Genomic DNA, 71,236 nt, shown 5'->3' with positions numbered 1-71,236 from the left:
TACATTATGGTTTGCTACTGCAGAAGAACACAACAACAAAAAAGATTTTTTTTAATATCGAAAACTTATTTTTCATTTGGAACTTTGGATTTTGTTCTGCATGTGTTGTTTTCCCCAGAAATTTTATGGTGGAGCTTAAGAATCTTTTTATTCTGCAATTGACAAAAACTTTGTAATCTCTGATTAATTCAATGTCCTGTATTGTTGTGTTGTGCCAAGTGTAATGTTATAATGCCGTGGTTTGGTACTACTTTCATCATTTAAAACAATGTGATTACTTTAAAAATTTATTTCTACTACTCTTTTATTGTTTTCTTTCTACTTTATTTCTCTTTTAGGTAATATTTTCTTATTCAAATAAAGTGTTAATGAAAAATCAGATAAAAGTGATAATCTAATTTCCTAATTGGTAAATTTTTTTTGGATATATTACACAACAAAGTATGCCATGCTTGGTGTTACAATAAAACATGTACCACAAAAAATCTATTCAAATTTTATTTTAATAATAGCAAGACTAGCATAAAAATGGCATGGTTTCTATAATTTATACTGTTGAAATAGTAAAATACTTCATCTACATATCACGCCAAACCTGCCCTTGTGTTCAAGCTCGAGATTTAAGAGTTCTTACGTTGTTATTGTTGAGCGTTAAATTCTTGCTGTCCAATGTGAAACGTTCCACCTGTATTTAAGGATGATAACACCGCCACATTACGTTGTTTTGTCTACAGCTTTCTTTCTCCACACTTGTGAGCTAAATACAACCGAAATACACTGGTTTGTCAAATATTATTGAGGTTTAAAAGGTTAAAATTGATTAGTGTTGTGTTTTTATGCACTACTCTAAATAGGAATTTGTGGTTTCTTCAAATAAGTTTACGCTGAATAACCACCGAATCATAGTGAAATTTCTTCACAATCTCCACATCATTGCAACAAATATTTCGTTTCATGAATTGCGTTGTTCGAATGAATGAAAGTTAATGATCTCATCATTTTTAAGGCTTGAATGTATTAAGACTGAATTCAAGCAAATCATGAGGAAGAACGTCCTCCAAAGTTTAAAAAGTGGTCCTATTTCCTCGTGAAATATTCAATGGATTTCACATGCTTGATGGGTATATCCAAAAGCATTAGTGCTGAGAAGCACATGCTTTGGTCAGCGTAGCCCATGATTTATTTTTCTCGTTAGTAGAAGCCCATGTTTGTTTTTGGTGACAGAATTGCTCAAGGGAACTACTATTGGCACTTCCCACTTGGGTAGCTTTCTGCACTTTTTTCAAAATTATCCTTCCAACGGAAACATGACTCTGTTGCACATTGTACAATATAATCATATTTCTATTATTGGCTCAACATCCTCAATACCAGCAACAACACATATTTACCTCCACGATCAACATCCCAAACTTATCATCCCAAACCCATTGACAACAACAACAAAATCCAAAAAAAAATTGAGGGTGGTGTACATGTGGATCGATGAGGGGTTGGGTGAGGTGCATGGATCTGGATGTTTGCGTTGGTGGCTGATGTGGCGCAGTGTTTCTCAGATCCTAACGACAAAACATGGTGTGATGCAGATCTTGACGGTGGGGTGTAAGGAGAGAGGATGGTGAGGAATAAGAGAAAGGGATGGTGGTCTAGGAAATGGAGGAGGGTAGCAAGGTCTTTTTAGATGTCTTGGCATTGTCATTAATACTATTGGTAGTGGGAATAGTAGTTTCCATTGCTCAATGTAGAGAACAACACACAAACTTCAACCCTTGGGGTGGTTTTTAGTTTGTAGTTTTGAAATTTTAATAAACTAAACCCAATTTTAGATTTGAATTTTCAGTTTTAAAAAAATTTCAACTTTGACTAAATAGTTATCTTTCTCATCAACTCCTTCGGGCTCCAATCCGTATCACATCTCATGTGAAGCATGATGCCAATCCAACAACTCTCCTTGCATCTACTTGCCTCCCAATTCAACATCATCTTCAACTCCACACAAACAACAACCATCACTTTTAATCCAATTTTATAGATTAAATGGCACAACTAAATACACTCACCTCTTTAGTTTCGAAATTTGTTTCAACAAGATGAGCATTTAACTGTTTTGAAGTTATTAACCATCACCTTCAATCTATAATTTAGGGAAGAGTTGAATCGCTAACTCCAAAACTCAATGTCAGAAATTAGAACTAATCACAAAAAATCCGGATCCAAACCCTCAAAATGCAGAACCCCAAAACACAGAACACAAACATGTGACAGGGACATGCGACGATCTTGGGGGAGGATCAACGTCAAAGTATATCTAGATCTTGGGAGAGAGATGAAGAGGAGATGGTGGTGGCGAACGGCCAATGGCGACATGTGAGAGAGAGAGAGAGAGTGCATTGTACGAGAGGGAGAACATCGAACGACCAATGGCGGCGATCGTCGAGTGACAAGGATCAAACAATAGAGAGAGACCAACAATGGCGTGAAGGAAGCATCGTGAAATGAAGGGAATGCATGAGGGTCAGGTAAAAACGGAAACATAAATTAATAAACCCATTTTTATTGTTTTTGAAATAGAGTAAAAACTATTTTGAAAACAAAAAAAAAACTAACTCAGTCTCATTTTTATCGTTTTCATTTTGAAAACATTTTAAAATAAAAAATAAAAAACTCACCATCATCCGTAACGAGGCCTAAATTGGTTTACTTTGAGTAAAATGGAGTGACATTGCCAAATTTAACTCCTAATATGTACAAGGAAAAGGACAGAAATTTAATAGGAATTTGGATCCTATCACATTATATTTGTGATGCTTGAAAATAAAATGCAAAACGGTTCACGTTCTCTCTCCACTGTTTATTGTTGATCGATGCGGGGGCCGGCATATATTTGAAAATCATCAGTTATGCCTGTATTCTAATCAGGATTACTGTGTTAAAATGATTCTGGGGACAATAAAATCATGGGATTAAGAAAATCAAACATTACAAAATGAAATGCAGTTGATTTTGTCCCTCCATGTTTGTCTGTTTCTTCACAATCTTTTGTATATTTTACTAATAAACAACACAAACTTTTAATTTGATTTGACCTGAGTGTTATCACCGAATCTCATCACCTCCGTATTTTATGTCTTCTTTTGCTCGCTACCATTCTTCTTTCGTTTTTATGAGTAGTTTATAATACTTTGTTAGTTGGGAACATGACCTATATTACACCAAAGTTCCCTCCTATTATCTCATTATGGAATCAAATCATGGTTTCTAAAAGCAAACAATTTCTGTAATTACTAATCAATTCCAAGCAAAATGATTTTTCATGTTGGTCGATGTCCACCGAAGCCAACGGCGCTATGTATTTTTCTCATTATTCATCTAATCATAACGATTCGCATGCACTCCCATTTCCGTGCCCTTGATTAGTAGTAATTAATTTACAACAGTATGTGCAAAATATATGTAATTTGCAAGATAACGAAAGCTACAGTACAAATTTGCAACAGGGGTATGTAGTTGGGATCTAATGCAGTTCAAAGACAAAGATCAGGTTTTGAGTTTCCCATAATCTCGATGTTAGATATGGGGAAACATAATAATTAATTGAGGCAAGCACATGTAACGTGAGCCTGTTTAGTAACATAACCTAAAAACAAAGTTACGCCTTAATTGTTCTAGTTTAATTCATATTCCAACTTGAAAATAAAAAAATTGTTTTGATTCACAACATCTCCGTTTCTACGATTTCTTTCTTTTTATTAAAAAACAACATATGAATTTAGTAAGAGCCACTTCCTTGTCTTTCTAGTTTCTAATGATAACTAAATTATACTAGTTTTCAATTATTTTATTAACATTCGGTGATGTAGAATTGTAGATATCAAGATGTGAGTCAAACTTGTATCGTGGCCTGGTCTCTTAAACATTAATTCAACTCCCACTTCTTACAATTGCTGCACTATAGATGGATCCAAAGTCCCATGAATTATATGTTGGTTGATTGTTGACAACAGGTGCATTGTCTTCTGAATCATCTCATCACGGATAAAATAAAATCTCTCGTTTCCGAATCATCTCATCACATTCATTATAATTCACATTACCACTTTTCGTTCACTTTAACACAGTGATTCGATTCGAACCCTACTAAAACAAGACAATTAAAAACTGTATCAAAATATCACCAACAAACAAAACAGTGTATCAATTGGCAAGAGTTGTTTTAATCAAATTTGGGAGTTTAAATATACATTTGTATTAAATATTCAGAAGAAAAACTTTATTGTCATAAGTTTGAGTGAAATTATTTATTGCAAAAGATAGCTGTGATTTGCATGAAAATGGAAATAAATAAAAAGTTGATGAGAACAGAGAAACCAGCTGTTAAGGATAAAAAGTGGAGATTTTATTTTTAGCTTTCTAAAAGGAGGTCTAGTACAATGCATAGGAAAATTGTAATGCACGATCAGAAAGAAAGAAAGAAGCAGCCTAGTGGGCTATAAGCCTATAAGGCAAAGCCCACATTCCACTCGGTTCCACATGGGCTTGACTACGATTGAGGCAACAGGCACAATCTCGTAATTATCTCAAACTCCAGTGGCATTTCCCATTCCCCCGAACAATATATACCCCCACGCGCCCCTTCTCTTCTTCCACCGTTTCACACTTTGAGAATATAAAAAAAAACCGAACCCACTCTATTGAGTTGAGTCTTTTGATAATGTCGTCGGCGTCGACGGGAAGCAGCAGCAGCAGCAAAATCCGGCGCATTGTGCGCGTGCGGCAAATGCTTCTCCGGTGGCGGAGGAAGGTGGCGGTGGACGTTCCGGCGGGACACGTGGCAGTGTGCGTGGGGCCCAGCAGGAGGAGGTTCATCGTGCGCGCGACGCACCTGAACCACCCGATTTTCAAGATGCTTCTTGTGAAGGCCGAAGAGGAATACGGTTTCTGCAACCACGGTCCTCTCGCTATTCCCTGCGACGAGTCTCTCTTCGAACACCTTCTTCGGGTGGTGGCCCGACCCGTACCCCTACCCGGTTTCTCCTCGCTCGAGGATTTTCAGACACGCTGCCACGTGGACTTTGTAGGAGGAGAATCGTGGCCGTTGCTTCGTGACGAGCCAATTTGCTGAAAATGCAATACAATAATCGTTAATCACTAACTACTTTTTTTGGGCTTGTATTTTTTACCCTAATTATTGATTTTTTTTAGTTATTAGGGGAATGATGAAAAGAAGGCGAAGTCGAGCGGGGTGAATTGGATTAGATCCAATGTTGTCTATTAATTGTATTTGTAATTTGTAAAATATGCAAATTACTTGGCTCCATTTTAGAGCAAGGTTACAACTTACAAGATGTGTGTTCTTCCTTTTTGTCCTCTTTTAAATTTTTTATTTTAATTTTATAATAACGCATGGATAAAGTTTTCTTACACTACAGTTAAACTTTATAAGATAAAAAGTCAATCCCCAATTGGCCTTAAATGTGCGAAATATGAACGAAACAAAAAATATAATTAAGTTTAATCTTTAATGATTATATATTGTCAGGGTAAAAAATTTATATTGTAAACACACTGGAATTACATGATGAAGTCCCTCCACACATGGAAAAGGGTCTTCACTGAGTTTCTTACAATAAAAATCATTTAGCATGCATCATCATGCAGTGACAACACAGTGAATTAACATAGTGGTTGCAACAATGTCATGTGTTACATTGTGATATTCCTCATCCTCATAGATCATGGTGATGTTTCTCCATCTTATATGCGACAAGTGATTTTATCTTGCGTTTCCACTTTTTGCGGTTTTAGTGAGATATGAGGTTAGGGAAAATAATTGATAAGAAGCACAATGAAATTTGGAAAACTTTCAATGTAAGTTTTAAAAATGGCTCACGGTTCCAATTAGGAAAATGGTTTGAGCTCGAAAAAAAATTTTGAGTCCTCGAAGACATGTATATTATATAATTTGTTGTAAGCAACACAAAGTTGGAATGCGCTAGATATGAAGATGCAATATCTTGGTCCTTATCGACCAAGGCATGAAAGTCATTTTTGTGTGTACAAACATAGGCACCGAAGGTGCCAACTAGGACGCTTCACAAAAATTATCAAACACGAGTTAATTGTTAGACTAATATGAATTGTGGAATGCAAATCAGAGACAATTTTTAAATTTTGTCAAACCTATAGACTAGTACGTCAACATAATGCTGAATTCAGTGGTTAATTTGACAACAGGTGTCAAATTCAGAGATCAAATTAAAGTCTTTATAATTTTTCATAATTAATTTTAAACTCTTCAAAAGAATCCTTACACATATAAATTATATCGATGTCTCATGTGTGTATCATATAAGCACTTTAACATGCCACATATCATACTTGGTTAAAGTTAACAACAAATACTTAATGGAAGGACTAACTTAAATAATAAATTATAGATTTGGATAGTGTTATGAAATTCGATGGATCGGTTGGATTGGTCTAATCAAAGTTTGGTGACTTAACTGAATTGATTTTATTATTGGATCGATCACTTAATTGATTCGAAATGATCCGGTCAAATCCGACCGATTAAGTTATCGGATCCCGGTTAGACCAATCTATTCTTAGTTGATTTTACAAAAAAAATCACTTCTATGATGTCGTTTTAATATCTCATTATTATCAATTATTATTCTAATTTTTGGAATATGGATGAACTTTTTCTTAATCAAATATTGTTAGTTATATATTTATAAATAATTGATGCATATATAATTTTAAAATTTTAATATATATACCAGATCAAATCAAGTTAATTATTGGTCCACTGATTAAACTATTGACCCATTATCTCCATCGGGTCAATAACGGAATCGAATTTCATAATACTGGCTTTGGGACTATTTTTGTTTTGCTTTGTTAAGTTGTAGGACTAAAATGATAACACTCTCAATATTCAAAGAAAAAAGTTGAAAGTTTATTTGTTTTACAAGCTAACTTGTGTAAAATATAAGAATATTAAAATATATTTAACAGAATATATCTTATTGATTATAGAAAAGTATAAATTATGACATAAATGTTGACTTCCCATTTTTAAATTATTTTAATTAAAAAAATATTATTTTGATGATAAACTATAATCATCTTATAGTTAACATCTATTGAAAACATTTAAATATTCACTATAATAACTAAAAAAATTAAAAAAAAAAATCATTTTATTTCCAAGAAAATCATTGGGAGTTTAAGAGAATTTTATGTCCAATTTAATAATCAACTATTTGTAGAATAGGGTTTAGGACAATTTTAGGGTTATTTAATGAATAATATTTAATGACAATTTACAAGTTAAGACAGTTATTATGATGATCTTTTTTAAATTAAGGTTATTTAATGAATAATATTTTGAAACAGAAAGGATATGTCACTAATTTTTAAAATAATTTTCATGTATATTTTAAATAAGTTTGTTAATCGTTGTTTGAATGGTGGTTATTAAAAATTAAGATTAAAATGAAAATTCGTATTAAAAATTTAAAATTATGGCATTTAATGTATCAACAATATTAAATATAATATCTTTTGATAAAAGTATATTTAGTAATCCCTAACTGGAAACTTACATCTATCTATTTTTTATGATAAAAAAAACTATATCTATGTTTGATGATAAAAAAAAAAAACCTACATCTATTTTTAATGGTTGTTAATCCAATTTAGGAGCTGCCTCAAAAAAAAAAATCCAATGTTAGGAGCTTTTATTATTATGATGATAATGATGATTAAATGTTAGGACTTAGGAGGTATTTCTTGTCTGCATTGGATGATTGCCTATGACAAATTTGATTAAAAATAAATGTATTATTTGTTGACTTCTTTCATTTTTGTTTGTTTGTTATTATTTGTTGACTTTAAAATAAAAGATAATAAATAAAATAAAATAAAAATTAATATTTTAATTTATAATGAATGTATAAAATAATCAAAGGTTGAATAAAATTATAAAGGTAAAGATATAATTTAAATAATAATTAATATTATTTTAAGGTTTTAAATGAATTGAAAAATAGCAAATAAAATGAAAGGAGGATTAATCACGTCTCTTCAAACGTGGAAATGTTAACCTAATCTCTATGCTTGTGCTTTGCACTTTGGAAGGCTTTTAATTGCCCGTCCTGCTCACTCCAGCAGAAAAATTTGACATTTATTTTTCATTACAGACACATACGTTTTTTTTTTTGCTTAGTATTTTTATTTAAAAATAATTCAAGAATGAGATGTATATTTTTAAGATAGCGTGGATCAAGAAATTACACTATGTTCGAAATATTTGTGTTTTTTTAAGAAAAAATAACCTTTTTAATTAAAATAATAACAAAAGAGAATTATATTCTACTTTTAATGAAAAGCAAAACCTTAAAAAGAATATATAAATTTAGTGCTTATTTTGAAAGTCAGAAAATAATTTTTTTAAAAAGTCCTAAAAAGCCTATATCATAAAAAACTTAAGCTCAACCAAATGCACATGTAATTTTGATTGACATGATATTATAAAATGGCCCCAATTGAAGTCAATGCTTTTAATATTTTTCTTAATTATTAGATAAAGTAAGTATAAATATTGTTTTAAAGATATTGAACATCTACTCATTTTTATTTTTGATTTGCCAAACGTTTTTTCTTAAAAAAATTTGTTTTCTAAATAAATAAGGTATATCTACCCTTGATTTAGTTTAAAATTATAATTTTAAATCATTAAAATTTAAAGCAGCGTTTTCTATAATTGGTGATTATTAAGAAGATTCTTTAAGAGAATATAGCAAAACTCTTTGAAAAGAACACCGTATCAAAAGACAAGTTTTCCTTCATCTTGATTTTAAGAAATATTGAAGGCGATTTTTTTTATAAGATGTGGTCTTAAAGCTTCATACACTGGATAACTATATGATTTGACGTAAGCTTGCTCATCTAAGTAACTTTTATCCAAAATAATTTTCATATTTGCAATAATTGAGCATGCACGATAGTACGCAAACGGAAAGGATTGGGTTATATATCGTATGTATGTGACATAAAGAAGAAAAATGAAAACGATAATAACGATATAGATTTTTTATTCTATTTTTATTTGAATAAAGTAAAAGTAATGCCGACTTTTCAAATATATATTCAGGATCTAAGTAGGCGAAATTAAACACGAAAATTATACATTGAATTGAATAAAAATCTAAAATCATACTCGTTCAATTCACCATGATTTGATGCAAATGTATGTTTTCTTTCTACCTCTCTTTTTGCCTGAATATGAAATCGATCACTCCAAGCTTTTTCTCCCTCACTTTTTATCATTATGAATGGATGCATGAGTTAGTGATTGATGCCTCTTCTAGTGTGTGGGGAGTCCATGTCCTCTCCTCCCTCTTCCTAATTTCTTTTTTTCGTAAATTACTATCATTGTTGTTTTGAATATTGTTTTTCTTGAGCTTGATCCCCTCAATCAACGAAGAATTCAGCTTTAGTTCTCTCCGTACTTGAACAATTTTCAGATCAGTATATTCTTTAGTACTGATATAAAGGTATTCATAGTCAATGTTGCGTTAGGCCAGGGAACCCAAAACTCAAAAGGAGAGAGAGTAACATATATTAATTAATGGGTTAATCGAGAAATCATAATAAGCTTGACAATTGACAGTCACCACATGTTTTAATTTCAAATCTTAAAGTAACGAGTACGTATATATTTTTCCACTCATATCATACTTAATTATTTTTTTAACATATTAGATTTTTTTCACTCTTGAAAGAAAAAAAACACAATGTTAAATTTCCAACATGACATGGATCACGGGTTTGTTTTGCTGACAATGTAAAAGGTAGTGACTAGTGAGTGGATAGACCGTTAATCTAGAAAGAAAAAAGTACTGCATGCATGTGCAAGCACAGATGCATATATTAAGTCGATCATCAATATATTCCATATTTTTATTTGATATTCAATTAACTTATCTCTTATTGGATTGATTTATTTTAAATAAAACAATATTTTTAATTATGGTTATATTTTTAAGTCAGAAATCAAACTTTAAACCTTATTAAAAAGATTCAATATCAAATTATTTGTGCAAATGGTAAAACAATAGGATGATCTACACATAATGCAGAAATGTTAAATTCTATTGGAGGGTGGTTGGAAACAATTGATTGTCAGTGATTAGCATCTTGCTTGGAATTATGCCAAGAGTGATTGAGGCCTAATGATCCTGTTCTAATCAGAATGTTAATGGCTATGCCTAAGAAGATTAGAAAAAAGTAAAAGAAAGGGCCCACTGGGAGTCTTTGAATAATGATGGCCTAAAAGTATAATCCGAGACCAACTGATTGTTTCGACGGAAAGCATTACTTGGGTCAGCCTCAATGGATCTTGTCTTCTCGTTAATTGGATTCTTGACAACATTTTTCCTCCAGTTGGGCCCTCATGCTATCATTTCCCACATGCTAAAGCCTAAAGGATTCAACTTTTCTGAAAAGATATATGTGTTTTTATATATGGAAATTAAATATTGAAAGGGGAATAAAAAGTAAAACAAGTCCATGAACATACACCCCATTTCGGAGTGAATGAGGCAAAGGAAAAGAGATATAAAAAAAATCATATGATGAAAAATAGAGAAAAAGAAATGGAAGGAGAGATATATTAATATGTTGTAATATGATTGTTAGATAATTTTGTCCATTAAAAATTTATTTGATTCATTAAAATTATGATACTAGACATGAAAAAAATAACAGAGAACAACAAAATAAGTTAAAAGATTATTTTTTTATCTTGTACATCATCTTGTGAAAATATAAAATATAAGTAAAATAATATAATAGTTACTATAATACCTAATATTAATTATCTTAATACAATTTATATTAAATTTAATGTGTTTACCTAAATAAAGAAAGATTAGAATAAAAAAACATAGTGTTTTCTTTTTTAAAATGATTATGTTGGTTAGTTACTACTTATTATTTTTTGGTTATTAAAGAGATAAAAATAGAAATATATATGTCTTTTTAATATTTTGTATCTAACATAAAATGTTATACTATGAGTAGCAAAAATTAGAGGATTTGTAGTGTTTCTTATCATTTTTCAAATCAAATGTAAAACAAAAATATTTATTTTATTTCAGTTAAGAGTTTAATTTTCAAGTTTGTATGAAAAAATAACTGTTAAAAAATATTAATTTTTTAAAATAAATTGGTTATCTTAAGAAGAAAAAGGAGATATAAAAGATAAAGTGGGTATATGTCAAACATTTCCGTTATTAAAAAGGCCACGATAATTTATTTTTGAAAGAAGGCGTCATTAATCGATTTGGGTACGAGAACTTGGTCTTGTCATTTCTAAAATAGACTTCTAACTTCTATCCATTCGCTAAGCACACCCTATCCACTGCATTTGCAAATGGCATGTCCCTAGTATTCAAATTTTGGGTCTTTTTATATATTGATTGATGTTGAATTTAGATTTAATTTATTATGAATGTAAATTATATGTTATCAATAATGATAAAGGTCGTTATTCTGATCATTATTGTTTTGATTTTTAAATACTTAAATGCTTAATTTAATAATGATACATAAAAAGTTTTTATATATCCACTATCCAATCTATTTCAAAATATTGGTTCATTAAATTTTTTACATGATAAAAAAAGTATTACATATTCATAACTTACAAAAAAAAAACAATTTCTAACTAATTCATCCTTTTGTTTTGATTCATGACATTTCTCATCTATTTCCTATTTCCTAGCTAGAAATACTAAAAAATAAGAATGAACTTAAAAAATATTAGTATTTATTATTTTATTAAATAATAAATAAAACAAAACAAAAGATCTTTACTAGAAATTAAACAACTTTTGTTTTAATCAGATGAAGTAATATGAGATGTTTGCAAATCTATTTATTTTCACATTTTCTTACAAAAAGTCTTTTTTGGTATAATACAAGATATTATAAATTTTCCTGACTAGAAGGAGTTACTGAGAGATAAACTTCTAATACTAATTAACAAGGATGACAATTTGCAGTAAAAAAAAATGATAATTTTGCTTCTAATTTAGAATATTCCAGTCATAAACAGAGGTGTCAATTCTGTCAATTAAAGCAAGTTTTTGTATAATAAGAATGACAAAATCCCATCATACACACACAAAGTCTAGGATAGTAGGATTGGGGGATATAGAGATGGAAGAATAATGAGAAATGGGAAAAAGAAGTAAAAGATTTTCTCCGCTCTATCCTCGTGCATTTAGATGTTATTTTCTGTTTATGTTTCTTATGTTGAACTAAACCAAATATCAAAATATATATCTTATATATAACGAGTAACATGTATCTAGCATGATCGATCTTTTATTAAACTATGAAATACACAAAAAACCATGAATCCAAATTTTAGTATAACTTCTTTTAAGATATTAATTATACCATACTCAATTTATGTCTTAAAGTATTTGTTTTGACTGAAATGTCTTCAAGTATATTCATTGAATACTTTTTATTAAAAAATTCAAAGATGCTATAAGAGTATACTAATATAATACAACTCTTGAGAAGAATAATAATAATAATTTGATATCTAATCAAAATTCAAAATGCATGCATTCATGCAATCTACGTATATGATCATTAGTGTTTGATTTGTGAATGAAGAGAGGTCATGTGATGATGGCCTAAGAGCAAAGAGTTTTTGTGGTGATGCCTTTGTGTTGTGGGGCGTCTATCACGTGCCGCTCATACCTACCAAATACTTACCATCTTCATCTTCTGTGGTGGGGTCCATCATTCGGTGGCCCCTCCCCTCAGGTCACAATCAGCATTCAGAAATAGCATTTTAGTTTTTTTTCTTCTCCTTTTTCTTGGATAGGTGACTGCGGGTGACATTATACTTCCCCAAACGGTTGGACCCTATATGGAATTCGTACTTTTGATATCACTGGATAATAATCCTATCTTGTCCTCTTTTATTAACATGTCCAGTAAAGTTAAAAAAACAATTTAACTTCAATGTTAAAGTAAAATTTAAACTCTTAAAAATGTCAGATATAACACTGTCTAAGACTCTTGGCAAAAATCTTGATTTCCTTTTTCAAAATAGTTATTTGAATGCGCCCACTTTTTAAGACTAGCATTTATGACTAAAATAAAATTATTGAGCAAGATTAAAATATTAACAACGCAAATTACTATAATAAATGGTTTTTTTACATAAATATCTTTTATTAAAAGAATTAGAATGTACTCGCCAATTATATAATATAAGTATTTATGCGAGATATGATACCAATAAAATATAGATATTATTTTAAAAAATTATCAATATTATCTTGATTCTTTAAAGTGATAAGTATTTTGAAACAAATTAAAACACCCAAAATGTGACAGATAAGATGATGCGAAATGAGTAATATTTATGATATAGCACGCCATGCTGCAAATGAAGGTAATACTATATATCTTAATTGGTGCTATCTCTCTCAAATTTGTCTTGGCTGCCCAACACGCTTTCTCTATATATACTTACACCCCAAATAAATAAAAGAAAAAATAAAGTAAAAATTGAGACCTCGAACTATTTTCCCTTTAATCCAACAAAATTAAATCAACAATAAGAGGAAAAATAAAAGCAAGAGAATAAGAAATAAAGACTTCACCAATCACCACCATAGTGTTTGATCTCAAAGTCCTTTACTATGACTACACTAAATTTGTCTGAATTTAATTTCCAAATGACTCTTTTTTTTCCTTTTTCTTTTTTGTTTAAAGTTGGCTAAAGCCCATCAAATGATGACTACTTATACCATCGACTAATTAAAGAGTAAAAACTTGATTTGGACACATACTTTTACAATAAAATAAAACCATTTTATTTCTTTAATTTGGCTGATAATTTAACCGTTATTTTGATGCAATGACAATTGATCCCTATTCCTCTCTTGATATGTGTTATCACAATGAGACCTAGAGGTTCGATCATTAGGGAAAAGGGTGTAGGTTGGTCAGTAGGAAAGGTTGTGGCGTGACTTGTATTCATGTTTTCATACACAAGCACATGCAGGGTTGATAAACCATTGTGCACTAGTACACAAAATATGTCCTTATGCAGGGTAAGCTCACTTTATTGTACATATTCATTTAGTTACTATATATATTACTATACATAATAATTAAAACATTGACCTTGGTTGAACATGTGTCATTTTTCCATAAAACTTTTCCTCACACAAAGCTCTTCTTCTCTTTCACGTTTTTGTTTAGTCATTCCACTCCTTTTTAGCTTTCCCTCCCACCTTAGATTTCTATAATAGTGTATATACTACTAAATATTACAAAATTAGTTTTTTCCAGTGTTTCACCTTTTTATATTACTATTTATAATATTATATTATTATACTGTCGTTATAATTTATTATTATATAATAGAAAAATATAGAAATTAGTTTTAAAATATTACATTTTTATAAATTATTTTCATGTAAACTGTAATGATAGGTTTGGTATGAAAAAATGATTTCTGTTTTTATATTTTAAATAAATACAAAAATAGTATATTTTTTTTTATTTTTATACTGCTTCTCTTAAAAAATATTAAGAAATGATAAAAAATAATGTATATCATTTTTCTATAAATATTTTTAATTAAGAAATAAACAAACAGTAAATGATGCCTTTTATAATATTATAAAAATAAAAATAAACCCCTTTTCTTTTATACAAACCAAACATGTCCTAAGATTTTTATTTATTTGCACGGTGTTATAGATAATTGCTAATACAAAACAAAAAGGTAACATTGATTCTTAATCTGTTTCTAAGATAATAGTTCAAGATGGGAACCTTCCACGAAATAGCAGAGGACACATGGATGGGACACTTTAGGGACAAATTTTCAGCAGAGAAATTGCATACAATAGATCTCACTCAGCATAGTTAAAGACAATAGATAATAACACCCTGAACTATTCTATATTGGGAATATAATGTATAATCAAATTAACAGTGAAGTACAGGGCAAAGTGCAAATGCATTATTGGAGATAGAAACTAGTAACAGATATTACAAAAAGAAAAACAAAGATATAACTGTATGTTTGAGACTTTGAGTAATGGTTTGTAAAATTGCTTTTTTGAATAAAATTGATTTTAAAATAAAATGATTTATTAATATTTTTCAAGTTTGATGTAAACCATAGTTTTTTTTATCAACTGATGTAAAACATAGTATAATTTATTAATACAAAAGTTATTTTTTAATCACTTGACACTACATGAGATTTGCAAAATCGATCAATTTCCTCTCGCCACATATATAATGAAGTCCCAACTTGCATTTAGTTTGAAGTTGAACTCCTGGCATTCTTTAAATTGATTGAATCTTTTATGGTCCAGACAAAATCAAACCCTCATCATTTGTACTTGTGAACGACCTCGAGAGTGAGAAAACAAAGGCATGGACAAGAGAGAAATGGGGCGAAGATATTTATTCTGAAGAGGGACATAAAAAATTGGATTGTGGGAAGAAGGAGATGACATATCATCTATCTTACAAGAGTTGGCTAGGAAGTTATAACTTACAAGAGTGTCAGAAGTGTTTTGTGGCTCAAACCAAAAGAAAGAAAAAGGTAGGAAGCATTAATAATAATACAGAGAGGACCATCTATCTAAGCACAGGCACCCTTATTTTCTCTAAGTTTTGTTCTCATAATAAATATCAAGGAAAGAGATTAATTTTTGACTTTGCATTTTCATATTTTTTCTAGAATGCAATCTTTTACTTGATGGTCGAGTGAGAGAGGAGTTTAGGGAAAAAAAGTTGATAGAATAATTTTATTGCAACAATTTGTTGAGGGCTGCTTGAGATGTACAATTAAGCTATTAATGTTGACATTAAATAAATGTAAATACAGTTAGGTAGTTTTTTGGTCTCTTTCAACGTAAAAAAGTGTATCTGCTTTTGGCAAAGAGAAAGGATTGTAAGGCTAGTACGCACTTCCTGGGTTATTATCAGAGGCCTGCCTACCTGCGGCCACAAACATCATTTTTGCCCTGTCTTCATCATTAACAACCACTTTGCACATATTGGCTTAAAACCATGGTCCTCCCAATCCAACGGCTTTTCTGGTTTTTCTTATAATATTAATTAAGACAGTTACTTTAATTGTAAAATATTTTTGAATTTGAACCAAAATAAGGAATCATTTATAGGGTATGATCATTGAAAGCTATCTTAATGAATATTCACATTTATAGAGTTTTTTAATCTGTGATAGTGAAAGATAGGTATAAGGAGGTTTATAATAACTCATTTACACTTCCTATTTAACTAAGTAAATCAGACCTCTTATGATTGTATTTTTACATAAAAACATAAAAGAATGTATTTTTACATAGGATTCTACCAAAGACATTTAACATATGAACGTTCCCCTGATAAGTGAATGGAACTTGTAGGCGTTTTTTTAGTTAATCTTCCTTAAAATATGATTTTCTTTTATTTTATATCATGTTCGAAGTTACACGTTGATGGTGGTTTGAAAAACTCTCTGCAAATCACAAAACCATGAGAAAAAATTGACATCGTTTTGCTTCTTGTTCGACCATGTATATCTATTCCTGGTAAAACGATGGGTGAATGCTCTATTTGATACTTTAAAGAGAAAGAGATAAAAAAATAGAAAATAAAATATAATAGATTATATTAAAAAATATAAGGAATATTAATAAATTATTCATAATATATAATGAATTTTAAAAAATATAGTGAGATAAAGAAGATAATTTTTAAAAAAAATATGAATATTAATAAAATATTTTTAATAAATAAGTATCCATATATAATTACTATACGTAATGTTAGTATTAGGGAATCTTACAAAGTGAGAGCCTTTTTTCATTTTTCTAGTTGAGATAATTGAAAAATAAAGCCCAGCCGTACCGAGATAATCCGTACAACACAGGTACTGGCCCATTATCTTTATTTTCTTTTATGAAAAACCTAATTTCTTAAGAATTTATGAGTCTAATACTTTAACTGTAATGACTGTAACAATTGTTAGTCTTATTTTTTTTTTCTTTTTTTCTTTTATTGTAATCCTTCACCACAACTTGGTCTTCCTTTTGAGACTTTGATTAAAAAACAACCTAATTAAGTGGACTAGTTTAAGCAAATAAAGTTCTTCAAACATTATTTTTTTCTTAAAAAGAAATTCAAATTTCAAAGAAATAAAATAGACATAATTTAGAAATTATGTACTTTACTGAAATTTTGCACCATCCACTGCAAATAATTTTCAGCCAGGAATAAGAGAGGGTATAGGAGGAGGCAGGGTGAGATGAAAGGAGAAGCATGAGTGTAGAACATAAAGGAACTTGCTTTCATGGACATATATAGAACTTCTCTCCCAGGGTATATTAATTATTTAGAAACCTCTGCGAGGAAAACTTCAAACCTTTGTACAATTTTCTACCATGAAATCAATCTTCATGGAAACAAGGTTAGAGTCACATAATTGACATCACAACAGGTTGTTCCAACAAACCCACAAAAAAAAAAAGAAAAAAAAGAATGAGATGGATCTTAAAAATAGCTAATGAAGATCAAGAATATTAATGAGAGGACGAAGGCCAATGAAAATGGCAATGACGAAGGGAGAAAAAAGAAGCAAAAAGTGGTGTGCTTCATCTTGGCCATCCTCTTCAGTCAGAACCGTCCATCATATATAAATAAATAAACCTCGTCCCTTGTTGTTGTTGATGTTTTTTGTTCATCTTAACGAGGATGTTAGAGACCTGAAGACATCTTCATCACAAGGAATTGTGAGGCCCATTTCGTGATCGTATCCAAATTCTTCTTCGGCTTGTCGAAGGAGTGATTGGAACTGAGGGTGAGCCAAGAAGGAGATTGGCACAATATACCTAGTTCGGTTTTCGCCAACATAAACAGCAAAGTGCCCTTTTGGGACATCAACTGGGTGCCCATCATCATCGTACCCGTTTTTCTTTCCTAGGCTTGAACACCTCTTTAAGATTTGCTTCAAAACTGCGTGTTGGGGAAGCTTGTTTGATTTTCTAATGGCCATTTTAATTTGAGGTTGAGTTGAGTTGAGAGATGGATGAGGAGCTAGGGGGTATTTATGGAGAGAGGGTGGTGTCGGGCACAAGGCAAATTAAAGGACAGACCACGGGTGTTTTGGGGTTTGTGTATTTTGTGCAAGGACATGGTGGGAGCCAAACCCATTGGCTATACTATTCTATGTTGGTCCTCCTCACGGCAACATGGTCCACAGTTTCACTCTAATACACCTTCCTATCTGTCTGCTTTCAACCTAGCTTGTTAATTCACCCAACTCATTTTCTTTGTTTCTTTCATCATTTCCTTCCTTCCAAAATATTATTATTATTATTAGGACTGTTTGTTAGTGTTTTTAGGACATTGATTGTTTTTTTAAATATTTATTATAAAAATCATGGAAAAGTGTAAAAATAATCAAGAAACAATACAATGTATCTCAATAAAAAAAATCTTTCTCCTTCTCATTAGCTTTTGCCTTATACAATGTGTCTTCTCTTTTTTGACTCGATTTTTTGATAACATAGTATATATGATGATATGATCGTTCAATTTTAATTTTGTTTTAACAAATCTTCTATTCTACGTAGACTTCTTTTCATATATAGCATAAGTTAATAATGAATTCCCACATGAATAAACAGTTGTTGTTTTCTCTTTTCTCTGCCTAATTGTAAAGTGATAAAATTAACAATCATGAAAAAGTACTATTACTTTTAAACTGTACGTACGTCACTTTTTAAGAAGATGGAAACAGATAGTAATTTCAATTCCGTAAGGCTTCTGAAATCTATCTGGTTCAAAAAACATGTGGCTTATATAGTCTCTCCCGAATTTGGTAAATAAATATGAAACCTTTTATTTTGATTTGCACATGCATATCCCTCGTAAGTAAGACTTTGGATTTTATATATTTTGGTGCTGCTAATAACACCAAACTTACGTAAACACAATTAATTTGTTATCTTAAGAGTGCAGATGATATATATGCGAGTGTATGAAGAAGTGACTTGAATGAATTTTTCTATGAACCTCTATGGAATCATGGGCACGTACAAGCTGGTCCTGGTGATGGTTTGGCCTTTCTGATTGTTCGGCTTGTGATACTGACGAGTGAGTGAGGACTGATAAGTGATAAGTGACTCATGAAACAGAAACCCATGTGTCTGTTGCAGTGATATTTATTTATACTTCACCGGTTTTAATTTGGCCTCAGTATCATTACTCTACCTTCAGCAAAAAATTAAAAATAGCCTACACACTCACGTCCTTTTCTCGCCCATTTCATCGAAATCGCATGACCACCACTGATTAGGTATTTTTGGATAAATAGCTTAATGTAGTAGTATATACCTAATATAAATTTTTATCACACGAATGTGAATTTGATCGTAAAATTTATTTTATCAAAATAATTATGAATGGTGATATATATGAACACTAGTATTTTGCAAATACTCGATCATATATCATCTATCACTTTTTAAATCTTTTTTTTTTCTTCAATCACATTATATATATATATATATATATATATATATATATATATATATATATATATATATATATATAACTTATACTTCCTATACTTCTCTGTTTTTATCTCCTTGGTCGTAGAAGAACATGGAGTCGTGCAGTCCATATGCAACATTTTCATAATTTATTTTTAATTAATTTCAATTCCGTAAAAATTCTATTCTTTGCAAACATCACAATGCAAAATATTCACAAAAAAAAATCACAATGCAAAATAGTACGTATGTGCGTCACACTTGAGTATCGTGACTCATGAGTGCCGAACTATACATACAAGTTGTCTGCTGATTTCAGAATTCCTAACTACAATAATGTGGATGTATACGAGAATTGGATAGATTAAAACCCCAGAGTGTTATAAAGTGTAATTAATTGAAATAACAGAACTGTCACAGAAAGCTAGTGAAGAAGGATAACACATTCAGTTCAGTTTAATTAAACCAATGAGATCTGGGAGCTGGTTTAAAATTTTCTTAGTCTTGTCAGCGAGAGAGGAAAAATTGTATGCATGCTTCATCACCTTCCAATTTCATGCACAAATATTTGATTAAAATAGTTATTCGACTGTATCCATTAATTAATCCCAATCTGGCTATCTAGCTATTGTGATTTATTAAAATACAAATTAATTTAGAACAAATCATCATGCATAATCAGCAAGCTAAGCTGTCTGATGTGAACCTAAAGTTGTCATGCTCAACAACGTGGTTGGTTAGTTCTTTTCATAGAAGACATTCGTATTTATTAGTCGAAAAACTATACAAGGATAGGCTCAATGTATATATATATATATATATATATATATATATATATATATATATATATATATATATATATATATATATATATATATATATATATATATAATAACAATAAAGTAATTGAAAACTCAAATAGTGTGAATGATTTGGCATCAATTCCAACATTATAGTTCAATGTTCAATCCATTGACAGAGATATGCTTGTATAGTATTTAGATTCCCATGGAACATGTAACATATGATATATAGGAGTTGATGGTTCGGCTTGGCCTTGGCCAAGTACTTGGACACAATGGTTAGTGCACTTAGAAATCAGTGTCTCAACAATGCAGGGCTTCCCATGTGGTCCTGCCTAAACCATGACCTCTAAATAGCATATAAGTATAATAAGACATAAATTATATTCAATGCGCACCACTATTTAGGTTTAACCTGCTTCGTTACATTAGCATGTTTTCTATGCCCACAATAATTAATAAATTGATCCTATTTATATTAATTCAGTGATTCGTATACGGGAGTGTCCGGCATTTTAGTGATCTGTTTTGCACTTTAATTGTGTCCCTCTGAATGCCAAACTCCTTGCTAGCTAATAATTAGTAGGACATATATAACATGGTTTCACAAGCACATGTTCAAGTGCCTAACTCAAAATTGTAAATTAGCCTAGCCTAGCCTAGCCTAGTTTAATTGAATTCTATGGTTTCATTTTTTCACCACTCATATATATAGTGCTTTTATTTATGTCCTTATGAAAATGGACCACAGTTCGAAGAAGAAAGTGAGGAATTTAATGGATTTGCTATACTGTATAGAGAAATTTCACAAAGGCTAATCATGGCAATAGATGTGATGAAAAAAGTAAGGTGGAGAAAAAAGAGAGGAAAAATTGGATAGCTGTGTCGGTTTGTTTATTTGTAAGGATATTAGTACGTACAACCATTTGAAATGTAATAATGCACATATATTACAGTGTAGTGTAAGGTAAGGTGTACATGGGAAACCAGATAAACGGATGTCGACTTCCTGGGACAGACTCTTTCATGTTCTGTGAATGAGATCAATTGGAGAAAGAGATGGAATTAAAATTAAGGAGAGGGAGAGAGTTGAAATATATTAAGGCCCACCATTTTCACCAAAATGCGGTGCTCTGAGGAGCAAATCAAAGAAGGGGATGTTCTTTTAAGTTGATGGGGACTTAACCTTTACTTTGGCACATGAAGGCCATGTTACTCTTGCCCCCAAAATCCACTTGTGAGATCATTCCAACCACTTGAAAACGCCCATCTTTACTCACTCACTCGATCGCCTAATTTAACCTTCTTCCAATGGAACAAAACGTCACAACTCACTAGCCACAACAACACATTTATTTGTTTCTTTTGGAATCACAACTTAGTGCATGTTCTGTAAAATTGTAAATTCTTCTGAGTTGCCTTCGAATGCATCTAAGAAACTTGTGTAATATTCTGATCCTTTATCATTTTTAGGAGTATCATTATTTTTTTTTTTTTTTGGGTACCTTGTTGCCACCGAGACTAATACTTAAAGGTAGATATTGTTAACTTTCAACTACATTTTTTCTACATACAACAAGAGCTAAATTGAACTGTTAACCACTTGCTTAGGAGATTTAAGTCTATCACTACTTGGATCATCCACTTGCTGGTTCTAACAGTATGAATATTATACTATGATTTTTATTTTAAAAGAATTATTCTTGGAAAAAAGATGCCAGTTATGTATATGTCAATTCTATGATAAGACTCTCGTTTGTTCCGACTATTGTAAGAGTCTTATCATATCCAATTAACGAAAGCTTGTGTCTAAATTAAGCAGCAAACATTAAATTTTCGTTGAGTGCGTTCTTGTTCTTGTTCTAATTTATAACAAAAAAATATTTATTACGTATACATATAATGGATTGAATTGTCCTCAATAGCTGGCACAACAAAAGCAAAAACCTATGTCCATGACCAGGGCAGTGCGAATTGGGGCCCAAATGGCAATTTTTCCATAAATTATTATTTTGTACTAAGCGACGTACCAAAGGGCCATTCCTTGGCTAGCATGTCATGCATTACGTTGTTGTACCAATGTACCTGCTAACTACTTGGTAATTTTTGGTCTGCTCGTTGTACCTGCTCAAGAGAACATCACTGTAGGAGCCTCACTTAGATTAGAATTACAAAACCCACCAAAATAAAACAGCTGGAAGTTGGATTTTCCCATTAACGGCAAGCCCTAAGGTCTACTACTAGCTACCATATTACCCACCCAAACCCACTCAGGAATGTATATGTAATGCCAGCCTTTAAATGGACTGTACTCTCCCTCACCATGCTACTTCAATACATTAATTTAATACCAATTCAAAAGAGAAAGTATACTGTTTCTTTTTTTCCTAGAGCTGAAAAGTATGTTGTTTTCATGATGCACATTGCACACTTGTTTACCACCTCAATTACTGATTTTTTTCACTCTTTAGCCTATGCAATTCCGTACACCTTTTGTGCCTTCCAAATGTTAGGGATGATAGCAAGTAGGGTTTGGGTAGGCTATTTTGGAACTTGTTCTCATGTGCATTTTAGAAAATACTTATATCCAACTCAAGTCCACACGTATCATTTATAACATGAAAAAACCTCATGTGCATTTATAACATCTATCTAATAAAATATTTCAATTAATTTTTAATTTTTTTATTAACTATTTTAATTAAATTTTAACTTTTTTATTAGTCGAAAAACTTATTTGACTGTTTGATAAATAATTTTAATAATTTCTAGTATTTTTTTAAAACATTACTTAAAGTAACATTTTTTAAAATACTAAATTCTAGCTTCTATAGCTAGTTTTTTTTTCTTATCTTTTTTTTCTTAATATATTTATCAAATTTTTTAGTTATCTTTTTTAAATAAATAATAATTTATTGCTTTCATCTTATTTTTCACTTTTAAACTAATTTTACCAAACTTTTATAATTTAATAAACACACTTTTCAACCACTTTAACAACCAATAAGATTTAAGCCAAGCCTATGAATAGTATACAAGTTCTTATTTGACAAAGACTATTAATAAATGCTTAATTACATTACTTATTTAAACATGTCTTTAACCGCTGTCAACAATGGTATTTCTAAATTTGATAGCTATATTGAATATATATTATCAGAAATAAAAAAGGACATCTTTCAATATTTTATGATTAAATCATACACATTTGGCTGCTTATGTTTATTGGCAAAAGGTACAGTGCTCTTAGATTACAACACCGCCCAAAAAAAAATGAAATAAGTTACAATACAGCTGAAGAAACAACTAGCTGATCAGAAGCATATAACCATCCCATTCTTCTGCTCTCTCAGTAATTAGAAAATAAACGTCAGATCCTAATTGTACACCTACTGGTCAGAAGAAGATTTAAACTGCTGATGCTGTCCATCTATCAAGCTTATCTGTCGTCTGAGTTTAGCAATATGAGCTTGACCTTAACCCATCGGAAGCATAAAATAACTGTCAATTGGAACACAGTTTTCTTACAAGATTGAGAGATGATAGAACATTCAAAGCCTTCAAGAATAACACACATTCGCAATTTAACTAACAAGAAAATAAGATCAACCACCTCTCTCAGCTCCTCGTAATTTACAAGCATAATGGGGATACACAAGTTAACACGAACCCACACAATCAATAACTTATCAAGGAAATATAATGAAAAGGAATAATACAGACTTCAGTATACTGACAAGGGTCAGTGATTTGGATGAAAAGAACTTCATCTACTGCGTGCTCTCAAATTAAAAAGTAAAGCATAAATGTCAGAATTGTATACTTTAGTCATGTCATTTCTTTTTATTATTAATATATAATTGCATTATGATGTGCCACATAGAACATGATTAGAACATATAGAACCCACGATATATTGATGATAATGGATGCTTTAATTAAATCCTTTAATGATGAACAAGCAGAAGTAATACAACATGACGGCTATTAAATAAAAGAAAAATGTTAATCAACATACACAACATCTTATCTGTCTTCCCTCTCCCCTTCCCCTCCCTTTCCACTGATTCCCCTTTCTTTAGAAGTTGAATAAATCATTTACTTACAAACCAGAATCCTTACATGCACATATCAGTACACCCAACAATGTAAATTAAGAAAATGCCTCTGCATTCTGTTCTAATAATTCAAAGGCATAGTTATTTCGAGTTCGACTAATCAGCAAAAAAAGGCCATAAACATCATAGAAACAAAACTAAACTCCCGAGCATAGAACAGTAGTCTCAGTATATTGACAGATGAGTCCCAAGTATATGTTCTGAAGTGCAGAAAATTTGAAGAAAAAGAAATCTCCAACAATCCTTATATATTTCATTTTCAATAAAACATTAACCCAGCATCAAGATTACAAATCTTGATGGTATTGCTATCACATTTCTCGATAAAGAAACTATCCAGCGCATCTATAATCTATATTGCTAGGGTGGTAACTACAAACAGCCAAATAGGTGATCATATATGATACATTCTTTTCTATTTTCTAAAGATGCAAGCATATGCTTGCTGTCATGGCTCATTCAGATTCATTAAATATACCATCAAGGCATCACCAATTAACAATATCTTTCACATCCACAAATATTATATACTTTTAAATATGATAAAAGTATTGCCATAAATACCTGCACTTATTGATGACACATAGAAATTCAGTTTCCATTTTGCCTACCCAGAGTATTTTTGAGCATATTTTGAACCTCTATACTGAATCAAGAAATCAACAGAGGCTCAATAACCAGCTACTAAATCCAAAGTAAGCAGTACCCAACAACTCACAAGTTCAAAGGCTTGTCACAAACATCACTGGAAATAAAGTGTGATGGCAACTTCAAATTCCCCCCATCCTGACTCTGACAATTCAAAAGGCGGCGACTCCACCACACGTGTGGGATTATTGAAACTAGAATGCAGCTGAAAAACAGCATGCTTTATTATCGTCCCAAGATCCTCATTGGTTGCTCCACGAACATTTACTGTCCATTTATGCGACTGATACCTTGCATAACATAAATGTCCACTTTCTTACTCTCTATTTTTTTATTATTTAAAAAAAAACATTTTAGTGACTTCAAGCTAAACGTTAGGCCAATTGGTGGCAATGTAGGATACTTACTCGCTAGCCTTTTTGCCAAGCCAAATTGCTATGTTCCCATACACTATTGGAATGCTTATTTCCACATCTTTGAGTTTCTTACCTAAGTTCTACACAAAACCCAACCCAGAAATGGTTATTATACTTGTACACCAATCAACACAAAGAACCTACTTTAGTAAAACATATAGAGGAATTTGTTTTCACATTGTACGACATTCTAAAATCATATTTGAAATCCTTGTAGTGCAGGATGGATGAGGGTTCCAAATCAAAGTTTCGAATTTGAATCAATAGCGGAAACAAGCTGCAATCTTTACACACTCCCAAAAGCGCAGGGTTTGGGGGAAATCATTATTTTGGGGTTTTATCAGAATTTTTTGAATCGAAACAAACAAAGTTACCTTCTTATCGTTGTCTTCGGATTTGCCCATTTTGGTTCGCTGTGATTTAGGGGTAGGACCACTAAATTCAGGCTGTTCTTGACGGTGCTTTATCGAACATGAGCTTTTGGTCTTATCATATCAATCAACGACCTCCTCGTCTCAAAGATAGAAGCTGAATCTGAGCATCAAGTTCTAGCTAGGGTTTGTGTGTGTCTGTCAAAATTACGCTGCACAGTTCATGGCTTTTACGACGTCGTTTCTTAACTCTCTCTGATCCATCATCACTTAGCGAGCCCAACCCAAAACCCAAGTGGGCATTTTTGAATGGGCCAGCTGAAGCCTGAAAAGACTTGGTGTTCTTTAGTTTTTTTTTTTTTTTTTCCTGGTAAAATTTTTAAGTTTTAGTTTAAAAATTCAGAAAATTATTTTTAAAATATGAGAATGTATATAAACTACAAAATTTTCAATAAATCCTTGGTGATTTTTCTTTCTTTCAATAAACCAACTCCATGCCCCAACATTAAGAATTGGAAGTCTTTTTTATTTTTTTTAAAGGGTTTACTATAAAGAAGTGATGCATAGGTTAATCACTTGTAATACAATATCATTCCTTCGTCTCTTTTGTTTTTTTATCCCAGTTTTGAATACTCACTACACAAAAGCCATGAATGCATATTCCTTTTGAGAGATTTCAAGGATTTGGTTTACAGGGAATAATCTCCCAAACAAGTATTACAGTTGAATCTAGATTGGAAAAAATGTTAATCATTACAGGTGCCTATAATTTTTTTTATTACAGGACACAAATCCTTGATAACTCATACCAGTAACATGACCTTGTATAATCAATGTGAGTTTTGTAGTAGTAATGTAATACAGTATTTAGCAATAATCTTGGCCGGCTTCAAGACTTTCTTTTCGATTCCAGTTCTTAGTAGGCAATTAATTCAGTGGTGAAGCAGGCTTCAAGTTCATTCAGAAATAATGAAGCAAAGAAGAAGAAAACAACTAGAAGCAATGACAAATTTACAATATCAAGTAAATAATAACAACAAATAAAAATCCAAATTTAGTTTAGTGATGTTCTTTTGTCAAATTAATGTCACATTCAGCAAAAAAACAAAAGTAAAATGTTACATTCAATATCAATAAGGTCAGGGATATCCTATCAGTGATAGGCTATCACTGTACTTTTCTTCAGCTCCAAGTTGAAAGCCAAAAGCAGAATTTTTTTGCCGTTTTTTTTATTATGTTATTATTCTAATGTAAGCCAGATGTGAGAGAGATTTCAATCAAGACTAGATTGTACCTATCCCTATTAATAATCATACCACTGGTCCTAATCCGAACACTTTCCACATCAAACAACATTTCCATGACATCTTTTATTGAAATATAATGTATGTATATCAGCCTGTGTTGAATTTACAGCAGTTATAAAGTGTATACCAACCATATTCTCATGTGGTCAAACATCACGGGCCGTTTGGAAAGGTGTATAAGCCAACAAACAACACATTCATAGAAATGTTGAGAGGATGTTAATTATTACGTGGAACTCAATTATAATTTTCTTCTGCTACTACGTTTGTCAGATTGCAATAATTAACTGAGCTCAAGAAGGATGTCTATTCCAAGTTTCTTATATACCCCACAATTCATAATGGTTATTTCTATTACTAAAAAAGCATTTAGAGAATACAGGCACTTAGCTGTTCAAAATTTCATAGCCTTATCTATTTTCTTAAAGGTAGGCGACTAGAGATCAATTTCCTGATCAGTGTAGTACACATGAGATGTCTCAAGCGTGTCTCGAACACAATAAACAAGCCAGCTATATAATGCTAAGCTTTAGGTATAGAACTGTACACATTCCTCTGGTTTCAAGTTTCAAGTGGGTACCATCTTGCTTGTTCAATACAAAATGTGTATGGGCTATTCAGCCACACATATAATTTCTTCGTCTTTGATGAAAGAAATCAAAGACAGTTCCATGTCTTCACGCCCGTGCGTGTCTCTAGCTAGATCCCATTTGTTGGATATCTCTTCACCAATTATTTCTGTACCTAATGGTTTTCCAAGACCATCATCTCTTATTAATCTATATATAGAGAGATAGTCATGACTGCAGTCACAAACAAGTCAAGTCCTTTGCAATTTTGAAACATAAAATATTTCCTACACAAGTCCATTCAAATTCTCTAGATCTGCAATGGGTTTCCGTTTGCCTAGTCTAATTAAAAGGCGCAGTGATGTTCCAAAAGGCTATCTTGTAGTATATGTGGGAGAAAACGAAAAGAATCGGTTTGTGATTCCTATATCATATTTGAACCAACCTTCAATCCAAGACCTGCTTAGTCAAGCTGAACAAGAATTTGGATTTGATCATCCAATATTGGGCGGCCTTACAATCCGTTGTAGAGAAGATGTCTTCCTATATATCACTTCTCGCTTTCATAGGTCATAGAAAAGAGTGAAATGTAGGTGGTCAATGACCAATCCAATGTTGTAGGAAGATATAGTTGAAAAACATTGTAAATTTTTTATCTTTATTTCTTGTACTTAGAGAATTGGAAAGAGATATATATGTACCCTAACAGTAACTTATAAACAGATTATTGCCAACCATTTATTTTCCAAAATTTTCGATGACCATTCATTTCATGTTGTTAGATGGATGCTTGTCAATTTATTTTTGGTAGACTGTAAGTATAATTGCAGGATCATAATTTTATTTGTGCACAAACCTGACTAGTGACTACATCTGGAGTCCAGTGTTGATGATCTGCATGCTTAAAGATTTTTGTTTATGAATTGCTTTTGTTAAAAGCACAGGAATTGAACTTTTTTCTTTTTTTCTTTCTAGACACACACATATATATAGTTTGATTCATGATCAAAATCCAACTTTTTGAAACAAGTTGGGAAATAATGTTAATAATTTGGATCATGGTCCATAATGAGAGATTCATAAATCTAAATATTTTTTTAAATCTTTGTATTGCAAATGTTAAGAAGTAACAAGTAACAAGTAATTTATTCATTTTATTGTAGTTGTTCCAATAAAGTCAAGAACGAACAGTTGCCTTAATATGACCTTGAACTCTTGAACTATTTAGCTTGGAGTGTCTTCTTTCTGTAATGTTTGATCAATAAATTTATGGGGGGAACACGTGGAGTTATATTTGAACAATAATTTGATTTCTTTTATATTCATAAAAGAAGTAATGCAACAAACGTGCTTCTCTGATTTTTGTCTTTTTGGATAATAACCACTTGTAACCTTACACTGTAAATTGTAAATTGCATAAGTGTGAGAGCATTTCCAAAATATAAGGGAGAAGTTTGATATTGATCAAGTATTAGAAAAGTTGAAGCTTTAAATAGAAAGTCTCACATTCACATTAAGAACTTTGTGATATGCCTTGTAGACTGGATGTCCCTCCAACCATGCAAGTCCACTATTACTCTAGAATAGTCTCTCTTGGGGAGATGCCTTACAATTTAAGCCTTGAAATTTTTGCACTTGTTATTGAAGTTTATGTGATCACTTACCAACATGCTTAAAGTTTTCTCTCCAGACACACAAACAAGAACTTTTAGTTACTCCAAACCTAAACAACAGGGGTATCTGCGAAGCATCCGTCAAATCAAGCAGTCTTTGCTACAAACTATCCTCTCAAAATACTTATCTGGTTGAAGTCTCTACTTACTAAATATCAGAGATCCATGTGATGGTGCTGCTTAATTAGGAAAACAGATGAGTCAATGGCCTAGGGAAATGAAGAATGATTTACAGGGATGATAGCATTGGAAGGTGCACCAAATTAACTTGAGATAATTATTCTGTGATGCTGAAAGCAGGAAGTCAAGAACTTAGTGTGCCAATTTGATAAGGAAACTGTTGTATATATTAGAATTCATTGAGATTTGGCAAAAGCAAAAAGTGTTTAAACAATGTCGTGTGTTGCACTTTAATTCAAGCAACAAGTTTCAACTTCCGATAGAATTATACAAGAGAACCAATTGGAAAATCTTTACAACAAAAAGAAAGTGCCTTCTGTACAAATTTGCCTCATCTAATCTAATCTACGTCTCCATTAGCATGATTTACAACTCATTCAAGCAAGAGGTGACGTTTAGGAACTCATCCTCCTGACATGGAATTGTGAGACCACCAGTTGGATGATCATATCCAAATTCTTCTTCTGCTTGACTTAATAATTCTTGAAATGAAGGTTGGTTCAAGTATGGTACTGGAATCACAAATCGCTTCATCTTATCTCCAACATAGACTGCAAGATAGCCTTTTGGTACTTCAACTCCCTTGGTGGCTGCTTGGGTTGTAGAAAATGAAGCCCGTCTAACAATACCTGCTATGCGGAAACCCATTGTTGTCTATTGCTCCACTCAACAAATATATTATACTGATGCCAAAGGACTTGTATGATAAAGAAATATTGGAATTCTTATACTTTAGGAATACAATGACTTGTGTTGCTTGAGTACCGAAGAAATATTGTATATATAGTTGCCAATTGCCTCTGCAATCCAAATACCACAATGAATGATATTTGGTGGGGCTAAGATGGAGTCCACCGAGAGACAAGGGATCACATGGTATTGTCTCAGAGATCTCTTTCAAGGATTAGGAAGTTAATTTGGGTAAATACCCCACCAACTTCTGAGATAATGGCTAACAACAGATTTACAGGTGAAACCTAATGCTTGTTCATTCATTATTCTATAGCTATTTCAACGGTCGACATGCTATAGACATGTCACATGTTTGTTTAGATGAGTGACAATGCTATTGATATATATCTACCATCCACCAACTAATCAGAGTGAGAGCAAGCAACCTGTAAGCCATGAGCTGTCTCGATTGGAATTGGAGGTAAGAAGAGAATCGATATTGAACACATGATCATGAGGCACTACGAACCACATTTTCTGTGTATGTCAAATTTTAAGCAACGTGAAGTTTGTGGTTCCCTCCACCCCAAATAAGTGTCAACATCATTGTTTTAGATTTTCTTTTACATAGATATGTGTTTTTCATTTCAAGTGGGCTTATCTGATGGCCTAATTTGCTCCAGAAGGTGGGGCCTGTATTATCTACCATAACATGTTACGTTGATTATGGGAGAGTCATCTGAAACATTACCATATGCCCTTGTCTCTCAGTTGGTCCCATGACTCCTATCTCATAGCCCTCCTTTACCAATAATTCAAGTTGCCTTCTTGCATATCCTTTTATCTATCTATCTATCTATCTATCTATCTATATATATATTCATGGTTGCAAGCATTTTAGAACCAACACACAAATCATTCACACCCTGAAGCATTCGAAATTCATAAGCCTGAACTTCCAAGTCTTTTTTAGACAATTTTCTTCTCAAGTCTCATTAAATACAATACAACAATGGGTTTTCGTCTACTCGGTACCAGAAGGGCATCATTTGCTGCAAACCAAGCATCTTCAAAAGCTTTGGAGGTGCCAAAGGGCTATCTTGCAGTCTACGTTGGAGAGAGAATGAAGCGGTTTGTGATCCCCATATCATACTTGACCCAATTTTCATTCCAAGACTTGTTGAGTCAAGCTGAGGAAGAGTTTGGATATGATCACCCCATGGGTGGTCTTACAATTCCTTGCAGTGAAGATGTCTTCCAAAACATAACTTCACGTTTGAATGGACTATAAATCTCGTAGCGTAGAAGACTGACATAGATTTGTAGACATTTGGTACACTAGGAATCTTCTCAATTTGTAAAGATCTCCTTTTTGAGAAGTAGGAGAAAAGAAAAGACCATTAGAATGACAATTTTGTTCCATTTTTTTTTTTGTTTAATGACAAGCAGTTCAACTACGCAAGCATCTCCTATCTTTTATGTTTGTTTTTAAAATTGCCAACGTTCACTTCAGTCTTTATAAGAAAAACCAGACTTGGTTGTCCTGATTTATTTGAAGGTATGACTAGATCACGTGATTACTGGCAAGGGAAGAACACTTTTTTTAATAGGACTAAGGGGAAATATAATTTATTTGGGGCAAAGTTAATTTTTTTATTAACAAATATACACAACATGCCTATGAACTTTAAATTTTAGAACTCGTGGCCGTAATTAAATTTGAATAATGAAATTTTAATCAAACTTTTTGATTTGTTGGAGTATGCATTCCTAGTTCAGTTTGATCTGTAGGCTTGCCAGAATAAAAGTCATTTGAGTTAGTGTTAGCCTGTGCATTGGTCATGGCTTTAGAGTGAGTCGTGACAATATCAAGTTTGGTCAATATCTCCCAAAGAATTATTCCACCTTATAGCTTGATTATATATAAAACCATTTTTTTTTATGATAACCCCTAACAACTAAAGTAACACTGCACCGTGAAATGAAGGAGAAGTAACAACAATCTTCATCCAGTGAACCAACCGAGAGACAAGGGATCATGATTCATGGTATTGACTATTCCAAATTTCTCACTCCTACAATTCATAGAGGTTATTTCTATTTATTAAACAATTTAAAAAAGACTGCAGTGATGGGTCAAAAATTTCATAGCCTTATATATTGGCTTAAGTTAAAGGTAGACTAGTTATGAATTCCCTCCTGGTCGATCACATTAATTGTAGTACACATGAGATGTCTCAAGTGTGTCTGGGACACAATAAACAAGCCAGCTATATGATAATGCCAGATAACCTTTTGGTGTAGAACTGTACACATTTCTCTGGTTTAAATTTTCAAGTGGGTACCATCTTGCTCGTTCATAAAAAAACTGGGGTATTCAGCCACACATATTTTCTTTGTCTTTGATAAAATTAATCAAAGACAGTTCCATGTGGTCCATCACACCTGTGCCTCTAGCTAGACCCCATTTGTTGGATATCTCTTCATCAATTATTATTTCTGTGTCTAATTGTTTTCCAAGGCCATCTCTTAATCTATATATAGAGATAGTCATGGCTTCAGTCACAAACAAGTCAAGTCCTTTGCATTTTTCAAACATAAATTATTTCCTACACAAGTCCATTCAAATCATTCTCTTGATCTGCAATGGGTTTCCGTTTGCCTGGTCTTCAAAGGCGCAGTGATGTCCCAAAGGGCTATCTTGCAGTCTATGTGGGAGAAAACGAAAAGAAGCGGTTTGTGATTTCTATATCATATTTGAACCAACCTTCAATCCAAGACCTGCTTAGTCAAGCTGAACAAGAATTTGGATTTGCTCATCCAATGGGTGGCCTCACAATCCCATGTGGAGAAGATGTCTTCCTAGATATCACTTCTCGCTTGCAAAGGTCGTAGAGGAGACGATTGAAATGTAGATGGTCAATGACCAATTCAATTTTGCAGAGAAGACATAGTTGAGCATTGTAAATATTTTATCTTACTTTTGTACTTAGAGGAGAATTGGAAAGATGTATCCTGAAAGAAACTTATAAACAGAGATTGTGACAACCATTTATTTTCCAAATTTTCCCATGACCCCTTATTTCTGGTTGTTACTTGTTAGATGCATGCTTGTCAATTTATTTTTTTAGACTATAAGTATACTTGCAGGATCATATTTTTATTAGTGCACAAATCTGATTGATGGCTAGACCTGGAGTCCAGTGTTGATGATGCTTCCTTCCATGAATTGTTTTTGTTGAAAGCAAAGGAATTGAACTTTCTTTATCTCATTTTTTTTCTAAACAAATATATATTTGGATTCATATCAAAATCCAACTATTTGACAGAAGTTGGGAATAGTGTTAATAATTTGGGTCATGATCCATAATGAGAAATTCATAAATCTAAATCCTTTTTTAAATCTTTGTATTTCAAATGTTAACACAGTCCCTTTTATTATTTATTTAAAAATGCAAGGAAATAACTCTGCTACCCATGAAATACTAATAAGTAATTTAGTCATTTTATTGTAGTTGTTCCAATACAGTTAAGAACTTACAGTTGCAGTAATATGACCTTGAAGTCATGAACTATTAGCTTGGAGTGTTTTCTTCTGTGATGTTTGGTCAATAAATTTGTGGGGCAACATGAGAAGTTATATTTAAAAAATAATTTATTTTCTTTTAAATTCATAGAAGAAGTAAAGCAACAGATGCGTTTCTCTGATTTTTGTCATTTTAGATAAAATGCACCTGTAACCTTACATTGTACAGTGTATGAGTGTGTGAGCATTTCCAAAAAATATGGGAGAAGTTTGATATTGCTCAAGTATTAGAAAGTTTATGGCTTTAAATAGAAAGTCTCACATTCACATTAAGAACTTTGTGATGTGTCTCATAGACTGGTCGTCCTCCCAACTATATATGGAAGTCCACTATTACTCCGGTCTATAATAGTGTATCTCTTGGGGAGATGCCTTACAATTGAAGCCTTGAAATTTTTGCTCAATTTTTGTTATTCAGGTTTATGTGATCACTTATCCAACAACTTGTTAACAGTTTTCACTCCATACATACAATTACAAACAAAAACTTTTAGTACTTCAAAGCTAAATAACAGGGTAATCTGAGAAACCTCCTTTATATCAAGCACTCCTGCAATTAACACTAATGTTTATGCTACAAACTATCCTCCCAAAATTCTTATCTGGTTGAAGTCTCTACTCCTTAAATATCAGAGATCCATGTGATGGTTCTGTTTAATTAGGAAAAATATAGATGGATCAATGACCCTGGGAAATGAAGAATGATTTTGTTGAAAGTGCTGCAAATTTCTAGACATTTTACGATGACTATAAAGAAAGCTATAGAAGTGTCTTGATAAATCTAGATTTTTCTATAAAGCTATAGTAGTCAGATACATGTAATAGAAATGTCTCGATAGTTCTTAAGTTAGGAAAATGCTAGAATAATGTATAATATTATTTAATAGTCCACCGACACATGTAGTAGACGTGGTGAAGTGTTGCCTATAAATATGTAATCTGCACTCTGTTGTAATGAGTTTTGAGAGATCAATACAAGCTCCTCCACTATTGTTAAGAGCTACACGGCCAATTTCTCACTATTACACTTCTATGCAATTTCCCTTCACTAAGTCAATTATTAATAACCTCTCTAAAGCTCACATCAATAGCCATTAAACAACCAACCCAATTTTTCTATTCCCCTAAAATACTAACTGTTTTTGCAGGGATGATAGCATTGTAAGGTGCACCAAATTAACTTGATATAATTATTCTGTGATTCTGAAAGAAAAAAGTCAAGAACTGAGTGCATCACATATTATTGAAAATCTAGCAACAAGTGGCAAAAGCTGTTCCATGACAAATGTGTTGTGTGTGCATTATTTGGCTCAAAAATGGATATATATTGGAATACAATAGGGTCAAGATTGGAAAATATCTCCAATAGTCTTGGTGCACTACTTAATCACTGGTAAAAGCTAATAGCCTGATGTATATGGACTGAAATTTGATAATGAAACTCTTGTATATAGTAGGATTCATTGAGATTTGCCAAAGGCAAAAAGTGTTTAAACAATGTTTTGTGTTGCACTTTATTTCAGGCAACAAGTTTCAACTTCCAATGGAATTATACAAGAGAACCAATTGGAAAATCTTTACAATAAAAGAAAGTTCCTTATGTACAAATTTGCCTCACCTAATCTAGTTTCTGTCTCCATTAGCATGATTTACAACTCATTCAAGCGAGAGGTGACATTTAGGAACTCATCCTCCTGACATGGAATTGTGAGACCACCAGTTGGATGATCATATCCAAATTCTTCTTCTGCTTGACTTAATAATTCTTGAAATGAAGGTTGGTTCAAGTATGGTACTAGAATCACAAATCGCTTCATCTTATCTCCAACATAGACTGCAAGATAGCCTTTTGGTACTTCAACCCCCTTGGAGGCTGCCTGGGTTGTAGAAAACGACGCGTACCTAATAATACCTGCTATGCAGAAACCAATTGTTTTTTAAATCTCCACACAACAAATAATGTACTGATGTCAAAGGACTTGTATAAGAAAGAAATATTTGAATTCTGATACTTGAGGAATTCAATGACTTGTGTTTATTGAGTACCAAAGAAATATTGTACATATAGTTGACAATGGCCTCTGCAATCTAATACCACAATGAATGATTTTTGGTGGGGCTATGATGGGGTCAGCCGAGGGACAAGGGATCACATGGTATTGTCTTAGAGATCTATTTCAAGGATTAGGAAGTTGATTGGAGTAAATACCCCACCACCTTCTGAGATAATGGCTAACAACAGATTTACAGGGGAAACCTAATGCTTGTTTATTCATTATGCTATAGCTATTTCAACGATAGACATGCTATAGACATCCCACATGTTTCTTTGTATAGATGACAATGCTATTGATATATCTATTGTCCACCAACTAGTATCAGAGTGAGAGTATGCAACCTCTAAAACATGAGCAGACTCAATAGGAATTGGAGATAAGAAGAGAACTGATATTGAACACATGATCATTAGGTGCTATGAACCACAGTTTCTGTGTATGCCAAATTTTAAGCAACACCATGTGAACTTTCTTACATAAAGTTTGTGGTCCCATCCACCCCAAATAAGTGTCCACATCATTGTTTTAAATTTTCTTTTGCATAGATATGTGTTTTTCATTTCAAGTGGGCTAATCTGATGGCCTAATTTGCTCCAGAAGGTGGGACTTGTATTATCTACCATAAAATGTTACGTACGTTGATTTGTGGGAGAGTCCTCGAAGACATTGCCATATGCCCTTGTCTCTCAATTGTTCCCATGACTCCTATCTCAGCCCTCCTTTACCAATGATTCAAGTTGCCTTCTTACACATATCCTTTTATCTCTCTCTCTCTCTCTATATATTCTTGGTTGCGAGCATTTTAGAACCAACACAAATCATTCACACCCTGAAGCATTCAAAATTCATAAGCCAGAACTTCCAAGTCTTTTATAGACCATTTTCTTCTCAAGTCTCATTAAATATAATACAACAATGGGTTTTCGTCTACCCGCAAGTATCAGAAGGGCATCATTTGCTGCCAACCAAGCATCTTCAAAAACTTTGGAGGTGCCAAAGGGCTATCTTGCAGTCTATGTTGGAGAGAGAATGAAGCGGTTTGTGATCCCCATATCATACTTGACCCAACCTTCATTCCAAGAATTGTTGAATCAAGCTGAGGAAGAGTTTGGATATGATCATCCCATGGGTGGTCTTACAATTCCTTGCAGCGAAGATGTCTTCCAAAACATAACTTCACGCTTGGTTGGGCTGTAACTCGATCTCGTACTGTAGAAGACTGACATAGTTTTGTAGAATAGGCATCTTCTCAATTTGTAAAGATCTCCTTTTTGAGAAATAGGAGAAAAGAAAAAAGCTTTAGAATGAATGACAATTTTGTTCCATTTATTTTTGTTCAATGTAAATGAATTCAATTACTCAAGCAGTAGTTCCTCTCTTTTTTCTATTAATTTATTAGTTACATTGCCAATGTTCACTTGATCGAGTAGCGGCAAGGTTCCTCCTTGCTATAATAAGAAAAACCAGAACTGGTTGTCCTGAAAGTTTCAAAGCATGGATACAACATGTGATTCCTAGCTAGCAAGGAAAGAGCAAAAGTATTTTTTTACTAGGACCAAGGAGAATTATTTACTTATTTGGGGAAATGTTAAAATGTTTTTATTAGTAAGTATTCCCCCTTTTCATATGAAAATTACTCATGAGGTGTACCTTCCCTGATATTTATGGTGTGAAATAACAATGGACCTGACATCAAGGTTTGATTTTTGCCTTGAAAAACACCAGCTTACTTCTACAGAAAAAACTTTCTCTCTTACCATTGTCGTAGGGTTTATTGATCTGAACCAATGCTTTTTATATTACTGTTTTTTGTTATATGAATGAAACTATGACCATATAAATTCAATTTTTATATCAATTGCAGTAAAAGAAAAGAAAGATAATATCAACTTATTCAACTGGTTGGATTAATTAATTTCGTAATGATGAGTGGTGTAAGTGTAAAAGTTTGATACATAGTGTCAATGATCCTATCCCATATATATAATGTTAACTTATATCATAATAATAATATTTAATGTATCAAATTGAGATAAAATTTTGATAACTCCATTTTACAACTTTAGGTAGATGAAATTTTAAGGTTACATCGGTTAGTAGTCTAGTACTGATAATGCTCGAGTTCTCCTGTGCCCTACTAACACAGTAACACTAGGATATTTCAGTGCCAACTGCTACATAATTCATCTCGTCAAGTAGATGCTAGCTGGCTATTGGCAGCTGTAACTTAGCATTAAGCCGCGTTAGGAATATAAAAGAAAACATGTGAAATATCTAAAGCGTGTGTCTACAGAAGTATGGGATAACAATCATTCAATCAACGCACAAACAAACATTAGGTTTTACTTGATCACATCTCCTTTGATTGCAAGTATTGGCTATTCATTTGAGGAAGTGGGTTTTGCACTCATGCAGAACTTAATCCTAGGACCATGGAGAAAGGTTTCATATTTGGGACTAGTTAATCCCTATTAAAAGATGAAAACCTGATACGTATAAACTGAAATTAGATAATTGTAATGTTGTAGTGTATTATAATTCATTGAGATTTGGAAAAAAAGCAAAAAGTGTTTTTGGAAATGTCTAGTCTTAAGATTCTCATTCAAGTCAAAATTTCCAACTTCAGTTGGATTATACAAGAAAAAAAACATGGAAAATATTCACGACAAAAAAAGTTCCTTCTTTACAAATTTGCCTCAACTAATCTATCTATCTGAGTCTCCATTATAGCCTGATTTACCGCTCATTCAAGCGAGAAGTGAGGTTTAGAAACTCATCCTCCTTGCATGGAATTGTGAGACCACCCATTGAATGATGAAATCCAAACTCTTGTTCAGCTTGACTTAGTAATTGTTGAAATGAAGGTTGGTTCAAGTATGATACTGGAATCACAAACCGTTTCATCTTATCTCCAACATATACTGCAAGATAGCCTTTTGGGACTTCAACTCCCGTGCGAGTTGCTTTGGCAGCAGAAAATGATGTCTGTCTAATAATACCTGGTATGCGGAAACCCATTGTTTTTTGTTTCTCCACAAACAAATAATATACTGAGTGATGTCAAAGGACTTGTATGAGAAATAAATATTTGAATTCTGATGCTTCAGGACGCAAATGACTTGTGTTGCATGAGGATGCAAGGAAGAGTGTATATATAGTCCAAAATGGGCCGTCTGCAACATCAATCTAATTCCACCATGAATGATTTTTGACAGGGCTATGCTAGGATCTACTGAGGGACAGGGGATCACATGGTATTGTCCGAGTTAACTTTCAAGGATTGGGAAGATAAATGAGAGTTCATACCATACTCCACGTCCCTACCTTCTGAGATAATGGCCAACAGATTCAGCAAAGGTAAAACCTAATTCTTGTTCATTTATTGTGCTATAGATACATCAATGGTAGACATGTAGACAAACTTTAGACATCTCACATTTTTCTTTAAATAAGATGACAATGCTGTTGATATATCTCTTCCATGTACCAACTAATATCACTGTGACATAAGCAACCTGTAAATGTTGAGGCTTGAGCAGAGCTGGTTGATTGGTCTGAAACAGCTGAGATATGAAGAGAACCAACATGGGACACATGATCAGGAGGCACTATGAGCCACATTTTCTATGTATGCCAAATTTTAAGCAACAGGGCAGGAAATTTCATAACTGATGTTTTCGGCCCCCACCACCATCAATAAGTATAACATACTAACATGATCCAATTAGCTAGACTTTCTTTTTCATAGATGCCGAAGGTGGAACTTGTATTATCTACTATAACATGTAAAGTTGATTCTTAAGATAAGTCCTCCAAGGCAACTCCACATGCCTTGTCGCTCATTTGGCCCCCTTACTCCTATCTCATATCCCTCCTTGACCTCTAATTCATGTTCCTAGTGGTTTCTTACATATCCTCTTATCTATATATTCATGGCTGCAAGCATTTTGGACCAATACAAATCATTCACATCCTAAAGCATTCAAAATACTAAAGCTTGTTTTCAAGATATTTATCAAACCATCTCTTCTAAATTCTCTAACACAATCTGTACAAATATGGACTTTCGTTTACCTGGTATCCGAAAGACATTATTTGCAGCCAATCAATCATCTTCAAGAGTGGTGGATGCACCCAAAGGCTACCTTGCAGTCTATGTTGGAGAGAAAATGAAGTTGTTTGTGGTCCCCGTGTCATACTTGAATCAACCTTCACTTCTAGACTTGTTGAGTCAAGCTGAGGAGGAGTTTGGATATGAACATCCAATGGGTGGTCTCACAATTCCTTGCAGTGAAGATGTCTTCCAACGTATAACTTCTTGCTTGAATGGACAATAAATCTCACACTTTAGGAGGCTGACATAAATTACTAGTGACATTTTTGTACAATAGGAATCTTCTCAACTTGTAAAGATCTTGCTTTCTTAAGAAATATGGAAAAGACAGACCATCAGATTGACAAAATTACAGTATATCATTTTTTTTTGTGCAATGAGAATGAATTCAAGTGCTCAAGCATCTCCTCTGTGTCTTCTGTTTAATAGTTACAATGTTCCCTTCTCCCTGTATGAGCAAGGTTGTTTGGTGTAAAAAACCGAGACTTTGTTCTGATAAATTTAAAAGCAAGAACAGGACATGTGATTCCTAGCATGGGTAGAGCAAAATTATTTTTCCTAGGATTAAGGAGAGAGATAAATTTATTTGGGACAAATTTAAAATATATTTTATTAATAAATATACCCATAAAATTAAAATTTTACGGTGTCAAGACCAAAATCACCCATGAGGTACCCCTTCCCTGCCTAGGAATGTGCAAAATAAGGCAAATTTCCCAAAAGGGGTTTGTTTTACAAACTATTTCCGTAAATGAGACTCTTTCTAAACTATTTCCTGTATGATGTCATTTTTTACGTAAAAGCTATACAAATCGCAGAAAGCATTGGCGAGTTCGGGCTGAGGGTGACACGTGGCATTGGTCTCGCCAGTACCACCAGCGATTTGAGCTTCATGGGACTCGCCAGTGGGACTGGCGAGTTGAGCAGGTTGGGAATTGCCAACTCTATTGACGAGTTGTGCTGGCTAAAACCTTTGGATATTTTTTATTAATAATATCCTAATATATGGCGTGTCCTTGCACTACCGTTTTTGTCTCAGGAATCTCTCGTTGGCAGCAGAGATACAATGCGGCGTGGCTCATTATCTTCTCTTTTTTATTGTGAATCTTTTGATCAGAACAAACAAGAAGAACCTGCACCTTTCATATCATTTTGAAATGCAATTTGGTTTTTAATAAATTCCTTTTAAAATAATCATGGAATAATTTAAAGAAATATTTTTTTGTCATTTTTTCCTTTTTGATCATAATTACAATATTAATATTAAAAAAAGTTGGGACGCAAGTGAGAGGTGCCTGCCACTTCACTTCATTTTATTTTTTTTTACAGTGTTTGGTTGACTCTTGTATACTCATTAATAACCATTATTGTATTTTTTAACTATTTTTCAGAGAATTTAAAAATAATTATTAGCTCTATCCTTATTTATGCTTTGAATTTGATTTAATTATGTTTTTAATTCCTAAAATTTAAAATAATTTTAATTCTTGTAATTTAAAAAAAAATGTTTTTAGTCCTTAAAAGTAGACATTGTTGGCAGAGATTATTAAAAGGAATGTCATGACACTGTCAACATATGTTTTTAATATTTTATATATTCAGATTAGTTAGTTAATGATGCTGGATAAATTAATAACAGGTTAAAAACATAATTCATTAAAAAATATTCCGTGTATATATTCCTCAAGCTCCTTAATTAATGGCATTATAAAGCACTCCCAATCTGCTGCACAACTCGCCAGTAGAGTTGGCAATTCCCAGCCTGCTCAACTCGCCAGTTCAACTAGCGAGTCTCATGGAGCTCAAATCGCTGGTGGTACTGGCGAGACCAGTGCCACATGTCACCCCCAGTCCGAACTCGCCAATGCCTTCTGCGATTTGCATGGCTTTTACGTAAAAAATAACACCATATAGGAAATAGTTTGAAAAGAACCCCATTTACGAAAATAGTTTGTAAAATAAACCCCTTTTGGGAAATTTGCCTGCAAAATAACAATGGACTTAACATTTAGGTTTACTTTTTCCCTTGAGTAACAATGGCCTACTCCTATAGCAAAAGATTTCTCTTATACCATTGACTGTATGGTATGGTATGGCCCCTTTAACCCTCTATGTCTATATATATCTGTAGAAGTCAAAGAACCAATGCTTCTCTATAACTTTTGTCTTTTAGATAAAATGAAACAATGACTTACAATGCAAGAGCATAGATTATGAGTGGCTAATAGGTCTAGGTCTAGATCTTCAAACCAAATAAAGAAAAAGTTGCCTTTATAGGTCTAGTTTTGTAACAACTATGCATGACTAAAATTTATATCTTAAATTATCATCCCAAAATATGTATACAGCTGGGCATGGAAGATATATAGATCTCCAAATTCTCAATTTAAATTTAATAAAAAGAAATAAATTTGAATGGGAGAAATAATAGGCCATGGATAACCAAAATTTGCAATAATAATAATAATCTATGCTTTTCTGGCATAGAACCAACTAATAATCCATGTGCTGGTGCTTCTTGTTTAGGAAAAACAGAAAAAATTGTTGACCCTTGGAAAAAGATAATGTTTTTGAAGTGATGATAGAAAAGGAGGGAGTACTAAATTAACTTAAGGCAGTTACGATGTGGTGCTCAAAGCAGGAGCTGAATGATCAAAGAATTATTGAAAATTATAGCAACAACTAGCTAAAGCTGTTTCAGACTGAAATTACAACAGTGCATCAGTAACAACCATTATAAAGGTTTATCAATATCTCGTATAGAATTGCTGCACTTAATCTCTAATATATGCTGATAGCCTGATATATATCAACTGGAATTTGATAATGAAATTAAAATTGGTTTTGATTCCACAAAAGAAAAGTGTTTAAAGTGTTGTATTCTCATTCAGGGAGCACATTTCAACTTCGAATGGAATTATACTAGAAAATGGAAAATCTTTACAATAAAAGAATGTGCCTTCTGTACAAATTTGCCCCTGCTAATCTATCTCAGACTCCATTAGCAAGATTTACAGCTCATTCAAGTTAGCGATGGTGCTTAGGAACTCATCTTCCTTGCATGGAATTGTGAGACCACCTGTTGGATGATCATATCCAAATTCTTCTTCTGCTTGACTAAGTAATTCTTGAAATGAAGGTTTGTTCAAGTATGATACTGGAATCATGAACCGCCTCATCTTATCTCCAACATAGACCGCAAGATATCCTTTTTGTACTTCAACCCTCTTGGAGGCTGCTTGGGTTGTAGAAAACGATGCTTGCGTGACAATAGCAGGTATGCGGAAACCCATTGTTTTCTCTTGCTCCTCACAACAAATAGTACAAAGTACTTGAATATGAAAGAAAGAAATATTTGAATTCCGATACTTGAGGAATGCTTGTGTTCCCTGATAACCCAAGAAATAGTGTATATATAGTTGCTAATTGCCTCTGCAATCCAATTCCACAATGAATTACATTTTGACGTGGCCATGATGGGGTCTACTGAGGGACAAGGATCACATGGTATTGTCTCAGAGATCTGTTTGAAGGATTAGGAAGTTCAATGGGAGTGCATACCCCACCTTCTTAGGTAATGGCAAACAAATTACGCACCTCAGAACCTAATGTTTGTTCGTGCATTGTGATATAGCTAATCCAATGGTGTACATGCTTTAGACATCTCACATGCTTCTTTAAATAAGATGATAGTGCTATATATATATATATAAATTCTACCATGTACTGACTAATATCATAGTGACAGTTACAACCAGGAAATCCTAAGCAGACCAGACTGATAACTCTCTGAAATAGTGTTCAGAAATTAAGAGAACCAACATTGGACACATAATCAGGAGGCACTATCAACCACATTTTTTATGTACGGAAAATTCTAAAAAACTTAGCTTGAAATTTTCGTACTTCCTTAATAATTGTCTACATGGTCCAATTATATTTTCATTTTCGTAGATATATTTTTCTTTTCAAGTGGGGAAATCTGTTGGCCGTCACTCCATAAGGTGGGACATGTTATCTTAATTACTCTTAACTTGTTACGTTGATTCTTGAGAAAGTCCTCTATGACAACTCCATATGGCCTTGTCTCTCAGTTGGTCCCTAGTCCTATCTCATAGCCCTCCTTCACAGATAATTCTTGAAGCCAATGGTTTCTTCGTATCCTGTTATCTATATATATTCATGGCTACAAGCATTTAGGACCAACAGAAATCATTCACATCGTGAAGCATTCAAAATTCGAAAACCTCCACTTCCAAGTTACCTTCTCAAGTACTCCCAACCCAACACATACTATACAACAATGGGTTTTCATGTATTAGGTATTGGGAAGGCATCATCTGCTGCAAACCAAGCATCTCAACTGCTGTCGACTTGCCAAAGGGCTATCTTGCCGTCTATGCTGGGGAGAAAATGAAGCAGTTTCTGATCCCTGTATCATACTTGAACAAACCTTCTTTCCAAGAGTTGTTGAGTCAAGCTGAGGAAGAGTTTGGATACGATCATCCCACAGGTGGTCTTACAATACCTTTCAGTGAAGATGTTTTCTGGCATATAACTTATAGATTGAGTGGGTTGTAAATCTCAAACTCCAGGAGACTGACATAGATTTGTATAGACATTTTGTACCATATACAATGAGTGAATGATAATGAATTCAACAACTCAAGTGGCTCTTCTGTTCTTTTTCTTTATTTGTTACATTGTTCACTACGAGCAAGGTTGCTTGCTGTAAGAAAAACCAGACTTGATTGTTTTCATAAATACTTCACTGATCAATGAATCTTGGTAATTTAAAAGGTATGGATTATTGCTAATTTTTTATATAGATAAATTAAATATGTCAAATGAATATAAAATTTCTTTAGCCATGGATGTTATCCTTTGAAATTAATAGGAACAATAAATCTTCATATTAAGTCCATTATAACTGCCTTGGCAGCTGGCAGGGGAAGCATCTTGTATATGATTGAGGCCATGAATTTTAATTTTACATGTATGTGTGTGTATATATAAACCATAAAATTCTTTCAAACCCGTCCCAAATAAATTGACGCTTGTCTTTGGCCCTAGCAAAATAGTATTATTTAGCTCTGCCCTGCCCTGCCTGTGAAGCACTGGTCTATTATGCTGTGGAATTTATTAGAACAATCAACTTTTTCTTTTTCAATAAGCAACCTTCTAATACTGTCTATGGTTCTAATTGCAAGGAGAAGTGAACATTATAATTGATAAACAGAAGTATGAGCAATTGAATTCGTTGTCATTACTCAAAAATTTGTAACAATTGTTACATGTTTGAGAAGATGCCTATTGTACAAAATGTCTCTACTAAATCTATGTGAGTCTCCTAGCTAAGGTTATAGATTTATTGTACTTTGGAAGACATTTTCACTGCAAGGAATTGTGAGGCCTCCCATGGGATGATCGTATCCAAACTCTTCCTCAGCTTGACTCAACAACTCTTGGAATGAAGGTTGGTTCAAGTATGATATGGGGATCACAAACCGCTTCTGTTTCTCTCCAACATAAACTGCAAGATATCCCTTTGGGACTTGTACAGATTTTGAAGCTGCGAATGATGCCCTTCGAATAGCAGGTAAATGGAAACCCATTTTTTGTGCTTGTTTGATGGAAGAAGGCCAATGCCAAATTTACAGAGAATGAGCCTATATGTTGATGCTTGAGGATGCCAATGGCTTGGGTTGTTAGTGAAGGCAAAAGATAGTGTATATATAGCTTTTAAGATTCTCTAGAACCAAATTCCCAGAGAAAGTGACTGTTAAAGGAAGGAGGGTGTACATATGAGATATCACGTGGTGTTGTCTTCAGTACTTCTATCAAGCAAGCATAAATTAGTACTGTGTAACCCCACCATATCAAACAATGACCAACATACACAGCCTCCCCATGCATGTAACCAAATGAGACGTGCCTAAGTGAGAACCTATGGACATGCATTAATTTGTTTTCCATATTTTTGTAAACATGCTTTGGACATGTTTCCTTCACGTGGCCTATATAAAGTTGAAGTACAGCTAGATTTTAAATTCTGGCTGATGAATTATTCGGCGACGGATAGCGAGAGATCATATAGACCATTATATTCCTGAGATTTGAGATCTTACGTCTACTTTTTTCAAGTGGATTCGCTTTGGTGGAAGGTGGAACTTGTACTATCTATCTACTATAACATGTCACATATATTGATTCCTAAGAAAGTCTTGTAAGGCATCACCATATTGGTCCACCCGGCCCCTCAATCATTCATGTAGTGACCCATTTCTTGCACCTTCTTTCATCTATATATATTAGTGGCTGCTAGCACCAGGGCCGGCCCAAGGTTAAAACAACTAATACCTTTGCTTTAGGCTTCCAAAAAAATTAGGTCTAAAAAAATATTAATAATTATAAGACTCATATTTTTTTATAATACCCATAAAAATAATATAGAAGAAATATAGTTTTAATTTTCAATAAGACCCATAATTTCATTGTTTAATTTTTACTTAAAATTAATTACTCACTGACTTGATTGACTAAATCAAAGGTCTCTCAATATGAATATATCAATTTTCATTAAAATTAATCTGAAATATTTTTTCTTATTTTCTCTAATTATCGAAAGTAATCCAAAAGTCACTTTTTATTCTCTCCCAAATTAGCTCAAATATCACTCTAATTCTCATTTATACTCTCCATGGCCCTTTGTTCGTGCAAATATTCCTTTTATTCTTATTTGATTAAGTATGTTTATTGGTTTTTTTTCTTTTCAATATTCCTTGTTTTGCTTTTGATTTGTGGCTTGACTTTGATGCTCTTGTTCCGATTCACATGTAAGGTATTACACATGTTATTTTAATAATTTTTTTATCCATTTGACTAAATTATTTGAATTCTTTATGATCTTTTTGCTTTTTGAAATACGATTGTAGTTTTTATAATTCAGTTCTGGTATTATTTTTGTATAATTTTTTGAAATTCTAAAATATTTTTGTTTTACATTTATCAGTTTTAGAGTTCAGAGAACATTGCGGTGAATATCTCAACTCAAAGAAGTATATAAAGCAATAGAATAATGTTAATAATTCTAGTAAATGTTGCTTTGACGGAAAGAAATTTTTCAAAATTAAAATTAATTAAATCTTTTTTAAGATTAACAATGTCTCAAGAAAAATATTAAAGAAAATCGATTATAATAAATTAATAAATAACTTTACATCTTTAAAAGCTTGAAAAATAAATTTTCAATAAAAATATTTAATAAAATATAATTTTTTGTTAAAAAAATTGTTAGACCAAAAAAGATTTCATTTTAAAATTCGCTTTAGGTCTCTTAATAAGATGGGCCGGTCATGACTAGCACTCGGGACCAACACAAATCATTCAGCCTTCCAAGTTCAAAAACTTGCATCTTATTTATAAGTCTCTTTTGTTAACTTTCTCTTCCCAAGTATCAACAGTACATATAATTAACAATGGGTTTTCGTTTACCTGGTATCAGAAAGGCATCCCTTGCTGCAATCCAAGCATCTTCAAAAGCCTTGAATGTGCCAAAGGGCTACCTTGCAATCTATGTTGGAGAGAAAATGAAGCAGTTCGTGATCCCCTTATCATACTTGAACCAGCCTTCATTTCAAGATTTGTTGAGTAAAGCTGAGGAAGAATTCGGGTATGATCATCCAATGGGTGGTCTCACAATTCCTTGCAGAGAAGATGTGTTCTTAGATACCTCTTCTCGCTTGAATAGGTGTTAATCACATGAAGATAAAACTGACATATATAGACGTAGACTAAACTTGACACATTTTTGTATCATAGTTTCTTTGCCTTGAAAATATTCCCTCTCCATTTTTGTTATCTTACTTGGGCAACTGTAAAAAAAAAATGTTCATCTGAATGAGAAATTTCGTACATCATGAACATTTTTCTCACATTTTCTCTTCATTTATCAATGTGAAAATATTTAAATATTTATAAAGATAAATGGAAAATTATTTTCTTGATCCTGATAAAGTAAAAAAAGTGAGGATTATTTTCATTTATAAACTTGATTTTCTCCCCTTGTTCTAGAAAAGGAGAAATTAAAGGGTGCTCCCTATATGACAAAAAAATTATGAAAGAACGTAAATATTAAATCAGAAATTAGTTAAAACTTAAAATATGTTATTAATTTAAATAAATTAGTTATATGCATGAAATTGAAAGAAAACTGTTAATTCTATAAATAATTTCAATAAAATATAGTTATTTTTGTTTTGTTTTCAATTTGTATCGTTACGTACCTTCTATGTTTAAGGAGGGCTAGTACTAGTAGAGTAATTGTATTTTTCCATATTTTTATACACCATTTTTTTTTATAAATAAGAGAGAGATAGGAAAAGAAGAGAGGCAACAAAATAAAATGAGTGATATAATAATTAATACTAATATAGAGAAAAAGTCAAATATAAAAGAGAAACATAAAAAATTCAAGTCTTGGTCCATGGTGATCACTACTCAATGGAACTTAGCCTGACACGAGATCGAATTTTATCCATATATTATATTATATAATTAAATAAGAATAACATCTTGTATATGTATCTCTCATTGAGCGTGGATCAAGTGATGATGCAAGTTTTTCCAGTTAAACTGATCATCTATCTAGATGTGTAGTTACGTTAAATATTAAAAAACAAAAAAAATATTTTTGGAACAAATTTTAAATATATTTCATTAATAAATATACATAGGAAATTAAAATTTGGAGGTGTCAAGGCCGAAATCACACAAGGAACCTTGTCTGCGAATGCAAGGTGGTGGAAAATAACCATTGACTTAACATCAAGGTTTACATTTTCCTTTAATTTGAATAATACTGGCCTACTCCTATAGCAAAAGTTTGCTCTCATACTATTGACGTATGGTACGGCTTATTATCTATAACCCTATTTGGAGAAATTAAAGAACCAATGATTTTCTCACTTTTGTTTTGGATAAAATGAAATTAGGACCTTGCAATGGAAGAAGCATAGGTTTAAAATCTTCAAACCAAATAAATAGAAAGTTGCCTTAATGCAAAGTTAATAGGTTTAATTAGATCTGTGACAATTATGACTGACTAATATTTATATCATAGATTATCATCCCAAATTTTTTACAGTAATACAGATGGACTTGGAAGCCCGAGATCCAAATTCCCAATTTAAATTTAATAAATGGAAATGAATTGGAAAGGAGGAAATAATAGCCCACGGGTAAGACAACAACTATTTACTATTCATTGAAACTGTGTGGATAAATCTTTGTTCTATTTCTGTGGTGAATTTTGGGGCAATACAATAGTAGTAATAATCCAAGCTTTTCTGCCCAGGAAACAACTAATAATCCATGTGCTGGTGCTGCTTGTTTAGGAAAACAGAAAAATTGATGACCCTGGAAAATGATAAAGATTTTGCGGAGATAATAGAACAGGAGGGAGCTAGTACTAAATTAACTTAAGATAGTTACTATGTGGTGCTCAAAGCAGGAGCTGAATGATCAACGAATTATCGTAAATTAACTTAAGATAGTTACTATGTGGGTTCCTTGTTTAGCTCAAGGACATATATTGAAAATAAAATAGCGCATCAATAACCACCATTATAAAGGTTTGTCAATATCTCGTATAGAGTTACTGCATTTATCTCTAACTAGACATAGACCCGCACGATCCACGGATTTATAAATAATTTTTAAAAATATTTAAATAAATAATTTGATTGATAAATAAAAATTAAAAATATAATTCTTAATGATATTTTATATCATTGACAGTTAAATGAGTTAAAAAAAATTATGTATAAATTAAGATAATTTATATTTATCCATATATTTATAAGGAAATATTTTAAAATTAGAGTATGATCACTCAACTAAAATTGAGTTACGTGAAAGTAAAAGAAAGTATTATGCATAAATATTATAAGAGTAATTAAGAATAAAGTGAAATTGACATAATAAAACATATAATGTTAAAACACATAATGTGAAATATATATAATGAAAGAAAAATAGTCAACCATAATGTTAAAACACATAAAAATTATGCTAATAAAACTCCATATATTGTTTGCTTAAATAGATTTTTTGTATTTATTTCTTTTTGCTGGCGACCTGTTGTTGAATTTTATTTTGTTTGGTGTGCTCCTTTTTAAACTTTCAAGTAAGATTGACTCTTCATCATTAGAGGATATTAGAACAGTTTATTTATTCGCCTTTCTCCTTAATGAACTTTCTGAGATTGAATAAATTTCATTTGATGATGAAGATGCATCTTTTGACTTCTTGGATGCTTGTAGCTTGGAGCTTTTGCTTATGACAAATTTTTTTTCACATTTTTCTTTAATGGACTTTCTTCTTCTTTTGATGATGAAGATACATTTTTTGACTTGGATAGTTGTAGCCTTGGACTTTGAGTTGTGCCATCTTCTTCATTTACCTTTTTTCTTAAATGAGTTTGTGAGATTTCATAAACTTCTTCATCAGATGATAAAGATGTACCTTTTGACTTGTTGGAAGAGGCAAAGTTGTGTTGCTACATTTGGACCTATTATTAGAATTTATGAAATTAAGGAGGCAAAATGAAATTTCATGAAGCAACATATATAATAAGCATGCATATACATTAACAAATATGGAGATAAATAAATTAACAAAAAATATATAATGACTTTATTCATTAAAATTAACATATGTTAAGTTTCTGGGTGATACCTAACCCAGACTATTGTCCTCCAAGACAAAGACGACATTACAGGTTTGTTATTACATTAGCTAAAATTTCATTTTTGATGATCTATAATATTTATACTCACCTTTATTATGATTCAGGTCAATCTCACCAAGGATAGAAAGTATAGGAATCGATCATACTATAGATCACCTTATGCATCAAGAAGCTGCAACCGAAGTAGGAGTTATAGCAGAAGCAAGAGTTACAGTAGGAGCTTGAGCCAAAGTCCAGGCTACTCTAGGTGATTAACTTGATAACCATGGTGGTGGATGCGCTGGAAAATGCTTTAGTTTTCATATATGTATTTTGTTAGAACAAAAACAAAAAGAAAAGAGAAGGAGCATGGTTACTAAGTTGCATACAACATGATCAAACATGGTCTAATGTTATGATAACATTAATACTAATTATACACAAAGTGATTGCTACATACTTCCGTTACACACTAATCAATTATAGTGCATGCTTGAGTCCAAATTAAATTACAGAAAAAGTTACAAAATAATCATAAATTCACCTTTGACATAGCATATATTCCTAAAGTTACAAAATAATCATAAATTCATGTTTGACATAAGGTAGTGAAAGACCAATAGGCCAAACCAATAGCTGAACATCAGCCACTCATGAAGTATCATATGCCAAAATATTAAAATTAGATCATATTAGCAAGCACACCCATGATATTGTATATTCATTTAAAAGTAACATTTATGCAAGTTTTGTGTCATGCTAATCATGGTTAGGTTGTCATGGTAAAATATAATATAATGCACATTACCTTGCTATGAAAATAGGGGATAAAAAATTGACACTCAGTTGCTCACTATAGTTAAAGAATATTTAAATAATTTATTTGTATTATTATAAAAAAAATAATTTAAACTATATCAAATAGCTACAAGATGAGAGGAGATTAATTACTTGAAATAGGTGTTTCATCATATCAAATTATTCTCATAACTACTCTCCCTCTTGATGCTTCTGCCGTTGGCTAACCAAATGGTCAAACATCTCCACGACCTCTGTCACGTTGGTCAATTATCTTAATATTGAAAAAAGATTGTGATATTCATAACCAACTCCTTAAATTTTTTTTTTTTTTACCTTTAGGCAATGAATAATTAAGAGCATATCTTATTTAAGTTAAAATTTATTCATATTGTGAAAAATATTGTTTAACTATAAAGTTGAGTTAGAAAAAAACTTTCTTGTAGATTGTAGTTGCAAGTTTGTATTAAGAGCTTTCTCTTCTAAAAGAGGAAGGTGAGTTAAGTAACCATGATTGTATAATGTACTTGGAAGAGGCAAAGTTGTGTTGCTACATTTGGACCTATTATTAGAATTTATGAAATTAAGGAGGTGAAATGAAATTTCATGAAGCAACATATACATTAACAAATATGGAGATAAATAAATTAACAAAAATATATAATGACTTTATTTGTTAATATTAGCGTATTTTAAGTTTCTGGGTGATACACCTTCAAATGTTGATCTGATGCCTTTGAGTTATATATACCTCTGACTCTTATGCTTATTTTTCTCCCGGACCATGTTGTCAACCAAGGACTAACAATATATTTTAAAATGTCTACATGTATCCCTAAAGTGAGGCAATGTGATTATTTAAACAAAGGAACATTCTGAAGACACAAATTCATCAACCTTATTAATTAAGCCTAACAAAAGTTCACATTCACTTAAAATTATATAAAACACTAACAGTTCAACTTTTACACAAGTGTGTGTGTGCGTACTTGTTTGTTTATTTGGTTTCCGGCTTATAAAATGACAATAGTAAAGAAGAGGACAAAAATAACACTTATGTCTATTAGATTTGAATTTAAATTCCAATGACTAATTCGAATTTGAATTTCAACTTAATAAAAAAAACATTTTTCATATGAAGAAATATAAATTGTTTACATACCATCATTTGGATGCACCTTTTTGCTAATCTCCTTCTTCTTTCCAAGTTAAGTTATATTGTTCTTTTGCCCTGTCTATCCTCTTTTCATATTTTTGCATCTATCAATGGGAAAATCTACACATTAGAAAAATAAATATATCACAAAAGTGAAACTATAAATCAACAAAACTCAGTATCAAAAGTCTTACCTGTGTGTAGGACCAAAACTTTAAAGTATGCGATTGTGGAGAGGCTCTCACTATACAATGCAGTATGCGATTCAGGGAGTGTCCTGCGATTCAGTCTTTCATGTGAAGATGCTTGCACATCCCCAAATTCGTTTGTCCGAGTTTTCGTCGAGTGTCGCACGATTTGGAGGGTCTGACCGAGGTTTCATGGAGTGTCTGCGATTGGGAGAGTGTCCTGCGATTCGGTCTTTCATGTGAAGATGCTTGCACATCCCCAAATTCATTTGACCGAGTTTTCCTCGAGTGTCATGTGATTCAGAAAGTCTGACCGAGGTTTCGTGGAGTGTCGTACGATTCAGGGTTTGATGCGAAGAGGCTCGCACAACCCCAAATCCGTCTGATTGAGGTTATCGTCGGTTGCCATATGTGATTGGAGGTCATGCGATTCGGTTTTTGATGTGAATATGGTTCACGAAATACTACTGCTATAGTATCATCATCATAATCGCGAACGTAGAATGAATGAAGCGATCGAATTTCAAAAGGTTCTTCTGCGCCGAAGATCTGGGAGAGGACAAAGTTGTATGTGAAAAATCTTGAGATGAAAAACAGGTACGTAGAAGGGAATGCAGAAGACTGGGGCATCTGGAGGTGAGTATCACTCAATTGAAATGTATTGTATAGGGTTTTGGAAGATTGTGAGTATCACTCAATAGAAGAATGTTCTTCTTCTTCCACATCATCATGTTCGCTGACATGACAACGTAATATGAAATAGCTCAGCTTTTATATATTATTATAAATAGATATATGCTGATGATAGCCTGATATATATTAACTAGAATTTGATAAGGAAATTAAAATTGGTAAGGATTCTGCAAAATAAAAATGTCAAAAAACAAATGTCTTGTGTTGTATTCTCATTTGGGAACACATTCCAACTACCAATGGAACTATACAAGAAAATGGAAAATCTTTACGATAAACGAATATGCCTTCTGTACAAATTTGCCTAATCTAGTCGATCTCAGACTGCATTAGCATGATTTACAGCTCATTCAAGTTAGCGATGATGTTTAGGAACTCATCCTCCTTGCATGGAATTGTGAGACCACCCGTTGGCTGATCAAATCCAAATTCTTCTTCTGCTTGACTTAATAATTCTTGAAATGAAGGTTGGTTCAAGTATGATACTGGAATCATGAACCGCCTCATCTTATCTCCAACATAGACTGCAAAATAGCCTTTTTGTACTTCAACCCTCTTGGAGGCTGTTTGGGTTGTAGATAGCGATGCTTGTCTGATAATAGCAGGTATGCGGAAACCCATTGTTTTCTCTGGCTCCTCACAACAAACCGTACAATGGACTTGAATATGAAAGAAAGAAATATTTGAATTCTGATACTGGAGGAATGCAATGAATTGGGTACCCTGAGAACCCAAGAAATAGTGTATATATAGTTTCTATGTGCCTCTGAATCCAATTCAACAATGGATTACTTTTTGTCGTGGCCATGGTGGGGTCTACTTAGGGACAAAGGATCACATGGTATTATCTCAGAGATCTGTTTGAAGGATTAGGAAGTTCAATGGGAGTGTATACCCCACCTTCTTAGGTAATGGCAAACAAATTACGCACCTGACACCTAAAGTTTGTTCAAGCATTGTGATATAGCTAATCCAATGGTGGACATGCTTTAGACACGCCTCCTGCTTCTTTAAATAAGATGACAGTTCTCTCTCTCTCTCTCTCTCTCTATATATATATAAATATTCCACCATGTATCGACTAATATCATAGTGACAGTTAGCAACCAGTAAACCTTAAGCAGACCAGATTAATAGCTCTCTGCAATAGTGTTCAGAGATACGAAGAGAACCAATATTGAACACATAAATGAAGTTTCTGGTCCCCACCACCCTCAATCAGTGTCAACATGATCCAATTAGACTTTCTTTTTCAAAGATACAGAAGGTGGGACTTGCATTATCTACTATAACATGTTAGACTGATTCTTAAGATAAGTCCTCCAAGACAACACCATATACCTTGTCTTTCATTTGGTCCCATTACTCAAATCTCATATCCCTCCTTCACCAATAATTCATGTAGTTAGTGATTTCTTACATATCCTTTTATCCACACACACACACACATTCATGGCCTCAAGCATTTAGGACCAACACAAATCATTCGCGTCCAAAAGCATTCAAAGTTTTTCAAGACTTTTCTCAAACCATTTTCTTCTCAAGTCTATAAAACAATCAATACAACAATGGATTTTCGTTTACCTGGTATCAAAAAGGCATTATTTGCAGCCAATCAAGTATCATCAAAAGCAGGGGATGCACCAAAGGGCTACCTTGCAGTCTATGTTGGAGAGAAAATGAAGCAGTTTGTAATCCTTGTGTCATACTTGAACCAACCTTCATTCCATGACTTGCTGAGTCTAGCCGAGGAAGAGTTTGGGTATGGCATCCCATGGGTGGTCTCACAATTCCTTGAAGCAAAGATGTCTTCCAACGTTTAACTTCTTGCTTAAATGGACAATAAAACTCACACTTTAGTAGGCTGACATAGATTAGTAGTGACATTTTTGTACATTAGGCATCTTCTCAACTTGTAAAGAACTCCTTTTCTGAAGAAATACGGAAAAGAAAGACCATCAAATTGACAAAATCACAGTATATAATTTTATGTGTGCAATGGCAATATATTTAACTGATCATGCATCTCCTCTATGTTTTCTGTTTATTACTAAGAAGGTTCCTTTCCCTGTACAAGCAAGGTTGATTTCTGTTAAAAAAAACTATTTTCTGATAAATTTAAAAGCAAGCACAGAACATGTCATTCCTAACAAGGGTAGAGCAAAAGTATTTTCCTAGGATCTGGGAGAAAGATAGATTTATTTGGGACGAAGTTAAAATATATTTTATTAATTAATATACCTATGAAATTAATATTTTTGAGGTTCCAAGGAATCACCCATGAAGCACCGTCCCTGCTATTGCAGGTGCAAAATAACAATGGACTAAGCATTAAAGGTTTATTTTCCCCTTGAGTAACACGGGCCAACTCCTATGGCAAAAGCTTTCTCTTATACCATTGACATCTGGTATGGTATGACTTATTATCTATAACCCTATATCTGTAGAAGTCAAAGAGCCAATGCTTTTCTATGACTTATGTCTTTTATATAAGATGAAACTATGACCTTGCAGTGCAAGAAGCATAGGTTTAAAGTCTACAAATCAAATAAAGAAAACGTCGTCTTGAAGCAAAACACTAGGTCTTGGTATGCAACAATTATGACTGACTATCAAATTATCATCCCAAAATATTTATACATCTAGACTTTTGAAGCCAGAGATTCAATTTCTCAATGTAATATAATAAAAAAAGACAATTTGGAAAGGGAGAAATAATAAGCCTGGATAATATATCAACTGTTTACTATTCATTGAAACTGTGGATCTGAGTTCTTATTTTCTGTTCACCATTGCTGTTAAATTTTGGGGCAATACAATAGTAATTATCCATGCTTTTCTGTCCAAGAAACAACTAGTAATCCATGTACTGGTGCTGATTGTGTTGTAAAACAGAAAAAATGATGACCTTTGGAAAATTATAATGATTTTATGGTGATAAAGGGTAGTAGAACAATAGGGAGTATAACTGAAGATAGTTACTATGTGTTCCTTAAAGCAGGAACTCAATGAGCCATGAATTATAAAAAAATTGTAGCAACAAGTGTCTAATTCTGTTTCATGACAATTGTGTTATGGATTCCTTGTTTGTGATCAAGGACGTATATTGAAATTAAAATAGGGCAGCAGTACCAACCATTAATCTCTAATATATGCTGATAGCCTGATATATATCCACTGAAATTTGATAATAATTTTAAAATTAGTTGGGATTTGGCAAAAGAAAAAAGTGTTTACACTATGTCTTGTGTTGTATTCTCATTCATCTTCCTTTGGAATCATACAAGGAAAGAAAATGGAAAACCTTTACAATAAAAGAATGTGCCTACTGTAAAAATTTGTCTCATCTAATCTATCTCAGTCTCCATTAACATGATTTACAACTCATTCAAGCGAGAGGTGACATTTAGGAACTCATCCTCCTGACATGGAATTGTGAGACCACCAGTTGGATGATCATATCCAAATTCTTCTTCAGCTTGATTTAATAATTCTTGAAATGAAGGTTGGTTCAAGTATGATACTGGAATCATGAACCGCCTCATCTTATCACCAACATAAACTGCAAGATAGCCTTTGGGAACTTCAACCCTCTTGGAGGCTGCTTGGGTTGTAGAAAATGATGCCCGTCTAATAATACCTGCTATGCGGAAACCCATTGTATTCTGTTGCTCAACACAACAAATAGTGCAAAGGACTAATTGTATATGAAAGAAATATTTGAATTCTGATACTTGAGAAATGCAATGACTTGTGTTGCTTGAGAACCCAAGAAATAGTTTATATATAGTTCCCAATGGCCTCTGCAATCCTATTCCACAATGAATTATTTTTTGATGAGGTCTACTAAGGGACAAAGGATCACATGATATTGTCTCACAGGTCTCTTTCAAGGATTAGGAAGTTCAATGGGTGTGCATATCCCACCTTCTGTGATAATGGCCAACCAATTTTCCACCCGAGAACCCGATGTGTGTTCATTCCTTAATTGTGATATAGCTAATCCAATGGTGGACAGGCTTTAGACATGTCACCTGCTTCTTTAAATAAGATATATTCTATGATGTACTGACTATTATCATAGTGACAATTAGCAAGCAGTAAACCTTATGCAGACCTGATTGACATCTAAAACTCGCATACATTAAGTTTTCTGCTGGGCCTTCCTTTAATAGTTGTCAACATGATCCAATTATATTTTCTTTTTCATAGATATATGTTTCTTTTCAAGTGGGGAAATCTGTTGGCCTTCACTTCAGAAGCTGTGGTCCATAGTTCTTAACATGATACGTTGATTATTGTGAAAGTCTTCTAAGACAACTCCATATGCCCTTGTCTCTTAGTCGGTCCCATTACTCCTATCTCATAGCCCTCCTTCACAGATAATTCATGTAGCCAACGGTTTCTTACATATCCTGTTATCTATCTATCTATCTATCTATATTCATGGCTACAAGCATTTAGGACCAAAAAAATCATTCATATCCTGAAGCATTCAAAATTCGAAAACCCTCCACTTCCAAGTCTATTTAGACCATTACCTTCTCAAGTCCCAACACATACTATACAACAATGGGTTTTCATTTATTAGGTATCCGAAGGGCATCATCTGCTGCAAACCAATTAGTGTCTTTAAAAGCATTAGACACGCCAAAGGGCTATCTTGCTGTCTTTTGGAGAGAAAATGAAGCCCTTTGTGATCCCTGTATCATACTTGAACCAACCTTCTTTCCAAGAGTTGTTGAGTCAAGTTGAGGAAGAGTTTGGATATGATCATCCCATGGGTTGTCTTACAATTCATTGCAGTGAAGATGTCTTCCAACATATAACTTATAGACTGACATAGATTAGTCTAGACATTTTGTACCATAGGCATCTTTTCAACTTGTAAAAGTCTCCCTTTTCTCAAGAAATAGTGGGAAAGACCGTTAATTAGAAGTACAAATTTATACAGAATTTTTTAAAAATTTGTAGTTACTATGAATTTAACTACTCAAGAGCTTTTATTGTTCATTTGTTACAATAATCATTTCTCCCTGTGTGAGCAAGGTTATTTGCTGTAAGAAAAGCAAACATGATTTCTATCAAGGATAAAACAAAAGTATTTTTCCTAGGACCAAAGAGAAAGATAAATTTATTCAAGACAATGTCAAAATATATTTTTGGGTTAATTATATTTTTAATCCCTATACTTTTCCCTTGTTTTTAACGTGTTAAACGTGTTTGAAACACGAGTGTGAGATCATGGGTATTGTATAATTCATGAGCAGTGTTTGTGTGTAAAAAATATTTTAGGAGTTGGACATGAATCAGGAAGGTGATGCCCTAACGGATTCTTCAGAGTCTAAGCCTTGGGGGTAAAGACACTCGGTTTGAGTGTTCCTTTAAACATATGTTGATCCTATATGATTGGAGCATTCTTGCAAAACGGAGTGACCGTGACTGGTCACTTTATAATTTTACTTAGTGAGAGTGACCTGACATACTCATTGTATGGTGTGACTTGTTATGTACTCCTAAGCGTCCTAGGGTGGTTTTTCACTGACATGATATCAGATTGCATATAGGCTTGAGTCTTAGTGTATCTATTGCATAACACTTGTGTATTTATTAATATTGATTGATTTCGTGATATTGTGTTTTGATCTTTGAGTACGTGAATAATGTGAAAATGAATGAGACGTATTGTGTTGTCATGTGATGTTACACGACAAAGTGGTGGAATTACGTGAGCTATGTTTAAGTAAGTTATATCTCATTTACATGATTTGTATATCTAGTTGTCTCGTTTCTCTATATTAGTTAGAAATGTGAGAACTCACTCCTCGTGTGTTATTTGTGTTTGGATCCTGTAATGATCTCGAACTTTGTGTTCGTGAAAGTAGATAGTTAGGTGAATGACTATGGAAAACCTTATGCTAGAGGACGTGGAAACACAATATTCTGATAGGATGTGACATTGGGATATAAGTTTTTATATTAGTTGCGTGAAGTCTTGGACGACCTTGTTTGATCCAAAATGATTTTATTATTTATTTGAACAAGTTTTATTATGATGCGAGAAAAATAAATGTGAACTTTTTATCCTTTTGAAAGGATTTTATTTAAATGTGTTTTAAGAACTTTTAATTAATTATAATTTCTTATTCCTTTTATTGTTAATACATATATGTATGGGGTAGAAGGTGTCACAGTTAGTTATAGATGTTATCCATTGAAATTGATGAGAACAGAACAGTAAATTGAATAAATATTATTGATAAATACTAATCCTGACTATGCCAAGTTCAAATTGCAGAGAAAAGTGAACATTGTAATCAATGAACAGAGTACTTAGCAATTGAATTCGTTGTCATTGCTAAAAAATGGGATAATCTTTACCAACTGAGAAGATGGCTATTGTATAAAATGTCTCCACTAATCTACGTCAGTCTCCTGCAGTGAGATGTACGTATTATCCACTCAAGTGAGAAGTTAAATATAGGAAGACATCTTCACTGCAAGGAATTGTGAGGCCAAACTCTTCCTCAGCTTGACTCAACAACTCTTGGAATGAAGGTTGGTTCAAGTATGATATGGGGATCACAAACCGCTTCTGTTTCTCTCCAACATAAACTGCAAGATATCCCTTTGGGACTTGTATAGATTTTGAAGCTGTGAATGATGCCCGTCGAATAGCAGGTAAACGGAAACCCATTTTTGTCCTTGTTTGAAGGAAGAAGAAAATCTCAAATTTACAAATAATGAATCTAAAAGTTGGTGCTTGAGGATGCCAATGACTTGTGTTGTTTGTGAAGGCAAAGGATAGTGTATATATATAGTTTTAAAGATTCCGTAGAAACTAAATTCACAGAAAATGATTGTTAGAGGATGGAGGGCAAACACATGAGATATCACGTGGACATGGTGTTGCCACTATCAGGGATAAAGTTGTGTAGACGTACGCGCGTGTTTAACCCCACCTTATCAAAACAATGGCACACTAACCATAACGTGCCTAAGTGAAACCAAACCTTTATTCATGCATTAATTGGTATTTCATAATTTTGTAAACATGCTTTGGACATGTTTACGTCATGTTGACAACGCTGCCTAAATTAATGCTTAATGTTGTACTATAGCTGGAAAGAAAGTAATTTCTGGCCGATGAATTTTGTAAGGCTATGGATAGCAAGAGATCATATGTTTGTTCTATTTCAAGTGGATTCGCTCCAGAAGGTGGGGCCCGTACGTATTATCTACTGTAACATGTTGCATTCATCCTTGAGAAAGTTCTCCAAGGCAACACCATATGTGCCATTGTCTCCCTGTGGATCCCATGACTCTAATTATATCATAGCCCTCACCCCTCAATCATCCATGTAGCTACCGATTTCTTACAAGTTCTTTCATCTTTATATATATCTTTGGTTGCAAGCATTTAGGACACCAAAAATATTCACATCCTAAAGCATTTGAATTTCAAAAACTTGCATCTTATTTACAAGTCCTTATTTTCAACTTTCTCTTCCCAAGTATCAACGCATATAACAATGGGTTTTCATTTACGCGGTATCAAAAAGGCATCATTTGCAGCAGACCAAGCATCTTCAAATGGTGTGGATGTGCCAAAGGGCTGCCTTGCAGTCTATGTTGGAGAGAAAATGAAGCGGTTTGTGATCCCTGTATCATATTTGAACCAACCTTCATTTCAAGATTTGTTGAGTCAAACTGAGGAAGAATTCGGTTATGACCATCCAATGGGTGGTCTCACAATTCCTTGCAGAGAAGATGTGTTCTTAAATACATTGAATAGGTGCTAATCCGATGTACACGAGGCTGATATGTAGACGTGTAGACCCAATTTTTTTAACATTGTGGCTAATTACCTTGAAAATATTCTCTCTTTTTTGTTATCTTACTTGGGCAAATGTTCATCTGAATGAGCAGTCTAGGAACATGTTTTTTCTCACATTTTCATTTATTCAATCTGAAAATTGAAGGCACTAACAAGCAGAATGTTCACTTTAGCTTCTTCAAATGATAAAACTGAAAATTAATTCTTTTCTTGATCCTCCGAAAAAGAAAACAAGAATTATTTTCACTTATAAAATCGATTTTCTTCCCCTTGTTTTCTGAAAGTGGGAAAGGTGCATGTAATTATATATGGCCAAAAATATTACGATAACAGAACGTAATTATTAAATAAGAAATTTGTTAAAAATGTGTTAATTAGAATAAAAAAATCCCAATGCATCAAATTTAAATAAAATTATTAACTATGCATTATATAAATAAATGAAAGGCTTAAATATGTTCCTTGATCAAGGATGAATTTTCTTTTGAATTCTTAATATTTTTTGTGCTAGATCCTTGGTATACTAATTTTTTTGTTTTGGATCTCTACTGTTAATTTAATGATCAGGTGTTAAAAAATTAACTTAAATATATTTTTGGTCCTTAAAAATAACTAAATTTTGTTTTAGGTTTCCAATAAATTTTTTTTGCATTGATCCCTGATATAATAAAATTTTTGTTGAATATCTGTTGTCAATTAAGTGATTAATTAATTAATTAAATATTTTTTTGTCCATGCAGTTTAGCATTTTTTTCATTTTTGTTCTTGTATTTTTTTCTTTTAGTTTTTATAAAATGTGTTTGTTTTATTTTTTTTATCCTTAAAACGCTTTAGATAATATATTTTTTTACTATTTAAAACAGTTTTTGCTGTTAATTTGTTTTACAAGGACGAAAATAAAAAACAAAGGCTAAATTGCAAAGACAAAAACCCATTGTTATATGTGTTGATACTTGGGAAGAGACCTGTAATAAGATGCTAGTTTTTGAAATTCAATTCAAATGCTTTAGGATGTGAATATTTTGTGTTGTCCTAATATAAATGCTTGCATCCGTTAATATATAAAGATAAAAAAAAAAAATAGTAAGATATCGTTGGCAACTTGAATGGTTGAAGGAGGAGGGCTATGAGATAAGAGTCATGGGACCAACAGGGAGACAAGGACATATGATGTGGCCTTGGAGGACTTTCTCGGGAATCAATGTGGCATGTCCAACCTTTCAAAGTGAGTCCACTTGAAATAAAGTAGACTAATGATCTCAAACCTTATCTCAGGAACATATATATTGGTCTATGATCTCTCGCTAACGATTCAACAGCCAGAATTACCATCCAGCTGTACTTCGATCAATATTAGGCCACGTGAAGAAAACATGTCCAAAGCATGTTTGCAAAAGTATGGAATACCAATTAATGCATGAACAAACCTTATATAGGTTCTCACTTAGGCACGTCAATCTTATTGGGTTACATGCATGTGGAGGCTTTATATAAGTTGGCCATTGTTTTGATAAGTTGGGGTTACACACTACTTTATGATTGACACTAGTACTGAAGACAACTCCACGTGATACCTCACATGTAGACCCTCCTTCCTTTATTTTAACAGTCACTTTCTCTGGAAATTGGTTTATAGGGAATTTTAAAAGCTATATATACACTATCTTTTGCCTTCAACAGCAACGCAAGCCATTTGCATCCTTAAGCATCAACATTTGGGTTCTTCTTCCTTCAAACAAGCACAAAAATGGGTTTCCGTTTTCCTGCCATTCGACGGGCATCATTCAACGCTAACCAAGCAGCTTCAAAATCAGTACAAGTTCCGAAGGGCTATGTTGCAGTCTATGTTGGAGAAAATATGAGGAGGTTCGTGATCCCCATATCATACTTAAACCAACCTTCATTCCAAGACTTATTGAGTCAAGCTGAGGAAGAGTTTGGATATGATCATCCCATGGGTGGCCTCACAATTCCTTGCAGTGAAGATGTCTTCCAACAGACAACTTCTCGCTTAAATGAACAATAAATCCCACACTTTAGGAAACTAACATAGATTAGTAGATACATTTTGTACAATATAGGCATGTTCTCTAGCGTGTAACAATTGTTACCAATTTTTGAGTAATGACAACAAATTCAATTGCTAAGTACTTCTGTTTATCATTTATTATGTTCACTTCTCCTTGCAATTATAACCATAGACAGGATTAGAAGGTTGCTTGTTGCAAAAAAAAGAAAAGGCTTGATTGTTCTCATAATTTCCACAGCATAAATACCAGTGCTTCACAGTCTGGGAAGGCAGGGCAGAGCTAAATAGTATCTTGCTTCGGTCAAAGAGAAACATCAATTTATTTGGGATGGGTTTCAAAGGTTTTTTTGGTTTTATATTGACACACAAACATAAAATTAAAATTCGTGGATCCAATCATACACAAGAAGCTGTCCCTGCTAACTGCCAAGGCACTTATAATGGACTTAATATATGAAGGATTCTTGTTCCCATTAATTTCAATGAATAACATCCATGGATAATGAAATTTCATATTCATTTGATATATTGTTTGTCTTATATTTACAACGATTATCCATAATTCTTAACTTAAAAAATAAAAAATCATTGATCATTGCAGTATATATCAGATTTCGGGGCTAATGCTAAACAACTGAAGGCCAATTGGCAATTACAGTTTGACTGTTTCTTAGCAGGCATGGATTACTTGTAATATCTTATGAAGATCACATAATTATATTTCAATTTTATGAGAGAGAGAGAGAGAGAGAGAGGTTTCCTATTTTGGTTTTTTAATTTTGTAACATTAGAGAAGGAAGGAAAAATGGAGCAATGAATGCATGAATTAAGATGCTTAATTTTTGTTTTCCTCCAGACTGGTAATATCTTCAAATGGTTCAAGGTTTGAAGAGTATTCAATTAATGAAGAAAACCAGTCACTAGCATATTGGCTGTAAAACCAACTACTGATCATGTGAAAAATGGCGCTGCTGCTTGACTAAAAGAAACCACAAACCGTTTATGTTTATCATATATGGAAATGGGGTCTCCCTCATATGAGTGATTCAGTTGTGTGGTTCACAAAGACTTCTATGGATGAAATTCGATCTCGTGTCAGGCCATGTTTCAGTGACTACCATGCACTAAGTAGGGGTGGTTCACAAAGATCTAGGAGCCAGATAAAATTAAAGTGGTTCAGGTTCACAAAGAATTCTATTTTTCAGTGACTTCTATGTTTCTTCTTTATTTCTCCTTTACGTCAATCATTTAATTTAGACTATGTTTCTTCTCTTCCCGCCTCTTTAGGTAGTAGCTATTTTTCATTGAACTTAGCTGTAAAATAAAGAGTTAATTGTTTTATTTCAATTTTGTACATTAAGAATTATTTGATTTACTCTAAAAAATAATTATTTAATTTCAATCAACATATTTTTAGCTAATTAATTTCTTTTCAAAAATTATTTTCAGATAGATAAATGTAGAGAAAATGTAAGAAAAAATTTCTAGTAGGAAACTTCTCATTCAGATATATATATTTTTACACTTGCCAAGATAATAAAAATGGAGGGAGAGAATATCTTCAAGCTAAGAAACTATGTTACAACAAATGCTAAAGTTTAGTCTATATCTATGCCAGTTTCATCTTCATGGGATTAATTAGCAACTATTCAAGCGAGAAATGGTATCAATGAACACAGCTTCTCCACAAGGAATTGTGAGACCACCCATTGGATGGTCATACCTAAATTCTTCTTCAGCTTGACTCAACAAACCTTGAAATAAAGGTTGGCTCAAACAACCCAAGCCATTTGCATCCTCAAGCATCCACATTTAGGTTCATTCTCTAAATTTTAAATTGTTCTTCTTCCTTTAAAACAAGCACAAAAAATGGGTTTCCATTTACCTGATATTCGATGAGCATCATTTGCAGCTTGCCAAGCAGCTTCAAAATCTTTGGAAGTCCCAAAGGGCTATCTCGCAGTGTATATTGGAGAGAAACAGAAGCGGTTTGTGATTCCCATATTCTACTTAAACCAATCTTTATTCCAGGATTTATTGATTCAAGCTGAGGAAGAGTTTGGATATGATCATCCCATGGGTGGCCTCACAATTCCTTGCAGTGAAGATGTCTTCCAACATATAATTTCTCACTTGAATGGACAGTAAATTATCTCAAACTATAGGACACTGACATAGACTAGTTTAGACAATTTGTACAGTAGGCATCTTCTAACTTGTAACAATTGTTACCAATTTTTAAGTAATGACAACAAATTCAGTTGCTAAGTTTTTCTGTTTATCAATTATGATGTTCAGTTGTTCACTTCTCCCTTCAATTAGAATGGTAGAGAGAGTATTACATGCTTGCTTGCTGGAAAATAAAATAAATTTATAAAGACTTGATTGTTCTTATAAATTCCAGAGCATAACAAATGATGTACTTCGCAGTCAGGGCAGGACAGAGCTAATAGCATCTTACAATGGCCAAAGAGAAGCATTAATTTACATGTAAAATTAAAATTCATGATCCCAATCATACATGAGATTTTGCCCCAGCCAAGGCAGTTATAATGGACTTAATTTGAAGTTTTATTGTTCCCATTAATTTCAATGGGTAACATCCCTGGCTAAAGATTTCTATTATAAAGATTTGTTGGCACAAGAGAAATATACGAAATCAGAAACGTGAGAAGTGTTTCATTCAACTGCAGAATGCTTTGTTTCTGATATAGAATATTTGCTCATAAAAGACAGAACAACAAGTTCCTGCTACCTAACAGGTTAATAAGCCACCTGCCAACTTAATTACAAAGCTTAAAACACACTCTAAAATACTTTAGTCTAAAAAATACATTAACTACAGCATAAGACAAAAAATAAAATTACACATCCTAAAACTGTAGAGTACATCAGATATTTCAGCAGTTTAAGATTATCGTCTGAAGTCAACATAATGTCAATTTTATAAGAGAGAAAGATCCCTTATTTTGATTGTTTGATTTGTTAAACAGACATTGCAGTAGGATGAATATATGGCATAAGATACTTTCTGTTTTCCTACAATGAAAAACATGAGTAGTATCTTCAAATGGTTCAATTTTTTAAGAATATTCAATTAATGAAGATCTGCTGTGGCCGTAAAACCAACTATTTAACATGTTCATGTAAAGATGCTGCTGCTGCAGCTTGGCTCACAGAAATCACGAATCGTTTATCATAAGAAAATGGGGCCTCCCTCATATAAATGATTTAGTTATGTGGTGCTGGTGTGAAATTATGCAGGTGTGAAATTATCTATTTCAGTAGTGACATGAATTCGAGCTCCTGTTTTTGCTTAGTATATAATTTATGGATGAAATTAAATCTCATTTTTCAGTGACCACTATGTACTAAGTAGTGATGGATCACAAAGATCTCAGAGCCAGATGAAATCAAAAGTGGTTCAAAAACACTTATATTTTTCATACTTTACTTTTTGGTGACACATTTTAATAATTGACTCTTTTTTTTCCTTTCTATATCTCACTATTACATCACACATTAAGTCATCTTTCTTCTCTTCCTATATCTTTCTAAAATAGTTATTTTTTATTGAATTTATTTTTAAAATGTAGAGTTAATAGTTTATATCAATCTGATACATTAAGAATTATTTGATTTAAATCAACATATTTTTAGCTAATTTCTTATTCAATAATTAGTTTTTTATCCTATGTTTTTTTCGCCATATGGTTACAAACACCTTGCTCTTTTTCTGCAACATGGGGGAAAGAACCAATTTTATAAATGAAAATAATCCTTGTTTCCCTATTCCCTTTTCAGAATCAAGATATGAATTTTCCATTTTATCATTTAAAGATTCCAAACGGAACATTTCAGCCTATTACTTGGATTTTCAGACACATAAATGTGGAGAAAATGTGAATGAAAGGTTCATGTTCCCAAACTTCTCATTCAGATGAACATTTTTTTACAGTTGCCCAAGTAAGATAATAAAAATGGAGAGAAAGAATATTTTCAATGTAAGAAACTATGATACAAAAATGTGTCTAGTTTAGTCTACGCCCATGTCAGTTTCATCTTCATGGGATTAGCACCTATTCAAGCGAGATGTCATATCTAGGAACACATCTTCTCTGCAGGGAATTATGAGACCAACCATTGGATGGTCTTACCCGAATTCTTCCTCAGCTTGACTCAACAAATCTTGAAATGAAGGTTGGTTCAAGTATGTTACAGGGATCATGAACTGCTTCATTTTATCTCCAACATAGACTGCAAGGTAGCCCTTTGGAACATCCACAGCTTTTGAATTTCCCTGGATTGCAGCAAGGGAAGCCTTTCTGATACCAGGTAAACGAAAAGCCATTGTTTTATGTGTTGATACTTGGGAAGAGAAAGTTTAGAAAAGAGGTTGGTAATAAGAGATGCTAGTCTTTGAAATTCAAATGCTTTAGGATGTGAATATTTTATGTTGTCCTAAATGCTTGCATCCATGAAAATATATATATATATAGATAGATAGATAGATAGATAGATGTAAAAATTAGTAAGATATCGTTGGCTACCTGAATGATTGAGGGAGGAAGGCTATGAGATAAGAGTCATGGGACCAACAGTGAGACAAGGGCATATGGTGTGGCCTTGGAGGACTTTCTCTGGAATCAATGTGACATATCCAACCTTCCAAAGTGAGTCCACTTGAAATAAAGTAGACTTATGATCTCAAACCTTACCTCAGGAATATAATGGTTTATGATCTCTCGCTATCTGTTGCCTTATAATTCACCAGCCAGAATTATCACCCAGCTGTACTTCAACATTGGGCCACGTGAAGAAAACATGTCAAAAGCATGTTCACAAAAATACGGAATACCAATTAATACATGAGCTGACCTCAGGTTCTCACTTAGGCACGTCTCTTTTGGTTACATGCGTGTGGAGGCTTTGCGCTGGCCATTGTTTGATAAGGTGGGGTTACACATTTCTTTATGCTTGATAGAAGTACAGAATACAACACCATGTGATATCTCATCTGTACACCCTCCTTTTAACAGTCACTTTTCCAGGAATTTCGTTTCTAGAGAATCTTAAAAGCTATATATACGCTATTCTCTTCCTTCACAAACAACACAAGCCATTGGAAGCCTCAAGCATCAAAATTTGGGTTCATTCTCTGTAAATTTGAGATTGTTCTTCTTCCTTCAAATAAACACACAAAATGGGTTTCCGTTTACCTTCTATTCGACAGACATTATACAACGCTAACCAAGAGGCTTCAAAATCAGTAGAAGTTCCAAAGGGCTATCTTGTTGTGTATGTTGGAGAGAAACACAAACGGTTTGTGATCCCTGTATCATTCTTGAACCAACCTTCATTCCAAGACTTATTGTGTCAGGCTGAGGAAGAATTTGGATATGATCACCCCATGGGTGGCCTCACAATTCCTTGCAGTGAAGATGCCTTCCAACATACAACTTACTGCTTTAAGGGACAGTAAATCTCACACTTAGATTGACAAAGATTTGTACTTTGTAAAGATATTTTGTACCATAGGCATTAGGCATCTTCTCTAACTTGTAACGATTATCACCAATTTTTGAGTAATGACAACGAACTCAATTGCTAAGTATTTCCATTTATCAATTACAAATTTCATTTCTCTCAGCAATTAGAACCGTATACTGTCTTAGAAAGATGCTTGCTGGAAAAAATAAAAGACTTGATTGTTCTCATGAATTCAACAGCATAACAGCTCATGTGCTTCACAGTCTGGGCAGTGATAATAGTATTGTGCTACGGCCAAGAGAAACATCAATTTATTTTGGACGGATTAGAAAGATTTTAAAGTTTTACACTCACACACAAAATTGTAATTCATGGCCCCAATCATACACAAGATGCTGTCCCTGCCCCTGTGAACTGCCTAGGAAGGTAACAATGGACTTAGCCCCGCCTTAAAATTACTATATTTGATAATCAGGTAATAGTGAATTTTATGTTCAGAGTTGCAATATATCATTCAACTTTCTCACACAAGACTTTTATATATGGTGATTTTCTGTGTGCTATGTACCATTACTTGATCCCACCATACAACAATGTTTCAGTCTCCAATTAAATTATATGTTGCATTTTACTTTGCGTATTCTTCAGAACTCACAAGGATGAGTGGTTGAGGTTGTTATGATAAAGAATCGCATTGGTTTGACTGGAGACATTGTCATGTACAACCACTGAATTGAATTGAAGCTCCTGTGTACCAGACAGTTAATGTGCATATGATTATCAACAGTTGAAGTCATTTCTTTTAGCTGTCATGCAGCATGCATACTTTATTATGATTAATCCATCAAGTGACCAAGAGATATGTATGAGTTGAATTTCTTTATGGATTACTACTGATTACTTTATCACTTGCTTATTTTTCATTGATTAACATGGCAGTAGAAACTCAAGAACTTCTCAATACTCTACTGGACCTTTAAAAATACTCTGTATGAGCAAACTAATTGTTGGGTTTTTTGGGCTCCCTTCTATGTGGAGTAAAGACCCAAATAAGAAGACCCATTTTGTTTCACTTATTTAAGTGGAGAGGATTCAGATTAAAGAGAGACACATATTGAGAGATACGCGAGAGAGATTCATTTGAGAGGGCAAAACAGTTACAAATCATACAGACAGAAGGAGAGGGAAAATCATTGTGATTTTCGCATACTCACTAGAGAGTGTTTTTCATATTGTAACTGCGAATTTGTTCACCATTAGATCGGGCTGATTTTTGGACAACAGGATCTACTCGCGTGATACTTCAAATTTTTCGGTTGGATTGGGAAAAAGATATCTATAGAGAGATAAGTGTTTCACATTATCTGCTCTATATTTTGGGATTTTATCTTCTTGTCTCTATTGTACCAATTGGGGGGTTTGTTTTGATTTGACTGTTTGTAGCATGTTTTAGTACACTTGTTTGAGGTTCTCTTGTATCTTCATTGATCATAGTGGAGTTATTTCTTTGGTTTGGACTACCCGTGACTTTTATCCTTGCATTGAGGGGTTTTCCATGTTAAACAAATTGTGTCTTTGTTTTCATCTATTTTGTGCTCTATACTTTATTGGTGCTCCTCATAGGTTCTTACAAGTTTGGGGAAATTTATTTCCGCTGCTTATTCCTCTTTGATAGAGTTTGTTATTGTGTTGGTCTATTTCTCCATCAGAGTGGTATCAGAGCCGTTGGTTCGACTTGGACCGACTTAGACGAGTAAGATGTAGCTAGAGTATGTGGACTCTATTGGCTATACTCATGAATGATAATGACTTCCGCTGGAGGGGGAGACCACTGAGTCTACCATGTGGAAGAGACTCACACTTGAGGTGAAGTCTCACATCAGGTAGAAATGAAAAATTTGAACACCATATAAGTGAGGAGAAAACCAACACTAATTTGACTTTGCAAGTTATTTTTGTCTGCCAAAGAATATTAGACGTTTGAGCTCCTGTTTTTGTTTGAAATATATATGATCAAGTTCAATCTCATTTTTTAGTGACTGTTAAATTAATCAGCTGTAAAACTTCTTTAAATTTCCATTTTACTGATCTAAGTTAGGTTGCTTATTTCAGTATGTTTGCTTGTGTCAATGGTAATGTCCTGATTAGTTGTTGGTATGGGTTTAGTCTGATTTTGGGAA

The 71,236-nt window shown here is 33.0% G+C and overlaps 13 protein-coding genes and 2 pseudogenes across 13 annotated transcripts; 9 read left to right on the top strand and 6 right to left on the bottom strand.

The window, feature by feature from the left end:
* The first annotated feature begins 4,647 nt into the window (after positions 1 to 4,647).
* LOC100790866 (auxin-induced protein 10A5-like) lies at positions 4,648 to 5,340 on the top strand. The gene has a single exon (XM_003534309.5). It carries the CDS (start codon positions 4,712 to 4,714, stop codon positions 5,120 to 5,122), a length of 411 nt encoding a protein of 136 aa, XP_003534357.1. The 5' UTR covers positions 4,648 to 4,711; the 3' UTR covers positions 5,123 to 5,340.
* A 12,055-nt stretch (positions 5,341 to 17,395) lies between these two features.
* Positions 17,396 to 18,174, bottom strand: LOC100790342 (auxin-responsive protein SAUR50). The gene has a single exon (XM_003534308.5). The coding sequence runs from the start codon at positions 18,119 to 18,121 to the stop codon at positions 17,807 to 17,809; it is 315 nt and encodes a 104-aa protein (XP_003534356.1). The 5' UTR covers positions 18,122 to 18,174; the 3' UTR covers positions 17,396 to 17,806.
* A 5,444-nt stretch (positions 18,175 to 23,618) lies between these two features.
* LOC100789810 (transcription initiation factor TFIID subunit 14b-like) lies at positions 23,619 to 26,208 on the bottom strand (annotated as a pseudogene).
* A 1,499-nt stretch (positions 26,209 to 27,707) lies between these two features.
* Positions 27,708 to 28,722, top strand: LOC112997796 (auxin-induced protein 15A). The gene has a single exon (XM_026123837.2). It carries the CDS (start codon positions 28,176 to 28,178, stop codon positions 28,428 to 28,430), a length of 255 nt encoding a protein of 84 aa, XP_025979622.1. The 5' UTR covers positions 27,708 to 28,175; the 3' UTR covers positions 28,431 to 28,722.
* Positions 28,723 to 29,851: 1,129 nt separating this feature from the next.
* On the bottom strand, positions 29,852 to 30,604 carry LOC100789280 (auxin-induced protein 10A5-like). Its single transcript, XM_003534306.4, has one exon. The coding sequence runs from the start codon at positions 30,353 to 30,355 to the stop codon at positions 30,074 to 30,076; it is 282 nt and encodes a 93-aa protein (XP_003534354.1). The 5' UTR covers positions 30,356 to 30,604; the 3' UTR covers positions 29,852 to 30,073.
* A 533-nt stretch (positions 30,605 to 31,137) lies between these two features.
* On the top strand, positions 31,138 to 31,907 carry LOC112997795 (auxin-induced protein 6B-like). Its single transcript, XM_026123836.2, has one exon. The coding sequence runs from the start codon at positions 31,392 to 31,394 to the stop codon at positions 31,668 to 31,670; it is 279 nt and encodes a 92-aa protein (XP_025979621.1). The 5' UTR covers positions 31,138 to 31,391; the 3' UTR covers positions 31,671 to 31,907.
* A 700-nt stretch (positions 31,908 to 32,607) lies between these two features.
* Positions 32,608 to 33,573, top strand: LOC112997797 (auxin-induced protein 15A). The gene has a single exon (XM_026123838.2). It carries the CDS (start codon positions 33,026 to 33,028, stop codon positions 33,272 to 33,274), a length of 249 nt encoding a protein of 82 aa, XP_025979623.1. The 5' UTR covers positions 32,608 to 33,025; the 3' UTR covers positions 33,275 to 33,573.
* Positions 33,574 to 35,614: 2,041 nt separating this feature from the next.
* On the bottom strand, positions 35,615 to 36,426 carry LOC121172857 (auxin-induced protein 10A5). The gene is made up of 2 exons (XM_041005504.1): positions 36,339 to 36,426; positions 35,615 to 35,877 (listed from the first exon to the last, which is right to left on the bottom strand). The coding sequence occupies exons 1-2, from the start codon at positions 36,424 to 36,426 to the stop codon at positions 35,615 to 35,617; spliced, it is 351 nt and encodes a 116-aa protein (XP_040861438.1).
* Positions 36,427 to 36,601: 175 nt separating this feature from the next.
* On the top strand, positions 36,602 to 37,351 carry LOC100787155 (auxin-induced protein 6B-like). The gene has a single exon (XM_003534302.5). It carries the CDS (start codon positions 36,938 to 36,940, stop codon positions 37,217 to 37,219), a length of 282 nt encoding a protein of 93 aa, XP_003534350.1. The 5' UTR covers positions 36,602 to 36,937; the 3' UTR covers positions 37,220 to 37,351.
* A 2,369-nt stretch (positions 37,352 to 39,720) lies between these two features.
* On the top strand, positions 39,721 to 40,566 carry LOC121172779 (indole-3-acetic acid-induced protein ARG7). The gene has a single exon (XM_041005111.1). The coding sequence runs from the start codon at positions 40,081 to 40,083 to the stop codon at positions 40,357 to 40,359; it is 279 nt and encodes a 92-aa protein (XP_040861045.1). The 5' UTR covers positions 39,721 to 40,080; the 3' UTR covers positions 40,360 to 40,566.
* A 2,469-nt stretch (positions 40,567 to 43,035) lies between these two features.
* LOC106794512 (auxin-induced protein 10A5-like) lies at positions 43,036 to 43,535 on the bottom strand. The gene has a single exon (XM_014761788.3). The coding sequence runs from the start codon at positions 43,427 to 43,429 to the stop codon at positions 43,148 to 43,150; it is 282 nt and encodes a 93-aa protein (XP_014617274.1). The 5' UTR covers positions 43,430 to 43,535; the 3' UTR covers positions 43,036 to 43,147.
* Positions 43,536 to 44,089: 554 nt separating this feature from the next.
* On the top strand, positions 44,090 to 44,939 carry LOC112997794 (auxin-induced protein 6B-like; annotated as a pseudogene).
* A 2,604-nt stretch (positions 44,940 to 47,543) lies between these two features.
* On the top strand, positions 47,544 to 47,974 carry LOC100795597 (auxin-induced protein X10A-like). The gene has a single exon (XM_003533439.3). It carries the CDS (start codon positions 47,615 to 47,617, stop codon positions 47,891 to 47,893), a length of 279 nt encoding a protein of 92 aa, XP_003533487.1. The 5' UTR covers positions 47,544 to 47,614; the 3' UTR covers positions 47,894 to 47,974.
* An 8,938-nt stretch (positions 47,975 to 56,912) lies between these two features.
* LOC100786095 (auxin-induced protein 10A5-like) lies at positions 56,913 to 57,452 on the bottom strand. The gene has a single exon (XM_014762330.3). It carries the CDS (start codon positions 57,357 to 57,359, stop codon positions 57,078 to 57,080), a length of 282 nt encoding a protein of 93 aa, XP_014617816.1. The 5' UTR covers positions 57,360 to 57,452; the 3' UTR covers positions 56,913 to 57,077.
* Positions 57,453 to 62,920: 5,468 nt separating this feature from the next.
* On the top strand, positions 62,921 to 63,687 carry LOC106794448 (auxin-induced protein 6B). Its single transcript, XM_026123835.2, has one exon. The coding sequence runs from the start codon at positions 63,285 to 63,287 to the stop codon at positions 63,561 to 63,563; it is 279 nt and encodes a 92-aa protein (XP_025979620.1). The 5' UTR covers positions 62,921 to 63,284; the 3' UTR covers positions 63,564 to 63,687.
* The last annotated feature ends 7,549 nt before the right edge of the window (positions 63,688 to 71,236 follow it).

This window comes from Glycine max, chromosome 9, assembly GCF_000004515.6.
Source record: "Glycine max cultivar Williams 82 chromosome 9, Glycine_max_v4.0, whole genome shotgun sequence".
Lineage (NCBI taxonomy): Eukaryota > Viridiplantae > Streptophyta > Magnoliopsida > Fabales > Fabaceae > Glycine > Glycine max.
The sequence above is the reverse complement of the archived record's forward strand: the minus strand, read 5'-3'. Positions and strand labels throughout refer to the sequence as shown.

Coding starts and splice junctions, on each gene's coding strand:
- LOC100790866 (XM_003534309.5), top strand. CDS start 4,712: ATGTCGTCGGCGTCGACGGGAAGCAGCAGCAGCAGCAAAATCCGGCGC.
- LOC100790342 (XM_003534308.5), bottom strand. CDS start 18,121: ATGGCCATTAGAAAATCAAACAAGCTTCCCCAACACGCAGTTTTGAAG.
- LOC112997796 (XM_026123837.2), top strand. CDS start 28,176: ATGGGTTTCCGTTTGCCTAGTCTAATTAAAAGGCGCAGTGATGTTCCA.
- LOC100789280 (XM_003534306.4), bottom strand. CDS start 30,355: ATGGGTTTCCGCATAGCAGGTATTGTTAGACGGGCTTCATTTTCTACA.
- LOC112997795 (XM_026123836.2), top strand. CDS start 31,392: ATGGGTTTTCGTCTACTCGGTACCAGAAGGGCATCATTTGCTGCAAAC.
- LOC112997797 (XM_026123838.2), top strand. CDS start 33,026: ATGGGTTTCCGTTTGCCTGGTCTTCAAAGGCGCAGTGATGTCCCAAAG.
- LOC121172857 (XM_041005504.1), bottom strand. CDS start 36,426: ATGTGTTCAATATCAGTTCTCTTCTTATCTCCAATTCCTATTGAGTCT. Junction 35,878..36,338: donor ATACTCTCACTCTGATACTA/GTTGGTGGACAA, acceptor TCTGCATAGCAG/GTATTATTAGGTACGCGTCG.
- LOC100787155 (XM_003534302.5), top strand. CDS start 36,938: ATGGGTTTTCGTCTACCCGCAAGTATCAGAAGGGCATCATTTGCTGCC.
- LOC121172779 (XM_041005111.1), top strand. CDS start 40,081: ATGGACTTTCGTTTACCTGGTATCCGAAAGACATTATTTGCAGCCAAT.
- LOC106794512 (XM_014761788.3), bottom strand. CDS start 43,429: ATGGGTTTCCGCATACCTGCTATTGTCACGCAAGCATCGTTTTCTACA.
- LOC100795597 (XM_003533439.3), top strand. CDS start 47,615: ATGGGTTTTCGTTTACCTGGTATCAGAAAGGCATCCCTTGCTGCAATC.
- LOC100786095 (XM_014762330.3), bottom strand. CDS start 57,359: ATGGGTTTCCGCATAGCAGGTATTATTAGACGGGCATCATTTTCTACA.
- LOC106794448 (XM_026123835.2), top strand. CDS start 63,285: ATGGGTTTCCGTTTTCCTGCCATTCGACGGGCATCATTCAACGCTAAC.